Genomic DNA, 72089 nt, shown 5'->3' on the forward strand with positions numbered 1-72089 from the left:
TCTCTCCATACCTGTGGGTTCCCTCTGCAACGAGCTACCTCTGTATCCCCAGCTACAGCTTCTCAGGGCTGGTCCTTGCCCTGGTTACATCCAGAATTTCTGCATAGAAAACAAAGAACATTGCACAGTAGATTTTCAGCAGCTTACATCTTTTTTGGACCGTGCTCCTTTGGTTTTCTTACCCATCGCACTTAGCTTTTTCTCTTATCTCTGCATACCACCACAATGTTGTGGACCTCACAGTGTTCTACTCAACCAAGAACCCTGCAGCATCTGCAGATTGTTAGCTCGGCCATTTGTAAATATCCTACAAATGGTAGAACATCTTAAGCCATTGCCAAATGCTTGTGATCAAACTCTGCATACTAGAGTTTTCAGAATTAACAAGTTATATGTGTGTGTGTGTTTATATTTATAGTACATATATATGTGATAAAAAATCTAAGACACACTTGGAACTTGAAATTCATATTTCTCTGAGTATCCTGTATTTCAACTGGCTATTTTAAGTTAATTTCATAGGAACATTTCTTTGAGTAAAGATTCACAAACTTGATCTCACTGAGCCCCTCTAGGGGCCTTGTTAAATCAGAGCTGAGCACCACTCTGAGAATCTGTGGCTTCATAGATGCGTGCTAGACCCCAAAACTAACTTCTCCAGAGAATTTCCAGGTCGCATGAATCTCGCTTGATCATGAATCACGTGTTGAGAACAACTGTCCTAGAAAACGGAGAAAGAATAAAATTCAGTAGAGTTTAGCAAGTTATAGGATGTGTATGTGTTTCTTTTATGTGGTGGTTAAATTCTGTTGTCAGCTTGAGAAGCCTGAGAAGTTCATAGGTTTAGGGGACTAGTGATGCATACCGTGTGTGTGTGTGTGCATGTCCGTGTGTGTATGTGAATGAGTGTGCATATGTGTATATGTGAGTGTGTATGTGAGTATGTGTCTGTGTGTGTGAGTGTGTGCATATGTGAGTGTGTGCGTATGTGTGTATGTGAGTGTGTGTATGTGAGTGTGTGTATGTAAGTGTGTGTCTGTGTGTGAGTGTGTGTATATGTGAGTGTGTGTGTATGTGTGTATGTTAGTGTGTGTGTGTGAGTGTGTGTATGTTAGTGTATGTTGGGTTGATGTGGGGATTGGGGAAGCATTTCCAGAGAGAATTAACTGAAGACCTTTGAAAGTGGACAGTACTATTTTGTGTATTGGAGTGACGTGTAATATTCCTTTACACTGTGTGACTATATGTCGCTGTGATTGGTTCAATACAGAAGTTGACTGGCCAATAGGCTGAACAGACTAAGGTTAGGAAGAAGAGCCAAACTGAGAATGCTGGAAGTAAAAAGGGCAGAGTCATGAGTCTCGAGCAGGGGCAACGAGAAGCAAGATGGGCGTGTCATACTGAGAAAAGGAACCAAGCCATGTGGCAAAGCATAGATAAGAAATATGCGGTAATTTAAACATAAGGGTCAGCTAGTAACAAGACTGAGCTATTGTTCAAGCATTTAAAATTCATTTTAAGCCTCTGTATGGTTACTTGGGAGAGGCTTGCAGGACAGAAACTTTTGCCTACACTGGAGTCTTGGGCCAAATACAATGTGAACCAAGGGCAAGGGAAGCATGCATAAGCATTCACTCTCTTCCTGACTGCAGTGGGCAGAACATGACTAGACACAACATGCTCCTGCCCCCACTCCTCCCTCACCATGGTGGACTGTATCCCTCAAACTGTGAGCTAAAACTGTGACCCAAATTGTGAGCCCAAGATTGTCCTTCCTTCCTTCCTTCCTTCCTTCCTTCCTTCCTTCCTTCCTTCCTTCCTTCCTTCCTTCCTTCCTTCCTCCCTCCCTCCCTCCCTCCCTCCCTCCCTCTCTCCCTCCCTTCCTTCCTTCCTTCATTTGCTTCAAGTCGGGCATTTCGTCACAATGAAGAGTAACTTGGCAGCTATTACAGTAACTGTAGCATAGGGAGATTAGTCATAAACACCTTCACCTATTTCTTCACATTTGCTGCAGGGCTAGATGGGTTTACAAACAGAAACCTTTGTGTAGAGCCTGGCACTTTGGCATACTACACAAGGGTGAACCTTTTATTATCAATGATATCACCAGAACGCCTTTGTCTCCAAATTAAAAATGTGATAAAATTATTCATTCCCTGACCTTAATATTCCTGGCCCTACAGAGTTGCCAAGAAATGTGAAAATGATAATACAATGAGTAGCTTCAGATTAAAAAAATAGGAAGCATTGAATATTAGAAGTAATTAACTAAAAATGTTAAAATTCATGGTACAACTACTGTGGAAAGTCTTTGGCACATCTTCAAAACGTTAATCATAGAATCACCATATGGCCCATCCCTTTTACTTTTACTGATACTCTGCAAAGAAGAGAGTACAAATCAGGAATTCAAACAGCTACCTATGTGCCAATAGCCACAGCATCACTCTCCCTGGAAGCCAAAGGATGGAAATGGTCCAGATTCCCATCCATGGACCAGGGAGTGAACAACATGCAGTACAAACCACAGGGATGTGTTCCAGCCCCCGTGAGAAATGCGGAAGGTAGTGCATTATTGCCACTCTTGAGACATGCCCACCGCAACCATTGGGAAATAAAGAGCTGCACGTGGTACAATTCCATGAACGATCCAGGGTAGGTGTGTCTATAAAGACGGAGAAACTGGTAGCGTTCATCACCAGAGAGAAGGGGGCTAGGGAGTGACTCCATAAAGCAAATGGATTTCCCATTTGTACAGATGGAAAAGTTCTGGTACTACACAATGATGTCTGTGCGCGGCGTGGCTAGTTGTGTATTTTTCACTGAGCTGGACACTTGAACTGGTCTAAATGGTGAATTTTACACAACACGTTTTGCCTCCATTAGAAGATAAAGTACAAAATTGAGAGCTTTGGGTTTTGTATATTTGAGATTACGAGACGAAAGAAAGCATTCCCTTTTGCCTTTGGACTTGGTTACTTCCCAGTTGCACAGGTTACTTCCTGGCTACACTTGGCACTTGGTACCCCCCTCGCATGTGCTAACAGTGTGTGTTGCCATTCTTCCCCTGTGCCTTAATTTTCTCCTGCATAAATAGGGTTTGATAATATTGTAAGGAGAAGCAGATAATTGAAAGCACATTATGGGCTCTAATCCTTCTAAGCCGTGGTGGGCCATAAGGCGTGCTCAGCAGGTGTTTGCTATCTAAATACAGTCATCCTTTTCTAGACTTGTAAAACTGGATCCGTGGATACCCAAAACTTAAGATGCTCCAATCCCTTCTATAATGCCATAGCAATTGTATATAATACCCCCAACACACACACACACACACACACACACACACACGTACACAACACACACACCTAATATACATATACTACTGTATACAGTGTAAATGCTGTGAGAATTTTCATGATGTGTTATGTAGGGATAATGACAAGGAATGAATCTTTGCATCATAAAGGGAATTACTTTCCAAATCTTTACATCTTGTGACTGGTTCAATCTGCAGATGAGTAAACCATGGGAATGGAAGGTTGACCAGAATCAATTCACTAGCTCTAGGAGCAAACACTGTGTACAGCTATAGAAAATTAGCAGAAACCTGTAGGCTTCAACATCACAAATGTTTCAGCTGGTATTTTTTAGCACTAGAGGTCTGACACAGATCACAGTAGACTAAAGTTATGAGAAGTGCCACATTGCTTCTGTAGGCTCTATGGGTAATTCTGTATGCTTGCCTTTCCTACTTCTAGAAGTTGCTTGCATGTCTTGGCTCATGGTTCCTTCTGTCTTCAAAATCAGCAGAGGTACCAGCCTCTAATCTCATTATGCCATTGGTTGCTCCCTACAGTCTTATTCTCAAAGGCCAAAAAAGAAAAGAAAAAAAGAAAAAGAAAGCCAAGTGTCAACTAGTGAGTAAATAGACATGCTACACACACACAGACACACACACACATACACACACACACACAAATATTATTCAGCATTGGAAAAATGGAGTTCTGATACACAATGCTAAGTGCAAGCAGCCTCAGCCTCGTTCTCCTGCCTCCTTCTGATAAGAACTGAGATGACTTTATGGAGGATAATCTCATCTCTAAATCCTTAGTGCATCGCACCCACAAAGTCTCTTTTGACACGTAAGGTAAGGTATTCACGGGGAAATTAGGTGTGGGTATCTTTTTGCTTTGGAGGGCAGAAGTACTATGTCTAGCATCACGTTACCATATGGTTGGAAAGCAGAAACACTGGCCTGGCAACATCAGCCTCACCCCTTAGTAGCCATGCTGCCCTACCTACCTACCTGTTTTTCAGCACTGCCCTTAAGGTGGGGATTGAAGCTCCTTTGGGGCCCAGTATGAGAAAAATGGGATTAATTAAAAGGACACTAAAAGCCTTCTCAATGTACTCAACATACCATAATCACATGTTATCATAATCCCCAATCCTCTCACCTTTTCAACAGGATTACAATAAGGTTTAGATATTTGCAAAACCATTTGGCAAAGTTCTATCCAGATACTGGTTGCAGGATTTTAAAAATCAACTTGTACATTTCCTTTTTTAATTTTTCATCTCATTCCCATGAATTCAGGGGTGAAGAGGTAGGTAAGGAAAAGCTGGATGAACAATCAGCCTTGTGGTCCCTGCTCCTAATGACCACACCTTCTGAGTCTGGAAACAGAGTAGCCATGGCTACCTTTTGATTTCTTATTTAGAGGGAGAGAGCTGGGGAGCTCCTGATTTAAAATTTTACTGACATCTTTTATGAGCTAAGGCAGCGGCGGCAGCAGGGTCTATGGAACTTGCTTGGCTGTGACACAAAGGGAAACGAATTCTCAGTGTGCAAAAGGCAAGCATTGTTGTTCATTTGTAAGTATTTATTGAGCACATACTATTTTCCAGGTACTACCTTGCATGTTGGAAGTACTGTGATGTAAAATGCAAACAAGGTTCTTACCCTTCATCCAGTGAGGAGAGATGTACAATAAAGAGATGTAAAAGTTTGGTAGGTAGGTAGTTATAATTTTTGAAAATTGGTATAAAGAAAATGAATAGAGTTCTGTGTTGGAATAATCAACAAAGTAGGATGACATTTATTCTGAGACACAAAACACTTGAAGGAGAGCCAAGGCCTCTACCTCCAGAGGGAAGAAACCTGGGCACGCTCCAGGCTCTGTTTTGCAAACACTGGGTCTTGCATTAATAAGTTGTCACATCCATTTAGTGGCTACTAACAAGCTTATTTCCCTTCCAATAAATGAATCAGAATGAAGCAACTCAGACGAGGTGACATTAGAGTGTGCCATAAGACAAGACAGAATTGCTTAGTGATGTTCGAGCTTGGTTACACGCAGACACTTGGTTACATGTGGGCAGGAGACGTTGTGCAGTTTTATTCCTTAGCAGGCCAGTCGACAGGAAGGCTGGAGGCTGCTGCTCTATGACGAAGAAGAGGATCTGGGTGTGTTTAGGAAAATAAAGAGTGCTGTAGATGGACGCTACCCTTCGAGGAGAAGCAATGAGGTCACATGAATGAAAGCCGGCTTGTGCAGACCAATAGGCCTATGTAGGGAACTGAGATTTCAGGCCATATCCTATTGGAAACCACTGGTTGATGCAAGGTGGTGGACGACACATTCTTTGAAAAGAAGGATGATTTTGAATACCTAACACTAATGCCTCTCTACTGTTCATCCTACGTCATAGATTGGATTCTAGAATTTGCTGCACTGACGCAATAACCAAATGCTTTGGCGGGCATGCAAGGGTCTGCAGTAGAAGAACAGTGGTGAACCACTGATTTCAGTTCTTGCCAAAACCTCTGTGACCGGGTGGGAAAGGTGAAACTCAGGAATGTAAACTTCAGTGAAGTATTTTAAAAAATTTATCAATGAGCAAATATTTTCAAACACTTGAGAAGGTTATCAGTATTCCCATAAACATGCAGGCTTTTGTAGAGTGTCATATGGCTGTTCCTATCAAGTTTAAATTACGTGTCACCTTGGCCTAGAAGTCTCATGCCAATGACTGTATCTTACACACACACACACACTTGCACACCAGTAATAGTTACAGCAAAATGAATGTGGCATCACTCATTATTACAAACCATTTAAATAGTCATTACCAGGAGAATTGGCAAATAAGAAATAAAAGCTTTTACTGTGTTAGATAGATATTTAAACGTATCCCTGATACTTCACATTACAATACAAAATTCCTAATTTTCTGATGAGAAAAAAATAATTGAGAAATATCAATAGCATGAGTCAATCTTAATTAAAATCAAAGCCAAAACTGAAGTGAATGAGATGTAAACATAGCTGAATGGTCACAGAAAAAAAATCTAGAAGGTACACTGTCTTAGTTTGAGTTTCTGTTGCTATGAAGAGACCATGACCAGAGAAACTTTTATAAAGAAAAACATTTAATTGATGTGGCGGTTTGCAGTTGAGAGGTTCAGGCCACTTCATCATGGTGGGGAGCACGGTGCTGGTGTATTAAGAGTCCTCCCTCTTGGAGGCAGCAGGAAGTCATCTGAGACACTAGGCAGTATCATGAGCATAGGAAACCTCGAAGCCCACTCCCACAGCAACACACTTCCCCCCACAAGGCCATTCCCATTCCAACAAAGTCACACCTCCTAATACTGCCACCCGCTATGAGATTACGGAGACCAATTCCATTCAAACTACAACATACACCCACCCCGCAAACACAGCACATGAGGGTAAGAGGGAGTAGGTAAACAGAACTTTTGTTTACTTCCAACCATTGACACTTTGTTTTACATTGAACTTTTGGACATGTAAAAAATGGCAAGCAAATTACCTTAAGAAAATAAATATTCATAGGCAAAGCGAGCAAAGAAAGGCAGTAACCAGGGAGCTATCAGAAGAGTCACCATCTATGGTGCTATTGGTCCCCAGAGCCCCGGCCCTTAGATGTTCACTTTGAAGGAAGCTGTTAGTGTCTGTGTGAGTTCATGGTGTGTGTGTGTGTGTGTGTGTGTGTGTGTGTGTGTGTGTGTGTGTGTGTGTGACTTTACCCCCAGAAAACCAAATGTTGAACCATTTTAATGGGATTGAATACTGAGTGGCCAACCACTTCAACTCCATTTGAGCTTGGCTGAACCTGTTTGAATCAGAAATAAAGCTGAGATTCTGGTGTTGACCCACAAACCTTGGGTGGGAGCGACAGGGAGACAAGGGCTAGGGACAGCTATCCATCTCTGAGCTTGGAATCCCTGTCAGGCCTGGCTCTGGGGACTGGAATGCCCACACTGACTGTAACCCTTGCATAGTAGCTAATGTGTTACTTTCATTTTGCAAATGAAGACTCTGTGTGTGGATGGCCCAGAGAGGGAAGGTACTAGGGTGACGCTGTACATCCTGTAATACCTCCCGGTTCCTTCAGGACAGAGAAAGCCTTGAATCTTGACTGTAATGCATCGCCAGTGCTGTTTTCAAGCCAAGCTGCACGAAGGTGCTCAGACGAGAAATAGATTGTAGTGTAAGAAAGCAAACGTTAGTGCAGTTTGTCATAGTGTGTGTGTGATAATTATAACCTATGATATGGGTTATACACACTAATATAGAACCTATGTGGCTAAGATGCACTCAGGCACTGTGAGGGGGGAAGGGAGAGCTCCTAAGGAAATTATAGCCTTTGCTTGTATGCCTCTCTTCCTATTTCACTACCCACACAGAACTATAATCCAGGGTCCAAGAGAACAAACCAGAATTGTCTTTGTAAACTGATAAGATCTCCAGCCCTTAAACCCTCCCTGGAAAGCTCCTCCTGGAATCCTCCCCCCACAGAGGTGATGATACTGTTCCCATGCCTGGGGCCTGGCCTGGCTCTCAGCACACTTGATCTGTCTTCTCTCTTGGGAGGTGGGCCTGCACCTGGGCCCTGTGAGGTTCCTGGTAGCCCAGGCCTGGCAGGCCTCACGAATTCCTCAAGAATGAGCGGACACCCATGTAGGCAGGAATGTTATGGGGCCCACTGAGGAGCCCTGGTGGCTCACGGGAATGTTTCTCTTTAGACCGAATAGGAGGAGGTGAAAACAGCTCAGCCTCCTGCAGGAGGAGACGGAGGAAGAGAGGCTGGGGTAAAAGCTGTAATGCCCGCTACAGCATGGATAAGAGCAGCTGGAAACAGTTCTGTCTCAGCCTCAGGGAGGAGGAGATGGAGGAAGAGAGGCTGGAGAAAAAGCCCTAAAGGCAGCTACAGCTGTTCTGCAGCTTGTAGAACACAGCACACACAGTGAGCCCTGATGGAAACTGAAGAGTTGATGAGGCATCAGGATGAGCTCGTGGATCAAGACCAGAGCACCACAGCGGTGCGGGGATGCTCAGAGTTAGGTGCTAAGGATATGGTACCCAAAAGCTCTCTGTGAACCAAAACATAATTTAATGTTTTAGAATACATGTCCAGTACAAAGAACAACCTTTAATGCTTTATGGATTTATGGACAAACAATTCTGTCTGAAGTGTGACAAGAAAAAGACTCCCTTCATATGGATTATGCATATCCAGTGAGACACAAAAACAGCCTCCCATAGTCTACGCTGCTATGGTCAGGAACACAGTTGGGCAGCAAAGAGAAATGCATTCTGATATGGAAAGAAAAGGGGAAAATCAATATTAAATACAGCAATATTGAGAGTAAACAGAAACACACAAAGCCTTTAAGTGCTTTTTCCAGAATAAAGAATACTCGGATGAGTTTTCTGTGTTCTTTTTTCCCATTCACTCTCAGCCTTGGTTTACATTAAATATAGTGATAAATCTTGCCAGTACTAAAATAAGTACAAGAAGACAGATTTGAGAATATTCTCTGAAAAATCAGTCAATCATTATGACTATATTAGTTTGATAATTAACTCTGTAGTTGCAGTATTAATTTTTAAAGATAATTCTCTCTGAAAAGAAATTCTTCAAGCCTATAGGAAAGATTCCCTTTCCCAGACAGTAACTTGAGTAAGGCTTTAGAATGTATATAATATCCCACAATTTCCTTCATGTGTGTTTGTGTGTGTCTGTGCATGTGCGTGTGTGTGTATGTGCATGTGTCTGTGTGTGTGTGCATGCACGTTCATGTGTGCACGTGTGTGTGCATGTGTGTGTGTATGCGCATGTGTCAGTGTGTGCCTGTGTGTGTATGTATGTGTGTGTGCGCCTGTGTGTGTGTATGTGTGTGTGTGTGTGTGTGTGTGCATGCTCGCACAATGAGGAGGCCAAAGGTTGGTGCCAGGCATCTTTCTCCATTACTGTCCACGTTAGTTTGTGGGGCACTCTCTCTGCCTGACCCTCCAGCTTGCCAGTTTGGATAGACTGTCTGGCTAGCAAGCTTCAGGAATCCACCTATAACCCATGGGCATTGCAGACATGAGATGTGTGCTACTCCAGCCAGATTTCATGCGGGTTCAGGCAATCTAAACTCAGCTCCCATGCTTTTCCAGAAAGCACTCTACCAAGTGTGCTACCTGTGACACCCGAAACTTTCCTTCCTAACCCTAGTTATTATTGCCGGGGGCCTCATTTTGCCCTTACAACTGACATTAAGGTAGACATAGTTCAAATGTATTAATATATATTAATGTTTATTCTGATTTATGTTAGTATTATTAAATGATGCAATGTCATATACACCGAGGATTAGCTTACAAATACAGCTGAAATAGGGCATTGTACAAAAAGAAGAAATTCAGCATTCCTGGAGATAGGTAACTTCTCCCCGGTTTCACAGGTTAATAAACAGAGGCCACCACAGAAAAATGCGGGCCCTTTAACCATAGAGTCTCCAGCACACTTTGTGTCCAGACAGGAATTTTCCCTTCAGTGTGGCATCCTAAGTTACAGGACTACAAAGAAGGTACTGAACAGCGAGATAAGCACCCTGGGACTCCCCAGAGGAAGTAGTCTGGAGCGCATCTTTATAGCCATTTATGACCACTCTTGAGGGTGTTATAGCACTGGAGGCTCACTAGAGCGGTTTACCAGCCGAACACAATTCCCTCTTCCCCAGTAGTGATTCTCAGGCTGTAAATCTTGCTGTTTACTTCTCATCTAGCTGAGTTCACCAGATCATCTACTCTCCAGCATTGGGCCAAGGCCTGACTCCACACTCCCTAACCTAGTCATCTAAACCTGCAAAGTACTAACGGGATAAGCCCCAGCTCTGGCATTCATTGCGTCTTAAAAGCCATGGCTATGTTTATCCTATTTAAACTGTGGTTCTAACATCACTGAGATCGTGGGGGGCTTGGCCTAGCTAAATCCGACTGGTGAACACATACAGCCACACAGTCTCTTAGGTAGGGTGTTGTGGGGGGTTCTTTCTTACCATCCCACCACCCTTGAGCCCCAAATAAACACATGGATGCCAAATTAGTTATAAAAGTGTTGGCTGATGACTAGGGCTTCTTATTAGCTAGCTCTGTCTTAACTACTAACCCATTTCTCTTAATCTAAGTAATTTCCACATGGTCTTATCTCACTGGAGTAGGGTCCCGACCTGTTACTCCTTTGGCGGCCTACTCCTCTGTCTGCCTACGTTTCCCAGAATTCTCCTCATCTCCTAGCCCTGCCTATATTTACTGCCTGGCCAATCAGCCAATGTTTTTTTTTTCATCAACCAATAAGAGAAACATATACACAGGACATCTCTCTTCAGGAGGATGGCTGCCTTTGTTCTGCTCTGAGGAACAAGGGGAGTCATGAATGCACTGGAGAGACATCCTTGACTACTAACTAGCAGGGGCGACAGTGGCACTGAACAGGGCCCCATGGCTGGATTCATTTACTCTGCATTTTCCCCCTTGATGAACATATCTGCTCCCGCTCCAAAGCCCCCATCCATTCCCCTGGCTCTTGTCATGTAGCATTCTGACTCACAGGTGGAGAGACCCTCTTCTCCACACTACACATCCTCCCTGAGCTCCAGCACAACTGTCATTTTATTGCTACTGTCTGTCTTGTCTACTTAAATGGAAGTGACAAGGGATGTAGTTCATCCTTTTATATTAGGAACACTATGAGAATTGAGGAGCCTCCCAGCTGAGGGACCAGTAGATAACAGTTCTGTTGGTGACTTCATGATCTCTAGTATCGGTACCCATGTTTCTGGTCTGACTCTATGATGGAGCTTGGACCTCCCCTCTGCCAGTTACAAACTCTCTTAGATATGTATACGTCTGCTTTATTTGTATGTCTATTAACCAGCAGTCCTTTACAGAACCACATTTATTACAGCCTGCCCCATATGTATGATCTCCCCGTACCAACAAGTTCAGGGACCGGGTTGTTTCACATATATTTTAATAAAGTATATGTATATTTTTTTAAGCTTCTTTGTGTTCTGGCTCCTAGTGAGAAAGGTAGGTGAAAATTATATCACAGTCAAAATGGAGTCACTTAGCCAGAAGTTACGACTAGTTATCATGTGATTGTCTTACAGTCACTATAGCAAAAGGTTTTGCCAAAACCACAAATTTACACAGAAGCCATGGAACCTTACACCGACAGAAATACAAGGACAGCTGCCTGGCAACTGTCTGTTCAATGACTCTTGTTAACCACGGTGGCTAAGGGTTATTGTTTCTCAAGCCCTGTCTTTGGACCTCCCCCTGGCCTGGACTTGTTTGAGCACACTCATAGCTTAGCGTGGAACATATATTCCCACTACGATCTTCAGATTGATGCAGGGCTGGGCTCAACATCCTCTGGTCTTCATAACGCTCAGGGCTGTACCTTACTGTGACTGCAAATGCATTTATTCCGCAGGCAAATTGCTGTATTTGTTTAATAAGCAGTTTCCCCAGGAAACTCAGAGAAAGTTAATAGAAGCCTTTTTGCACCTATTCTGAACCTGTTCGTTTTAGAGGTTCTTTAAAACGCTTTGAAACATGTCATTTTCCTACATCAAGCAAGCTAAGTCCACTTAGAAGAACTAGGAACCGCAGTCTCCACCAATACTAGCAAAGAAGCAGTGGGAAGTCTACATGAGGCTCTCCTCCCCCAAGTTTCTTGTGTAATGAGAACTGGAGACCACAGTAGGGAAAATGGCCGGCCTCTTGATCCTTGGGCTCCTTGGAACCTCACTCAACTTTGTTATGTAAGATTCTCAGCCTGGATTTGCATCTCTTGAGACTGTGGTGTTCGTTTCAGAGGCTGGCTGGCCTGGGCCATGCTGGAAGACCTCCAAGATACCCTTTCTTAGATGTCATATTTGTCCTCCCAACTGTAGGCACTCGTATCTGTTGTCATATCAACAGAGCCATGTGACAAGCATGGTGCTTTACCTGAGGCTTTGAAACCACCGAAAGTTCACCATAATTTGCCAAACACAGAACTTCCCATTGTAGACTCCATTAATAAGTGCATCCTCTGGCAACATTCACAGTGTTACTGAAAACCACGTCTTGAAGATGTGTGGTCACAAGATACTTTTCGAGAACCCTGACAGCACAAAGCAATGGGTGGTTAATTCAAGCATGGTAAATTCGAGAGTTTGGTCAACTAAATGAATCCACCAAACTATTTTCCGACCATGCAAGGACGACACATACTAATATTTTTTCAGACATATTACAGTAACCTGAGTAGCTTGAATTAAGATCAAAAATGTCAAAAGAAAAGGTATATATGTGGATAAATGAATGCAATGAACTCTAATAATAGATGGTTTATTGGGAACCCTCATAACATTTTTCAAAAGAACTTGACAGCTTTTATTTTAATAAGACAGAGTGAAGAGGAAATGGCTTAAAAGATGTCATTAATCTTTTATTTAACTAAGTACTGCCCTTCATTTTGAAGGAAATGATACAATTTCAAACTAGAACCTCCTCCTCAAGAAGTGGTAAAAGAAAATCGATTTAACATACAATCTCCAACAAAATTAAAAGTTTCTACCATTTGCTGGGAAATCAAACGCCTGTGGAGTGTGTATCCTGATGGTGATTCTCCACAGGCCACAGATTTATAACCAAGAACAAAACAACAATGAAAAGATGAATAACACAGTCAACCTTATCATTATCCTGATTTTTAAACAATTCACAAAACAAAATCTAAGCTTCCAAACAAATCCATTGGGTGACTATGATCACGCTCCATTTTACTTTGCTTTTCAAAAATGGCTAGACAAGCACATACCATCAAGAGTCTTCAACACAGTAGATCCATTTTAAGAAAAAGAAAAAAGGAAAACAAGTAGTCCTTAAATTTTCTTATCTTTCCATAGTATATGTCATATAAAATTAAAGTTTTGCTTCCAAAAAATATGTTTTCACGTGGTTGTTCTTGTCCAATGGTGCCATGAGGCCCGAAGCACCAAAGCTTTGAGAGGCTTTAACCACTGAACCATTTTCATAAAAACTAAAAATCTTCTTCAAGCTCTGGAATAAAGTCCTCTGCTAGACACTGTACTGCTACAAAGTCATTTTAAATTAAATGTGGGATAAAGGCTACAAAAGTACCAGTTCTTTCCATAGAAAAAGTTGGCTTAGCTGAAGTTGTAGGCCCCTCTGACATACATACGCAGTCTCAATAAAATATTTGCTCGGGTAAGAAAATAGAATTTGTCTGGTGTTTTTTAGTATGTGTTCCGCAGGGTCCTGCTTGTTTATCCTTTCCACAGCTTCAGAAGAACACTGAAATCAATATTTCTTTCCTTCAAAGAGCGTCCACAATTCACAGTACAAAATAGTTCTATGTCTTATTCCTACGGAGAAACAAAAATTATTAAATACACTTTTGTTTTCTAAAGTGCCAGGTGTAGCCATTGCCAGGACATTAAAAGAAAAAACGAAAATGATTTCCCCACAACACTGCCGTCTTCAAAACAGACATGACACTCTTCTTAGAGTCCTAAGTTGATGACACTTTACTTCAAACCAGAGGTTGGTTCTCAACCTTCCTAATGCTGTGTGACCCTTCAATACAGTTCCTCACATGGTGGTGACCCCTAACCATAACATTACTTCATTGCCATATCATAACCTGAATCTTGCTACCCTTACGCATCATGATGTAAACATCTGGTATACAGGATATCTGGGATGTGCCCCAAAGGTTGAGAACCGCGGCTAGAGACCTTCTAAGAAACTTCCAATGGGACAGCTCTTTCTAAGTACAACATATTTGCCACCATTGGTACCCAGCTGAATTGTTGGCAGCACAAATCACCTGGAAGTAAGAACGCTACAGGTGGGATGGATCTTATGCATTCTTCCTTTGGAGCTGGCCATGCGTTAAGACAAACCACCTGCTACACTGCGTGTGAACAGACTTTCTTCGTGGGGTGGGGCCAGGGTGGTGGTGGTGGGGGCGAAGAAGGTAAGGATGGATGGAAGGAGACAGAGTTTGCTATCTCACAGCTTCTGGGGACAGTTGTTCTGACCCCCCCCCCCCGTTGTCCACATAGTGGGCACCAATTTTCACTTCCATTAACCCAAATCTGTTAGACATGGGAGGGCTTACTGTGTTTATCTTGCTCGGCCGTTCCAAGAACACGACCACAGAAACAGACAGACAGCCATGCGAACACAATAACCAGATGCGCATTTCCAGTTAGAAAATGATCTTACCCCAATGTCCTAAACCAAGGTTAGTGTATAGCTCATCTTTAACATTCAAAGGAATAAGGACTTGTTTGGTAGTCACCATGACAGCAGGAAATGCCTGAAGTGTCTTTATAATAAAAGTTTCATGCTGAACTTCTATGAAGATCTAGGCTTAAAAAAAAATAGGCTCTCGACTTTTATGTCTGAAAAGCCTGATTTGGAGACTCCTCAAGCAATGGCCACGGCTTCAGGGCACTCAAGCAAGAGTCTGTCCCGATGGCTAAGAACTGGGTCACAAATGACTTGTCCAGTCAGGTACAAGGACTGTGGGAGGCAGGGAAGGCCATCAAATGGTTAAATGCTCTCAGCTTTTCAGAGCAGCTGACAGGCAGCCCATAATCACTCTGTGGTCAAAGGCCTGCCCACAGTTCAGGGCACAGGCTGCAGCAGTCTTAAAGCCGTGTACTAAAGTGCATGAGTTAGCTTGTGGGAGCCCATTCCCTATGAGGGGATGCCAGGCTCAGTCTTAACCCAGGGGGGGAGGGGCTTGGTCCTGCCCCAACTGAATGTGCCAGGCTTTGACTCCCCATGGAAGCCCTTACCTGTTGGGAGGAGTGGATGGGGGGTGGGGTGGGGGAGGTCAGGGAGTGGGGTCGGGGGAAGGGGGGAGAACTTTGGTTGGAATGCAAAGTGAAATAAAACAAAATCAATTTAATTTTTTAAAAAGTGCATGAAGCTCGGCAGCAGACCCAACTGCTACCCAATTGGTGGTCAGTCGCCACCACCAACACATTCCACCATCACCAACCTACGTTTGGGACCATACTCACGTCCACCACTCTTAATCAAGAAAGGGCTCTGAATGGGATGTTCTCCAAGCCACAAAGAAACTGGGTCCATGAGACAAGACTTTGCACCTTTGAATTGGACAGCATCAGTCATGGATGGCAAAGTGAACCTAACCCTACTACAGCAGTTGTCTGAAACCTAGGATTTCCCGCCAGGCAGAACAAAGCCACTGGGAGGAAGGAGGAGGCCCAAGAAGAGAAAAATAAAAAGCAAAAAGAACCCAGGGTCCCGCTGTATTTTTACAGGGTTCCTCTCACCATTCAGCCAGGGCATAAAGAGAGACTTAATTCTTGCCAGGGCATCGCTGGCCAACTCCCTAGAGGATATTTTATGGGGTGGCACAAGCCAACCCCATCTGTGACCTGGAGATGAGCACGCCAAGCAGGTTTAATTAGATCACAGACACAAAGGGCTATTTGCCTCCCTTGATAACACCGCCATAGCTCTACAGTCCACAACAGCAGGCCAAAACCAGAATCCTCTTTCTGGCTGGACTTTGACAATGATTTACTTGTAACCGAGGGGGATGCGGGGGTTGGGAGCCAGGGACTCCGCTTAGAGCCAGCATCCCAAGAGGGGGTATTTGGGGATGGGGAGGAGGGAGGTAGTAGAGTTAGTTTGTAGCCCTTAGCCTGAGTTTGCTAAAGTATTGGTTGCACTTAATTAATACAGGGCTGTTTGGTTTCGGTCTGCTGCTCCCAGATCTTGTGGTTTTAGCAGCCCTGTGCCCGGGGAATCCCATAAATCACTCCACCCTCTATGATCCCAAGCACCACAGGCTCAGCGGGGGAACCAGATAAGCAGCTCTTCCAGCTGCCCCGCCCCCAATCCCCTCTGGCCTTTGTACCCAGCGTCCTCCAAGCTGAAAGTAGGGAGGGACACAGAGAGGACGGAGGACAAACGCAGGGCATACATAGGAGGTGCTCTGAAATCCCCCAAGCCTGCTTGCATAGGAAGGGTTGAATTTCGCCCCGGATCTGTCAGGGTTGAAACTCCAAGCAAGTTCACACTTTACCTCACCTCAGAAAAAAAAGAAATGCAGAGACTGCGGGGACAGGAAGAAAATGTTCCCCACGGCCACCCACCAGGCAAAAGTGCTCCTACCTGCTCCCTCTGTCCCCTTCCTCCTCCCCTGTCCAAAGTCGGCTGTGCATCGCACCAACTCTGCGTTTTCCAAAAGGCCCAGGAATAGCAAATGGGGCCCAGGTGAAGGGGGTGTGGGTGGGGAGGAAGGGGGCGCAGCCGTTGCAAACAGCTCCCTTCAGCGGCTCAGAGCCCAGGTTAAGTATCAGTGCACCACCGAGTCTCCATCCTCTTCCTCGGAGCCCGCTGCAGGGGGGCGCAGGGGAGACGGTGTAGTCCGAGCCGCCTCGCTGTCGCCCTCATCCGGCTCAGCCGGGTGCAGGTGCGTGGCGAGCTCCTGCAGCACCGCCGCGCGTCCGATTTGGTCGTTGCGCCGCTTCTCCATGATCAAGTCCTCCAGGCTCTGGAACTCGAGAGTGTGGCTGCGCTGAGCCGAGAGCTGAATCTGCAGACGGTAAGGCTGCTTGCCGATGCGCAGCTCGCCACCGATCTTGAACTCGCGCTTGCCATAGCGGCACCAGGCGGCAAAGCTCTCCGAGTTGCGCCAGCTCAGCTCGCGCTCCTTGGCGCCCACGTGCGCCAGCGCGTTGCGCACCACAGCGCTGGGGCTCAGGGGCTTGTAGCGATACAGATCGTTGACCACGCGGCCACGCCGACCCTGGCTGGCGTCGGTGAGGAAGCTGTTGCTCACCTCCAGGCGGTGCAGGTGCACTACCTGGAAATTGCCCACATAGACAGCCCAGTGCGGGTACTGCGCCTGCGACACGAACTCCACGAGGTCGCCCGGGCTGCACTTGTTGAGCAGGTTCTCGGGTGTGTAGGTGCTTAGCGCCGCCGACCCCGGCGCGAAGCTTTTCTGATAGATGCACTCGTCGCGATAAAACACCGAGCATTCCACCTCGTGCTGCCGCGGGTCATAGGGCTGCGGCGGGGGCAAAGGGGCCCGGTCCCCGGAGTCCGGCAAAGCTCCGCCATCAGACCCCTGGGGCGGTGGCTGCGGCTCCACATCCTCGTCGTCATTGGAGAAAATATAAGAGACTCCTATGCGGGGCCCATCGTCTCGGTCCACGCCGGTCGGGTCGGCCGTGGGAACTTCCTTGTAACTTAGGTGGGTCAATTTCTCCACCTGATTGCCCATCACGCTGTGGACACTCGTTCACAGGACTGCCAGGGGAGAAAGCGAAACCACCACCAGAGTCATTGGCACCGGTCCCGGGGCAGGGGCTGAAGCCACCTGTTGGAAAGAGGAGGCAAGCAAAACGTATTTGTAGGTGCCACTCAAGGGAACGACGTTTTGTTCTGCAAAGAGAACGGGTGGGGGACGAGCACCTGGAGCCATTTTAGGGGGAGTCTGGGGGGGGCGAGCTTCCTCGCGTTTCTCCACCTCTAGGGTAACCATTACCGGAGACATGGTCGCTCCAGCCGCTAGCCATCACCTGGCCCCGGCCAGAGCCCGTTGCATCAGCTGCGCCTACAGCTTCCGCCCTCGCCCTACCTGCCAACCCTGGGCAGGAGGGGGGGGAAGGAAACAGAAACTTTATTCCGATTCCCGTCTCTTTCCTAACTTCCCCTCCCACTCCGGGTCCTGACTAGCCCTGGCACTAGCCCACAAAGCCTGCACCCCCAGGAACCGGAGAGGCTCCCGCGGCGTGGCCGTGGCAGGTGAGCCACCGCACCTGGCTCACCTGCGACAAGTCCCTGCTGCGGCTCGCCGGCCCCTCCCCCGCGCGCCAGCCTTGGGGTTCGGATTACCTGCGCCGACTCACTCGCCGAGCGGTGAAAGCCCTAGGGGAGCGGGAGGGGCGCCCTGCCGCACCCTGGGACTTCTAGGGCGAGTTTGCAGGTGTGGGCTCCGCAGTGCCTCCTCTCCCAGCGCGGACCGGGGCGAAGCCAGGCAGCGGGGAAGGACGCATTTCTCCCCTTCCCGCCCCGCGCGCGGCTGCGTAGCGCCCCAAGAATGGAAGCCGGGGGCGGGGTGGGGGGGGCAATGCCTGTTCGCGCTCGCTGCCGTGCAACCCGTCGCGCAGATCCCCCGGAAGGTGGAGCACGAAGAGGAAAGCAGAACGAGGTAGCTGGGCTCCCCGGGGTCCGCAGCTCCCGTTCGGGCCGGGCGAGCAACAAGCGCCGGAGCGGGAGGGACGGGATTGTAGATCCGGCTCCGGGCTCCCGGGCGGGAGCGCAGCCCTTGGCATTTAAAGAGACAGACGCTGGCTCCGGGAGCACGGGTCTTGCTTGCACCAGGCTTCGCCTCCCGGAGCCCCGCCTCCGCCTCCGCCCCGCCCACTCGGGCTGCGCCGCCCTGCCCGGGCCACGCCCCCTCCGTAGTGGGTTTAAATCCCGCTGGTAACTAGGGTACCCACCGCTGCTACCGGCTTCCTGCACCGCCCAAGTCCGCCTGCCTTCCTGTTGGGGATCTGAGAAGTTGGAAGTTAAATGCCACCTGGAAGTAGAGAAACGCGAGAGGCCAGAATAATTAGTAATTCTTCCTCTTCGCCTTCCATTGAGGGAGGGACTGCCTTTTATTATGCAGAACGTATCTGTGACCTAAGGATTCTGTCTATGGTGCAACTGCTCGAGAAACATCTCAGCAGGGACGTGTTTCCAGAACAAGTAACATTTTGGGACAATAGAAAACAGTTTTTTTTTCAGAAAGAGGAAACAGTATGAAGCAGTTACTGGCCGGCTCCCAAGGCCCATCGTGATACGAAGTGTCCCTTCAAGTGAAGCCAAAGTTAATTTCGTAGACTTCTTTGTTTCCAGATTTTGTTTTGTTTTGTTTTTTAATTTAGTGGTGAGAGAAAGCATTCAGGAACTGAATGGGGGTTTAGAACTGCTTAATTGTCCTTAAATTAGAAACCAATTAGCAAAAGCCCCTGGTGAATATATTTCCTTCCCCCTGGCTTAGAGGGAAGTGGCAGCCCTATTGCTAATAAACCTCCACAAGAAGACACTTTTCCTCCTGCTGGGTTCCTGTCTCTACCCCAGGCCTAAACTACTAAAGTGATCTCTTTTTTTTTTCTTTCAAATAATAGGTCAGAAAGGCTGGTGTAGAATCTTTGGTGCCACTCACAATGGAAAAGCTTAGGAAACACCCAACCCAGTTAGTTCACAGTGCAACTCAAGACCTGTGCCTTCTTTTCCAGTGACCACATTTTTCCAAGTAACATTATTTATTCACTCAGTGTATACCAACCCATGGAAACAGGAACACACTAACACTACCATGATGCAGTTTAGTTTGAGAAGGCAAACAAAAATCAATGTACTTATGTACCTTTAAGCCCGAGCAATCAATATTGTGAGGGCTGTGATGGAAGTTAGGCCTTCAGCAAGCCTAAGATCACAGTATGAGCTAGACCAAAGGAGAGATTTGTGTATCTCCTGAAGATTTAATTTCAATATTTTCTGACTGACTGCAGGTGTTTGTGGTTAGGAGAGCGGTTCTTAGAGCGTTGCATAACATGTTCCAGGGGTCTCTCTTCCTACCATGGGAGCACAGAGGGATGAGTGTTCCTCTTAGAACTTGTCTGTTGAATGGGGAAAGCTCCGGTCAGATACTGTGGGCCAGTTTGGATGGCTTGGCTGGAGATGGAATATATATAGAAGATAACAGTTACATAGTAGACTCCTGTCAGCACTCTGGGGTCAAGGCCTAATGGGTGAGAGAGCTGGACTTCATGACTCTTGTTCTCTTATTATCACAGTAGAGGTTCAGTTACTCAGCTGACTGACTATAAAGTCCAGAGGTAACAGACATCACGTCATCTTTTTTGATAGTCATTCAGTTAATAAGTGTTTAGAAGATGGCGGAGGGAAAATTTGCCATAGACCAAAGATTACTTCCTAAGGGCTGAAAATAGTTCCATGATAGAGTGCTTGCCTAGAATGTAGGAAGCCCTGGGTTTGATCTCTCTCTCTCTCTCTCTCTCTCTCTCTCTCTCTCTCTCTCTCTCTCTCTCTCTCTCTCTCACACACACACACACACACACACACACACACACATACACACACACACACACAAAGAGAAAAGGAAAGAAGAAAAAAATAAACAATGTCTTGGTTTTATGTGGTAATCAGCATGTGATACCTTAAAAAAGGCGTTGTTCAAATAATTATTTAATATAATTGAGATTATCAGATGTATTGGGGAAAAAAAATCGCAGGATAGAAACCCATCAGACCCATTACCCGGAACAGAAAGCAACAGAAAGACAGAGCTGAGGTGACTCGCAGCAGTTCGCAACCTGTGGGTCACAACCCCACTGGTGGTCAGATGTTCCTTTCACAGGGGTCCCATGTCAGATAGCCTGCGTAGGCAGAAATTCTCATTGTCATTTATAACAGTAGCAAAATTCCAGTTATGAGATAGCAAGGAGCATGGCTAGGGGGCCGCAGCATTAAGAAGCTTGAGAGCCACTGCTTCAAAACTATGGCAGTGGGGAGCGGCTGCCTTACAAAGATGTGCTCTGTGGCTGCCTCCACTCCTGTCCTGTCACCTCGCCTGCTGAGGTCTCCTACCTGGCCCTAGAAGTCTCTTTGCTGACTCCATTTTCCATACAACATACATACACCTCATACCTTATCACTTGATCACGTATAATTCAGCTCATGATTCTATGTTATTTCTCATTGTTTTCTAATTCATGTGTTTACTACTTATCAGTTTTTTATTTGTGGTACAGAAGATTGAACCTAGCCCCTTTTGGTTTTGTTTTGTTTTGCTTTTGTTTTTCTGTTTGTCTGTTTTTTTTTTGTTTGTTTGTTTTTTTGGGTTTTGGGTTTTTTTGTTTTTGTTTTTTTGAGACAGGGTTTCTCTGAGTGGTCCTGGCTGTATTGGAAATCTCTCTGTAGAGCAAGCTGTCCTTGAACTCACAGAGATCCACCTGCCTCCTGAGTACTGGGACTAAAGGTCTGTGCCTCCACCACCCAGCAGGCCCATACTTTTTAATCTCTTATTTTAAAAGAGACACGAGTATATGACATTTAACAGATACTGGAGTGTTCCCTTTTATCCAGCTAATATCAGCTACTGTAGCATTTTTCTCTTAAATGGAGGAGTGTGATTGTTTGAATGTGTTTGGCCCCTATAAGCCCATAGGCACTATTAGATGTAGCTTTGTTGGAGTAGGTATGGCCTTGTTGGAGGAAATGCGTCACTGTGGAGGTAGGCTTTGAAGTCTGATATATGCTCAAGCCACGCCCAGTGTCTCAGACTACTTCCTGTTGCCTTCTGGTCAAGATGTAAAAACTCAGGGCTGGAAAGATGGCTCAGTGGTTAAGAGCACTCACTGACTGTTCTTCCAGAGGACCTGGGTTCAATTCCCAGCACCCACGTGGCAGCTCACAACTGTAATTCCAGTTCCAGCAGACCCGACTCCCATGGCAAACCAACAATGCGCATTAAAAAAAAAAGATGCAAGAACTCTCAGCTCCCTCTCCAGCACCATGTCTGCCTGTGGGCTGCCATGCTTCCTGCCATAATGATAATTAACTAAACCTCTGAACTGTAAGCCAGGCGCCTCAACTAAATGTTTTCCTTTGTAAGAGTTGCCATGGGCATGGCGTACATTCACAGCAATAGAACACTAAGACAAGGAGGTGTGGGATAAATAAACAGATACCTGAGATCAGGTCTGTGAGAGTGTGAAGCAGCGTCCTGGGATGGAATCGCTATAGTGGAAAGAATGAGTGACAGGGAAGTGGACTGCTTTATAACAGATATCAAAGGGGACCCCCAGAAACTGAAACTTGGGCTGAGACGGGCAAGAGGAGAAGGGTTGGCCTTGGTCTCCTCTCCAGAAGGAAGACTGAAAGCAAACGCCAGAGGTAGGCTGCAGCCAGGGTGTTCGGGGAAGGGAAAAAACAAGACTGAGCCCAGGCAGGGCTGGGAGATACTGATAGAGACAGACAAGCCTAGGGTCTCAGCTTGTCCCTCAGGCCACCCAGGCCTGTAGAGCAGGAAAGGAAGCAGGTGCTGTGGGTGACCCAGACGTGAGAAGGAGATAAAACCTCACGAGCAAAAATGGAGTCAGTGAAGACCCCCTCATAAGTGGCCATTGGGTTTGCATTTGGGTTTGCTGCAGGACTTTGTGAGTTTATCATTCAACAGAGTAACACAAACTTCATGTTCTCCACACATGAAATAAAAGACAAGTTGTGCTGAATGCCAGCTAGTCACTCTCAGAGTTCCTGTCGAAGCCACTGAGAATCGACCTTTCAACCCTACGAGGCCTGGAGTCAGACACAGCAAGCAGGGTGAGCGATTGCACTGAAAAGCATGATTCCAAGAATGTACACAACGGGGATCTGTGAACTATATGGTTAGGCAATCTAGACTTCTGCCTGTCCCCAGGCCGGGCCTCAGGCTTACAGACATGATAGCATTTCCTGAAAATCAGCTTTCTCTACACCACTGGACATCTCAACCCCCTAGTCTGATCTCTACCTGTCTTCCCTGAGGGGCCATCTTGGAAAGTGAGCAGTGTGGCAGAGTGGAGCCGATAACTTGTCATTCCTTGTGTTTGCCTTGTTAGAGTTGTCTCCTCTCCATGCTGGGCCCAGTTTCTCAGCTTTTCCTGCGGGGCTGACTATCTCTGTCTAACTGGAGATGTTCACGGGAAAGCTACGTGCAGAAGCAGCCTGTAAATCCTAAAGGTCGTGTGCACGCTGGCCATGGCTCACCAGCCATGTAAAAACCAGACTCTATGTAAGGAGTAGAGGGACAACCACCTGCTGTGAGCTTCATTGTGCTAAGTCTCCACGCAATCCCGATGTTTGTGTCTCCCCAGCAAGCATGCTAAGTCCACAGGAAGTGTGAGTCACACTCATTATCAAGGAAGAGGTCTGAGGAGGTCGGATTCACGTACGAACCTGACTGCTTCTGTGTCTGCTTTTCACACTGAATCAAACATTGGGGTAGGGCTGGAAGGCCCCCATCCTGTGTGTGTTTGTTTGGCCCGACACCAGCAGATCGGAGGGACTTGGTTTGAGCTCTGAACATTTCCTGACCAAAGCCAATGGCGGCAGAGGCCATCTTGGGTGTCTCCCTTGTCTCGGTCATTGGCCTCCCTGAACCTAGAGCTGTCGGGAGAGCTGAGTTGGGCACGATGCATGCAGGGATGGGTAAGAGTGGGCAGAGAAAGCAGGAGAGCTGGGTATTCAGAGACCTCACGGTTAATAGGCCTAATGAGGGCAGAGACAGAGTCCTCCAACCAAAGAGTCTATGCTTTGAACGCTCGTTCTGGGACTTTTGCTTTTAAATACCATTCTCTGGGATAGGTAATAGTTGCTGCGCCCACCTCACCTTTGAGAGCTACCGACTGACAACTGTGTTCCTTCACCTCCCAAACCAGCCAGATCTGGGCCACGAAGTCAGCATAGGCCCGCTCCCCACCCATACAACCTCCAGATTAAGGAAAGAAGTACCAGAGAGTTTCTGTTTCATTTTTCTCACATCACCAGATCAGACTCTTTCCAGGCACTCCTCTGTATATGGACAGGGATAAGGAGGAGGACCTTGGAGAAGAGGCGAGGAAGTGCACCAGAGGGCTGGACCCTCGAGCCCCCCAAACTCCGGTCCATGTATTTCTGCTGAGACAGAAGAGATGGAGAAGAGGCCCCCCAGCAGGCCCACTGCTTCAGGGGGCCCTGTGATCATATCGTCAATGTTGCTGAAAGTGTGATTTGTGCTCAGAGGCTAAGCTTGCAGCCGGGCTCCTGCAGGAGCCTCATGAAAGATGCATTCCACCAGGCGGTTCCAGGGGAGAGACTGGCTTAAATTACAGCTCTCTGAATCCAAATATTGGCATATCTGCAAATCCAAATGTGAGGATTAGAAAAAAAACCCTAAATTCCAAGAATCTTATTCTGCACTTCTTGGGTACAAAAGGGAGGATGAGATACTCAAAAAGGAAAGGGTGTCAATAGTCAGGGGCTTCGGGGCGCACACCCCATCTCCCGTTCCATTTTTCTTCCCTTGAGCGTTCTTCATGCTTCAAGGCTGTGACACAAAGTAAAAGCATTTGCTCGGCGTGACACTCTTCACGACACATAGGGCAGGGTGCCCAGCATGTGGGACACAGGAGGACTCAGCAGTCTACAGGACCAATCCCTAACTACCCTCCTCAGTCCACTTTCCTGGCCCGGGACAAAGGCTTCCCACGGATCAGTAACTGTGCAACCATCATTCACAAGCCAGCAGGGCCTGGGATCTGGCACCGCTGTGAGGGAAGCCAAGTTATTTCAGTGCTTAAAATCCTCACATGACTCCCCATCTGTCTTGGAGAGGGGCGAGGAGTTCCCACCATAATCTCCAAGGCCCCCGACTAGCTTCTTTCCATCACCTCAAGACATAAGATGGCCTTTCATTACCATGGCAAGTACACTTGTCTCTCAGAATGTAAGCTTGTCACATGCCTTCCGCCTGGAGTACTCACCGTTACAGTCTTCATTACGATGACAGCGTCCTGATATATTATTTATCATATATGATATATTATATATATGATATGTTACATATCATCCCTGATGATATTGTTTGAAAACCCCCAGCGTCTTCCCATACCTGCCTTGCAGTGACTTAGATGTCCTTGCGAGGACCCCTGTGTCTGTGGCTTGGTCATGAGTACAGAGGTAGTGACATCTTTAAAATGTGAGACCTCACCGGGCGTTGGTGGCACATGCCTTTAATCCAGCACTCGGGAGGCAGAGGCAGGCGGATCTGTGAGTTCGAGGCCATCCTGGTCTACGAAGCGAGTTCCAGGAAAGCCTCCAAAACAATACAGAGAAACCCTGCCTCGAAAAACAAAAAACAAACAAAAAAAATGCGAGACCTCCTCAAAGGTGTTTAGATCATTGGTTGCACTTTCAGTGGAAGGAAATATGGTAGTTCTGGGTTCCTGGTTCATTTCCAAGAATGCACGGTGTTAGAAAAGGGCAGGTCTGAACTCAGAATCTCTCTCTGTGTGCCTTCCTGCCTCACCATGTGATCTCTCTCCTGCACAAGCTACAGCTCTTGTGGTGTCATCTACCATGAGGCACGTGCCAAGCAGAAGTGGGTACCATGCTCTACCTCCTCTAAAACAGTAAAAAACCTTTGTGTTCCTAAGTCCCCAGCCTTGGGTGTTTTGTTACAACTGGAGGAATGGAGAATCTTGCTCTCTCACTGTTCTATTGTACATTGCTTAACCTTCTTACTCTCTTGCTTTCGCTACTTTGTATAACTCAGTAACTTTATTCCATAGTTGTAAGAACACGGAGCAAGGTGGTGCCTTTGGTAGATTCCATGGCAAGTGAGGGACAAACAGTCAGTGAGAGACAGAGACCTGCAGACATAAGGGTTATTGGGGGAAGGCGAAGGAGTAAGGGAAGAGAAGAGAGAAGAGGAGAGAGAGAAAGAGAGAAAGAGAGAGGCCAGAGGAAAGGCAGAAAGAGAGAGGAAGTGGGCGGAGCTTGCCTCTTAAGGGACCTTTGTACCAGCTTACAGAGCCAGGGTACTGCCTGCAAGGCCAGGTCCCCAAGGGGCGGGGCCCGGTTTGCATTTGCCTGCATGATAACCTATGTCATCCCTCACATAGTATAAGCTGGAACGTTATTGATCCTTGTATTGTTTACTGGGGTACCTCCAAAATCCTGGAAAAGTTCTTGGTATGCTCTAGACCCAGTAAACTATAGGTGAATGAATAACAGAAAGTACCCTTAGGGGTCATCTCTATTCATCTCCACAGCAATCTTCACGGGATGACTTCTTTTCAGTGTACAGAGGGAACACCGATTCTACGATTTACCAAGTGCCTATACTGTGACCAGCACAATAGTCTAGACATTTGGGCTTTAGACAGGTCTTTGAATTGGATGCAGGTACATTGAGGAAATATAACCCTGTGCCACCTTGCATGGTATCCATTAGTCAGGTATAGCTACTGGGTATCCGACTTGAAATGTGTCCCTGATGCATGGTGAGCAGTGAATTCTAAGATGTAGTAGGTCAAACCAAACAAAACAGCAAACTTTTACTTTGTATATTTATTGCATGTTGAAATGGTGATAATTAGGTTTTAGGTTACGCAGAATATATTACCAAAATCAATATCATCTGCTTCTTTCCCCTTTGAAAATGTGGCTGCTATAAAAATGTAGATTATGTCTGTGGTCGTTGTGTGTTGGGCTGCATTCCTCCAGCTATTTTCATTGCTCTCCTGTGTTTGCCTCCAAGGGCATTCTCCTCAGACTCCAGAAAAGGATGGCGCCCTTGTCCTTCCTATCAGAACCACAATGCATAGAATGTGCCAGGTTCCAAAGGTACCAAAATGCCTGCTGAAATCAGTTCTGATCTTTATAACAGCATCGGATAAGAAAGTGTGTGGGGTGGGCTGGGGAGTTATAGACACAGAAAGTTACTTCTCACAGTTCTGTATCAGAGATCTGAAATGGGATGTGTGTTGGTTAGTTTGGGTCTGTTTGTCTTTTTGTCTACTTGACACAAGCTATGTTAATCTGGGAAGATAAGAAACCTCACTTGGGAAAACACCTTCATTTGACTGGCCTGCGTGCAAATCCATTTGGGCGTTTTCTTGAGTAATGGTTGATGTTGATGGTGCCACCCCTCAGCAGGTAGTCCTGGGTTGTGTAAGAGAGCAAACTGGGCAACCCATGAGGCTCAGTCCAGTAAGCAATTCCTCTATAACGGTGATTCTTAACCTGTGGGGATCATATGTCAGATATCCTACATATGAGATATTTACATTATGGTTCATAACCATAGCAAAATTACACTTCTGAAGTAGCAATGAAATCATTTTATGGTTGGGAGTCATCACCACGTGAGGAAACTGTACAAGGGTCGCAGCATTAGGAAGGGTGAGAACCTCTCTCTATGGCCTCCAGGTTCCTACCTCGAGTTGCTACACTGACTTCCCTTTAGGACAGACCGTCATCAGAATGGGTAAACCAAGTCAGCCCTTTCTGGTGTTTTACCCCAGCAATAGAAATCAAAGTAGGACAGGGAGCCAGCATGGCAGGGTTCCAGTGAGGGTCGTCTTCTGGGTTGCGGGCTGCCGTCTCCTGGTTGTCCTTCTTAAGGCAGATAAAGAGCAAGAGAACTGCCTGGAGTCTTGTTCAGTGACACTAACTCCATATACGAAGTCGCCATCCCCATAACCCAATCACCTCCCAAAGCCCCCACCTTCGATACCATCCAACTCTGTAGACTAACACCTAATCCCAAACTGTCTGACTGCAGCGGCTAGCTCCCTGAAGGAACCTGGGAAGGTGGTTAAGTGAGGAGGATTTCCCACTGGGATATTTTGCCTGAAGCTGCCCATCACTGTCAGGGCATTTAGCATTAATTTGTGAGCATGTTCAACTCCCTGATGTCTAAGTGACCCTTTGAGTGGCATTTGACTTCTATAAGGAAACACTTATGGAGACTGCAAATTGACCTGATAATTTCATTCCCTTCCTTCCTTCCTCCCTCCCACCCTGCCTCCCTTTCTCTCTCCCTTCTTCCCTCCCTCCATCCTCCCTCCCTTCCTCCATCCTCCCTCCCTTCCTCCATCCTCCCTCCCTTCCTCCATCCTCCCTCTCTTCCTCCCTCCCTCTGTCTTTCCTCTCTGCCTTCCTTCCCTCCTTCTGTCCTTGTCCATCAGCAAGCTGCCAGTCTGGTTTATCCCTGACTCTGTGCTGGGTCACCATGAATCTCTTTAATGGACCAACAGAGTGGTGCTTATGAACTTGTGAACTTGAGGCTCACACTTTGAAGATGGTGACAAGTAACAGCAGCTAGTGACTTAGTGCTACTGTACCCAACACCCTAAGAGCCCCATATGTATCCCCAAGTCCTTGCATGGGAAGCAGATGGTTATTGCCATTTCTTCATTTTACCAATTAGAAAACAAGGAGGAAAATGTAAGTAGCTTACCCATGGGGACACAGCTAGCATTTTGCACTGTCCAGATCAGACACCAGGCAGTGCCACAGTTTGGGCTTACCTCTGGGCAAGCACCTCACCTCAGCCCAGACACTGGCTACAATTAGTATAGTTGAGATTCTCTGTCTTCACCCCTCATGTCCAGCTTTGATCCTTGGGTGAGTCACCTTCTCAGCCCCTGTCCTCTGCCAAGTTTAATCTTTTCCTGTCCTTTTAGCCTCATTTCCTCCCGGTCTCCTGTGTCCCTACTCTGTCCAGTTGCCCCGGGCCTTGCTTTCATGATCACAGGAAGATCATGGTTATCTCCAGCCTTGACAAGGTTGTTTTCAGGACCCGAATTACCCTGAATCCTACACATTCCTAAACTGGATGCTTTGCATTCTTTATGCCTCAACTCAAACCTTCCAGACACCAGACCCGCCAGCATCTTATCTACCCGACTCTTCCTCTGCCCTTTATCTTTTATGTAACATGCACTGGGAGGGGCTTGACTTTCTTCTGCCTCCTTGTTCTTTCCCTTCTAGAAAACCAGTCTTGGGTTAGGTGTGTAACTTACTGGTAGAGTGCTTGTCCACCTAGGAGCCTACTCTACAAGATGCTGCATTTGAACCCCCGCCTTCCAGTGTAGTGACCCCCACATTTTAGATGCTTAATAAATACATGCAATGTAAATGAATCTTTGGTTGAGCCTGATAGTCTACTCTGGGGCAGGGAGCAGGGTAAGAGAATACCTTCTTCAGACAATCATAGTGACTTTTACATAGTGATCACTTTTGCCCTACTGAGGTGTTCAGGGGAACCAGGAGAAAGTGAACAGGAAAATGTGATTCAAGATGGACACTGGAGAATGAGGAGGAAGGGAAGAGTGAAGGGGGGAAGGGGAGAGGAAAAGGAAGGAGGGAGAGAAGAGGCAGGGATGGAGGGCAGGAAAGATGGATAAAAGAGAGAGGGGGAAGAATGGAGAAAAGGAAGGGGGAAGAGGAGAATGACAAAAACTTTCTACAGAGCTACCAAGCACATTATATAAAACCTAGAAGATGTTCAGTATCCGTGTGGTGTGTGTGTGTGTGTGTGTGTGTGTGTGTGTGTGTGTGTTTTAGTGATACAAGGTAACATTTAATATACTTAGGCGCCATGAAGCACAGACACATGTAGGAATGAAAAGCATAAGTGCTGGGAATCAAACTCAGGACCTCTAGAAGAGCAGCAAGTGCTCTTAACCACTGAGCCATCTCTCCAGTCCATGCGTGTTTTGTTTCTAAAATTTGCTGGACATGATCAATTTGGTCTTCTTGTACCACAGTTTTTAACCGAAGAAATCAGTCGGAACAGACTCAATTTTAACAAAAACTTGAAGAACTAAAATAACAATGCAAACCTTTAGCATTGTTTTGGTCAAACTTGCTAAAACTGTAATGCAAGAACCAAATGCATTGTGATGTGACATCAATTAATTAATTAGCAAGCATGAATTTTTCACCATTCTATGACTGATCAAGAGACTAATAGCTAAAAACCTCTGCAGGCTTTGTTCGAGGTAGGCAGAAAAAAAAAGTGCTGCAGTTTAGATACCTCTGGAACTTTCCAAATTGTCACAGGTTTGTAATACTCAAAACCCTTCATTTCTAAGAATATATTTCTTGCTCAGTTATTTCAGGCAAGCCCAAGACTTTGTAATTTGTAAAGGGCCCAATATTTTTTTTCAATAACAGACCAGCTTCTTTTTCCTGCAGTTACAAATGTAATTTCTTTTTTGTTCTCAAACATGAGGTACCAAATAAGATGCAACAAAGTGTTTTGAAAAAAAAAAGAAGAAGATGAAATATCCAAAATGGATTTTGTTGAAGTTGGTTCTGCTGGGAGTTGGTTGATAGTTTTTTGAATGACATGAATAGAGGGTTAGGTAGAGCTCTTGCTGTCAATAGCCAGGATTTGTTTCTGGCCTAAGGGGAGGGTCTGTGTTCTATAGCTTAGCCAGATGGAATCTGGCAAAAGGATTCCTAGCAGCCATGTGCTCATCTAGCTACCAAATTTCCATGAAGGAGGATGGAAACCCAGCCCTGCTCTGTACATTATGCCAAGTGGCACTTGGTGGTCAGTACACAGTTTGAAGTAATAGATTAGTGACTGTTTAGAATTAAGCTATGGAAATCAGTTGAGGATGCCAAACAAAGAATATTTCGGAATGCAATCAAAAGCATAAATATAAAAGCTGTATACACTGTATATTAGAATAATCTTCGATGAGAGTATTTTCAGAGAAGATGGGCATGCGACTGTATGTTGAGTAGGGACTACCATCAAATTTGCTGGGAGCCAGAGGAACACAAAGGCAGCCAAAGTTTTCTCGCTACCCCCTGCCCCATCTTTTCAGGTTCCCTGGTTTGGGGCTCTAAAACTTATAACACTACTACCCCCATCCTCATCTTCAGGGTTTGGATTCAGAGTAACACATTGACTTCACTGACTCTGAGGCTTTTGGAGCTGGACCAAACCACAATACCCCCACTCCACTGTGAGGAGCCGCCCTCGCTATCGCTATTGCCGTTAGAAGATGGCGCTGACATCCACTGTCAGTTGGAGTTAACTGTCGCTGTCAGTTGGAGTTAACTGTCGCTGTCAGTTGGAGTTAACTGTCGCTGTCAGTTGGAGTTAACTGTCGCTGTCAGTTGGAGTTAACTGTCGCTGTCAGTTGGAGTTAACTGTCGCTGTCAGTTGGAGTTAACCGTTTAAACTGTGCCTCTCCCGTGACGTCATCTGGGGTGATGTGCAAACCACCAATCCCGGCTCTACACATCTCACTCGGAGCTCCTAGGCTTATATAAGGGGCTGGGTTTCTTAGCTTGGGGTCTCCCTCTAAGAAGCTGATCATCTATCTCTCAAGATGCATTAAAGCTTTACTGCAGAAGGATCCGAGTGTTCTGCGTCGTTCTTGCTGGCGAGACGGTAGCGCGGGACATCTGGTGCCGAAACCCGGGAACTCTTCAACATCGCCGGCGCCGCGGGAGACCCCTCGGAAAACGGGGCGGATTCAGAACTGCAGGGACGTAGGTTCAGAGAGGTATGCTTTATCCTGAACAACCCTTTTCTCGACTTTGGCCTTAGTTTGTCATCACCGTGGGACGGGTCAGTGGAGGCTTTGGTGCTAGTCCTGTTTGTCCTTCTCCTTCATCGTGGCTGGTGCTGACAGAACGGCGCTGTCCGTCTGGCGCTGTCCATCTGGCGCTGTCCATCTGGCGCTGTCCATCTGGTGCTGTCAGTCTGGTGCTGTCAGTCTGGTAACGGAGTTGAGCGCGTTTTTTAGATAAGCTGTCAGCGCGATGGGGTCGTCACAGTCAGTGGTTACAGCCTTACAGACTGTGCTAAAACAAAGAGATCTTAAAATTGCACCACGAACACTTCAAAATTTTGTGAAGGAGGTAGATAGAGTGGCACCATGGTATGCTTGTTCCGGGTCCCTCACTGTGGCCTCATGGAACAAGCTAGGTAAAGAACTAGACAGGAAGCATGCAGAAGGAGATCTCTGCTTAGGTACCAAAGCCATTTGGAAGCTAGTTAAAAACTGCTTGGAGGATGAGGCCTGTCACCCTGCTATAATAGAAAGTCAGGGAACCTTAGAGGAAGTTCAGGATAGCATGTCAGAAACTGAACGGAGTGAGAGAATGGGAGCTCGCAAAAGAAAAGACATGTCTAAGAAAAAAGGCCCTCCCCAGGAAGTTAAGAAAGGGGGAGAGAAAGAAGGGAGTTATCATTCACCCCTTAACAAATCTAAGAAAAAGAAAAAGCCAGAATCTAGTCTATACCCTGCAGTAGAGCTAGAAGCCTTGGAGCTAGATAATTCTGATTCTGACACTCTGGATTCTAGCGAAGAAGGTGGTCTAGAGGAGGAGGTGGCACGGTATGAGGAAAAAGATATCACCCTGATAGACACCGGCCACTGAAAACAAAAATGAATGTGAGGCCACCGCCTATAAATCCGGCGGGCTCACGCCTCTCAGCGCCTCCGCCATATGAGCTTCGGCTGAATACTGGTACTGACTCCTTTTTACCTTTAGAGGAACGGAGAAAAATACAAATGGCTTTTCCAGTATTCGAGAATGTGGAAGGCGGAAGAGTACATACCCCTGTAGATTACAATCAAATTAAAGAATTGGCCGAATCCGTTCGTAATTATGGGGTCAATGCTAACTTTACCACATTACAGGTGGAAAGGCTTGCTAATTTTGCCATGACTCCCACTGACTGGCAAACGACAGTGAAAGCAGTGCTTCCCAACATGGGACAATACATGGAATGGAAGGCTCTCTGGTATGATGCAGCCCAGGCACAAGCTAGAGTTAATGCCACGGCTGAAGATGAGAATCAGAGGCAGTGGACATTTGAAATGCTGACAGGTCAGGGTCAACATGCCCTTAATCAAACCAACTACATCTGGGGCGTCTATGGTCAGGTGTCGGCCGCCGCTATTAAAGCATGGAAGGCCCTCACAAAAAGGGGAGAGTCCAGTGGACACCTTACAAAGATTGTCCAAGGACCCCAAGAGCCATTTTCAGACTTTGTGGCCAGAATGACAGAGGCCGCCAGTCGCATCTTTGGTGATTCAGAACAAGCTATGCCCCTGATTGAGCAACTTGTCTATGAACAAGCAACCCAGGAATGTCGAGCGGCTATCGCCCTCGCAAAAGCAAAGGTTTACAAGATTGGCTCAGAGTGTGCAGGGAGCTGGGGGACCCCTAACCAATGCAGGACTAGCTGCCGCCATTTTACAAACGCACAGGTATAGAGATTTATCTAATCGAAAAGCTTGTTTTAATTGTGGGAGAATGGGGCACCTTAAGAAAGATTGTCAAGCCCCTGAAAGAACAAGAGAATCGAAGCTTTGCTATCGTTGTGGTAAAGGTTATCATAGGGCTAGCGAATGCAGGTCAGTCCGGGATGTAAAAGGGAGGCTTCTGCCCCCTATTGAAGAATCCAAGGTACCCCAATCAAAAAACGGGTCACGGGGCCCATGGTCCCAGGGCCCTCAGAAATATGGGAACCAATTTCAGAAAAGCAATCAAGAGGAAGTAGAGGTTTCCGAGGAACCTCCGGAATGGACTTGCGTGCCGCCTCCGACTTCTTACTCATGCCCCAAATGAATGTTCAACCGGTCCCAGTCCATTCCCTGGACCTTTGCCCCCTGCCACCATTGGGCTTATTCTGGGCCGTGGCTCCTTAACTTTACAGGGACTCATTATATATCCTGGGATTGTTGACCCATATCATAAAGAGGAGATTCAAGTTCTCTGTTCTAGCCCTCGGGGTGTATTTTCTATAAAGCAGGGAGATAGAATTGCACAACTGGTGTTGCTGCCCTCCCTCGGGGATGGAGAAACCTACACTTTACAAAAAAGGGCTATGGGATCTTCTGGAAGTGATTCAGCCTATCTGGCTATACCCCTAAATGAGAGACCTACAATAAAATTGTTAATTAATGGAAAAGAATTTGAAGGGATAATGGATTCGGGAGCAGACAAAAGCATTATTTCACTCCATTGGTGGCCGAAGTCTTGGCCCACTGTTGTTTCATCTCATTCTCTACAAGGTCTTGGATACCAGTCCTCTCCTGCCATCAGTGCCTCAGCCTTAACCTGGCGGGATGCTGAAGGCAAACAGGGATGTTTTACCCCCTATGTGTTGCCACTCCCTGTAAATTTATGGGGACGAGATGTGTTACAAGCCATGGGCATGACCCTAACTAATGAATACTCCCCCAGGCATCAGCCATTATGGCAAAGATGGGGTATACAAATGGTAGAGGCTTGGGTAGGCAAGAACAAGGCAGAATAAAACCCATTACACAACACGGAAATCGGGGTAGAAAAGGACTGGGTTTTATTTAGGGGCCGTTGAGGCTTCACGACCCATACCATGGAAAACAGAGGAGCCGTTATGGGTCTCTCAATGGCCTCTATCCTCTGAAAAATTAGAGGCTGTCACAAGATTAGTGCAAGAACAGGAACGGCTGGGGCATCTAGAGCCTTCTACCTCCCCATGGAATACACCAATTTTTGTTATTAAGAAGAAATCTGGGAAGTGGAGATTACTCCACGACCTGCGGGCCATTAACAATCAGATGCATCTTTTTGGCCCTGTTCAAAGAGGCCTTCCTTTGCTTTCTGCACTTCCTCAAGATTGGAAGCTTATTATTATAGATATTAAGGATTGTTTCTTCTCTATTCCACTTTACCCACGGGATAGACCAAGGTTTGCCTTCACTATCCCTTCTCTTAATCATATGGAACCAGACAAGAGATTTCAGTGGAAGGTACTGCCGCAAGGCATGGCCAATAGCCCAACAATATGTCAGCTATATGTGCAGGAGGCTTTGGAGCCAATTAGGAAGCAATTTACATCTTTAATCGTTATCCATTATATGGACGATATTCTTATTTGTCACAAAGAGTTAGATGTTTTACAAAAGGCTTTTCCCATGCTGGTGGCTGAATTAAAACAGTGGGGATTAGAGATTGCCTCAGAAAAGGTTCAAATTGCAGATACAGGGCTCTTTTTGGGCTCAAAGATTACTCCCAAAAATATAGTTCCTCAGAAAATAGAAATTCGCAAAGACCACTTACAAACATTAAATGATTTTCAGAAACTTCTGGGAGATATAAATTGGTTGAGGCCCTTTTTAAAAATTCCATCTGCTGATCTAAAACCCCTCTTCGATCTCCTGGAGGGTGAGCCTCATATCTCCTCACCCAGAAAATTTACCCCTGCCGCCCACCGAGCCTTACAGATGGTGGAAGAGGCCTTACAGGAAGCACAATTACAACGAATTGAGGAGTCACTACCTTTTAATCTGTGTGTTTTTAAGACAGCTCAATTGCCAACTGCAGTCCTGTGGCAACATGGACCATTACTTTGGATTCATCCAAATGCTTCCCCTGCTAAGATTATTGACTGGTACCCTGATGCTGTTGCACAGCTCGCGCTTCGCGGAATAAAAGCAGCTGTTACACATTTTGGCAGGGATCCTGATTCCTTGATTGTGCCTTATACTGCTGCACAAGTTCAGACCTTGGCAGCCACATCTAGTGATTGGGCAGTTTTAGTTACTTCCTTTTCAGGACAAATTGATAATCATTTTCCAAAGCATCCAATTTTACAGTTTGCCCTAAACCAGGCTATAGTGTTTCCACAAGTGACAGCTAAAGACCCACTCCCAGATGGGACTGTGGTGTACACTGATGGATCAAAAACTGGTATGGGAGCTTATGTGGTCAAGGATAGGGTTATATCTAAACAATATAATGAAACTTCACCTCAAGTTGTAGAATGTCTGATAGTACTGGAGGTTCTTGAGGCTTTTCCAGGACCCCTCAATATTGTATCAGATTCCTCTTATGTGGTTAATGCAGTTAATCTCCTTGAGATAGCTGGAATAATAAGATCCTCCAGCAGAGTTGCTAACATCTTTCAGAAGATACAAGCTGCCTTGTTAAATAGGAGATTTCCTGTTTTCATTACCCATGTCCGAGCACATTCTGGACTCCCAGGTCCCATGTCCTTAGGGAATGACTTAGCGGACAAGGCTACAAAGCTGGTGGCCGCTGCCTTGTCTACCCATGCACAAGCAGCAAAAGAATTCCATAAGCGCTTTCATGTGACGGCTGAGACCTTGCGCCGTCGTTTTGCTCTATCCAGGAAAGAGGCTAGGGAAATTGTTACTCAATGCCAGAATTGCTGCGAATTCTTACCTACTCCCCACATGGGAATAAACCCACGTGGCATTAGACCATTGCAGATGTGGCAGATGGATGTTACTCATATTCCCTCTTTTGGAAGGCTTCAATATGTTCATGTTTCTGTTGACACCTGTTCTGGCGTAATGTTTGCCACACCCCTAACAGGGGAAAAGGCCTCATATGTGATTCAACATTGCCTTGAGGCCTGGAGTGCTTGGGGAAAACCCAGAATTTTAAAAACAGACAATGGACCAGCATATACCTCTCAAAAATTCCGACAGTTTTGTCGGCAAATGGATGTTACCCATCTAACTGGCCTACCTTATAACCCTCAAGGACAGGGCATTGTGGAACGTGCCCATCGTACACTCAAATCATATCTGATTAAACAAAAGGGGAGTATTGAGGATGTTCTACCCTCGGTACCAAGAGTTGCTGTATCCATGGCACTTTTTACCCTTAATTTCTTGAACTGTGATGCCCAAGGCCACACTGCGGCTGATCGCCACAGTTTAGAGCCTGATAGGCCAAAAGAAATGGTAAAATGGAAAGATGTCTTGACTGATCTCTGGAAAGGCCCGGATCCTATTCTTATAAGATCCAGGGGAGCTGTGTGTGTTTTTCCACAGGAGGAAGAAAACCCCCTGTGGATCCCTGAAAGACTCACTCGAAGAGCTCCTTCACAACTCCAGAATAAGAAGGATGGAGGCCAAGTGGGTGATGAAGACTCTCCTACTCGGGATGATGGTTCCTAGTATGATGGGAGAGTTACGGTGGGCCATCATGTCTACCTTCCCCCTACCGATGCCAGTGATGCAGAATGCCCAGGTGTTCCCTAGATTTTTCACAAATAATAGAGAGTTGGGGCTTGCCTTTTTGCCTTTAGATCCTCAGATACAGAGTTTTCAGGATGAGAGAACCTTGTCATTAGTAGGAAGCTTGTGCTTTACTGTGATTTCTTCATTAAAGGATAATTTTATTCATATGGATCCAGAAAGATCTAATGCTAATCCTTTTGAATTAATGGAAGCTGTACTGATCTTTCTCCTATGATAGTGAGAAGGGACAGATTACTTTTGATTGGAAAGGGGCATTAGGCAACAGTCTGAGTGAGGGACAGAGCTCTGGATCATCTGATTGGTCCTCCTCCAATGTTAAGTATACCCCTTTTAAGAGAACTAATTATTCAGCTGCCCTTTATTTGGGTTGTGAGTAATGATACCTTAGGTAAGAATCAGAAAGAAATAAATTGTTCTGCTTAGAATTGTTTTTATGCATTATGCTGGGATGCTATTAAGCACCCTTTTGCTTTGGTAATGCGCATGCCTCGATTTATTCCAGCTCCTGTTGAGGCGCCAAGTAATTTGAGTTTGTTTAGGGAAAAGCGAGATTTTTGGGATCTCTGCTATTATTGTGGGCCTGATAGCCACCGCCGCGGTTACTGCTTCGGTTACCGCCTCGGCCCTTGCACTTTCTGCCACTGTGCAGACAACTCAAACCATTAATGAACTATAGGCCACTGTGACCATGGTCCTAGATAAACAGGCCACTGCCAATTCTCAGATACAAGGAGGCCTGATGTTGGTAAACCAACAGATTAATTTGGTTCAGGAACAATTGGATATATTGTGGCAGATGGCCAAATTGGGATGTGAACAAAGTTGCCTGGCCTTTGTGTCACTTCAGTACAATATGAGAATTTTACAAGAGCAGCTAACCTGTCAAAAGCTCTGTCTCAACATTTATTACAGAATTGGACTTTTGAGTTTGAGCAGACACTCCGTGAGTTGAGAATGGCGATCCTGCAAGTGAATTCGACGCATCTGGATCTTTCTCTGATGGAAGACCTCTCCCCTGGATTTCATCTGCATTTTCTTATTTTAAGGAATGGGTGGGGGTAGGATCATTTAGCCTAGTTCTCTGCTGTGGAATAGTGTTGATGCTTTGGATGGTGTGTACGCTCAGAGCCCAAACAAAAGGAGAAAGTGGTGGTGGCACAAGCACTTGCTGCCTTAGAACACGGAGCATCCCCTGACATTTGGTTAACCATGTTAAAGCAATAGGTCGCTGGCCTCCCAGCTCTTGCACCCCACGAGGCTAGTCTCATTGCACGGGATAGAGTGGGTAGGCTTCAGCAGCCCAAGGAGTTGCAAGGCTAAGCACTGCACAGGAGAGGTCTGCGGTATAACGACTTTCTCCTGGGAGATAAGTCATCTTGCATGAAGGTTCTATGTCATGATCTCCTTCCCCCAGAAAAAAGACATCGGACTGGTCAGGACTTCCTCTGGGGATAAGACCCTGGAGAGGAGCTTTGTACATGTTCCGAATTTGCACATGGGGATTTGACCTCTATCTCCACTCCAAAGTTGTGGGTGTCCTATTGCTTCAAAAATAAATGAATAGGGGAGATGTGAGGAGCCGCCCTCGCTATCGCTATTGCCGTTAGAAGATGGCGCTGACATCCACTGTCAGTTGGAGTTAACTGTCGCTGTCAGTTGGAGTTAACTGTCGCTGTCAGTTGGAGTTAACTGTCGCTGTCAGTTGGAGTTAACTGTCGCTGTCAGTTGGAGTTAACTGTCGCTGTCAGTTGGAGTTAACTGTCGCTGTCAGTTGGAGTTAACCGTTTAAACTGTGCCTCTCCCGTGACGTCATCTGGGGTGATGTGCAAACCACCAATCCCGGCTCTACACATCTCACTCGGAGCTCCTAGGCTTATATAAGGGGCTGGGTTTCTTAGCTTGGGGTCTCCCTCTAAGAAGCTGATCATCTATCTCTCAAGATGCATTAAAGCTTTACTGCAGAAGGATCCGAGTGTTCTGCGTCGTTCTTGCTGGCGAGACGGTAGCGCGGGACACTCCACAGGTCCAGCTTAAACACTATCCATCTTGGTGAAGCAGAAAGGCCCAGAAAATCTTAGGGACATGAAAAGTGGGGAGAAAAAAATAATGCCCTCTTTCTAGAATCCATTTGAAGCCTTTGCCAGCAGCAAAGCAAACACCTTAGCACAATTAATGACTGCTTATGGCCTTTGTCCCTCCCCAGTCGTGAGCAAGCACTTTTCTGTAGGTAGATCCTATCCTATTGTAATCCCAGCCAAGCCTTCTGAGGAGTCACCTTATGTGTCTATCTCTTTTTATCAAATGGAAGAATGTGAAAAGGAGATTCTTTGAAGCCTTTGAAGTGTAACCCAAGAGTCAAAAGGGTACAGATGGCTGACTCTAGACAAGCAACTGCTTCCTCCTCCATTCAAGTGGTACTCGAATGAAAACGAGGACATGGCCATTCCCAGTCCATATTGTAGATATGAGGGAGAGAACACGAAGGCATCAGGAAGGGTCCATCCAGTCTGAACGGTACCAGGAGACCAAACTGGGCCATGAAAGGGGAAACAGGAGGAGAGTGGGAGAGGAAGGGAAGACAGAAGGAAGAGGAGAGATGCTAAGAACGAGCCAGCCAGGAGCCAAGAGAGAAGAACCAGGGGGGTGTGGCCAAAATGACTGAGTTATGTAGGAATCAGAGAAGCTGCGAGAAGGGAAGGGAAGCTCAGTGGTTGAGAGGGTTAGGAAAGGGGGTCAGGGTGAGAGGTGCCAGGACTTTTGTAATAGGTAGTCACTTTGAGCTTGGGGCTTTGGTGTGTTAATAGAAACCTCAGTTAGCCATCGGTCCCAGTTTCTTTGACACAGTTGGGCATGTCTTGGTTTCCCCTACTCTCCCTTGAGAAACTTATACTCTCCACTTGGGTATGTATCATTTTTTATGAGTGCCTTTCTTCCTCTTAACCCTCATGCTTAAATCTATATTAAAATATCTTTATGCATATGCATGTAACAACAATTAGGGGGGAAATGGTCACAAATTGGAAAGACAGCAAGGAGGGTACATTGGAGGTTTTGAGGGAGGAAAGGGAAGGGGGAAATCGTATAATCCTATTATAATCTCAAAATATAGTAATAAAAATACATCTCCAATAAAACCATCTACTTTTCTTGACTATGCTAGCTGGTTCTGAATTCCTCCACAGCTTGGACGCCATGATTGTGGTTTGACCTGAGTTGAGGTCCCTAGAAGCTTGGTGTAACTCCTCACTGTATCCAGGGTAGCAGCTGTGACTCCGCCCCCTACTCAGTAGAACTTACCAGTCTGTCTCATTTTGTGAATCTGTTCCCCTAATGCATCCCCTGTCTGTCTGTGTACTTACCTACTTTCTCATCCCCCACCTACTTATCCATCGCTTCTTGGTTTGGTCTCTGTGGAGAACCCTGATGAAGAAACCGTCCCCCAAGTGGTGGTGTAGAAGAACGTGGACCCGGGTAAGACTAACTCTGAGCCACCTGCACTGGCCACCTTCCTACTCAAGCCAGTATCCATCCCAGTATTGTCACAACTCTGTGACACGAAAGAACCTTTACACAAGGTGAAATGTCTCTACTATCAAGGCTGGCTATGCTTCACCCAGACAGCCAACCCTACAGCTTCTGCTGGGGCTTCAGAGTTCAGCCTACTCATACAGATTTCAGAAACAGATTGAGGGCGGATGGTCCTACTGGGACACGCAACCCGACCTTTCTATGTAGGGATTGCCTGGAGTGGCATGGGGTGGAGGGTGAGCCAGGGATCCTGACTGATTTGACAAATGAATTAATTACCAAGGGATGGTGTGAATCATTAGAGCTCCGGGGGCTTGCCAACACAGATAAACAAATTGGATTTCAGTGTGCTGTCCCGAATCACTGGCTTCCTGCAGGCACTTACACACAATGCCAACCTGAGCATGAAGGAGTCTGCCTGTTTGCCAAGGTCAAAACAGACCCCTGTTCCTAGCAGGCAAGTTCCCCTCACCTGGTGACATACCGGTTATTGTGTACATTGTGAAGGACTAGATCCATGCTCACAAAAGGTTCGTTAGCAGCTTCCTGTTGTTATCCACGGCTTCTTCATTCGTTATGTAAATATCTTACAGACAGAATCCAGCAGATTTATTTGGAATACTCTCCTCTGAACATCTCTGGTTAACTAGATTTCTGTTGAACTGGAGTTAAGCAAAACCCGTGTAGTTGCATCCTTCGTTATTGAAAATCCTCAAAACTGTGTTAGTTCACGTACCTGCCTGAGATCTTGGAGTAGAATGAAAATAATTGCATTTTTGCTTCATGATCAGGTATCTTGCAGTACCCCGAGGGCACAATCCTGCCTATCTGTGAGGATTAAAATTTAACTGCAGTTACAGAGTTCTGTGAGACATCCGTCCTCTCCTGCTCTGAGATGAAGAAGAAACCTGTGGGCCATTGTGGAAACTGCAGACCCTGGCCTTCTTAAGCTACAGCCAGCAGAGGGTCAGGAGCTGAGTGGTTTGTTTCATGGTCGTCCAGCTGGCCATATGGGTCCACCTGGGAATGCAAGATGCAAGATGACCCTGACTGCTAAGGTGTGCTGCACTTAACAACTCCTCCACGAAGTTTGTGTGTGTGTATGTGTGTGTGTATGTGTATGTGTATGTGTATGTGTATGTGTGTGATGCGTGTATTTTGTGTGTAAGTGTGTGTGTCTGTGGTGTGTGTGGTATGTGTGTGTGTGTCTGTGGTGTGTGTGGTATATGTATATGGTGTGTGTGTGTGTGTGTGTGTGTGTGTGTGTGTGTGAGGTGTTTGTGTATGTGTGTGTGTCCGTGTCCTTGGAGGCACTGATTTAAAGCACAGCGGGAAACCCACAGGCTCTCTTGCAGCAGTTTATTTCTCTGTGGCCTTTGGCGACTCACTTGCAGTCTCTGTGTTCATTCCCTAACTTTTACAGCGCTCTCCTCCCTGCCCTTTTATGAGCCTCCCAGAGACATTCCTGGAGGCCTGAAGACAAATAAGAGCACTATTGGTGCAGGGCATGCAAACGTCTCTGTAGAAAGTTCTTCTAATGTTTTCCCAGTGTTGTTTCTTCCCTGGGCGATGCTTGTATTTCTGAGGTCCAGGTATCTAGGGCAAAGATCTTCACCTTGATGGTTTAAATTACTTGTTCAGTTTATAGAGGTGTCGTGCCCCCCCCCTTTCAGGTTGAGTCTAGCCACAGGGTATCAGTGCTATCAATGTCATTTCCATCCTAATTGCACAGGTTCTGTGTCCTGGGGATCAAGTCAGACTGGCCACTCTCAAAGAGTGAAGAGAAGAAGAGAGAAGTTCTGGACCTGGCTCCCCAGGCTATCAGAGCTGGGCTTTCCTGCTTGAGTGGGTCTTCCCAGCAATGGAATCTTGACACATCCTTGCAAGGAGGGTTCCTGCTGGCCCGGAGACTGTGGCTGCTCTCTCCTGACTTTCATTGTCCCCCCAGTGTGAATGACATTTGGGAGTCTGGAAGCAGAGAAGTCTGGAACAAAGTAAACAGCTAACCAAGCAGAGTTTGTGGGAGATTTACACAGAAACTGATCCCCAGGCACAGCCTTGGGATTTATAACAAGGCTGGGTAATTTGTTCTTGCTTGCTAAGATAAGGGTAAACAAATTCCATGCTGAGATGTAAGCCCCTATCTGCAGAAGTCAGGAAGGAATCTGTGCCCTGTTGCTCAATTACCGGCTTGACAAATTACCCTCAGAAGCTGTGTCTTGCAGACTTTATCAAGGGGTCACACTGAGCCTCAAGTGTTAAAGGTAGAGATGGCTTGCCTTGACGCAGAGGCACTTCTGTGTCTGTGGCAGACAGCTCAGAAATGGAAGTGACTGCAATATTTGGAAGAGCATTGAAAGGCAATGGGCTAGTCTTGACCAACTCTGTGGTACCCAGGGGAGATGAAGATGTATGTCAGAAGGCCATACGTGGCCTCAGGCCCTGAACCACATCCATAGGGGCCCTGGCTCTGGTAATTAAACGTTCTGTTTCCTGTGGTTTCTTGTCTGATCTGAATGGAACGGATGGTCCATCTGGCTGCTGCAACTGTGACTCTTCCCTTTCCCCGATGACATCCATCTGTAAGGGGATGGGACAGTTCCACCTCCTCTAGTCTTTGCACTCATTACTCATAAGCACTTGACACAGGGCACTGGTGATGTTTCCAGAAATAAGAAATCTAGAAGTTAAGCTCCTTTGAAAACCATGATCCTATAGGTGCCCTCCCACTTTTTCCATTGTAGTCATATATGGTTTATGTTTTATTAAAGTCGCTGGAGATCAAAATAGCAAAGCAGCCACACTAGTTAGCCATAGAAGCCAGGCAGTGGTGGCACACACTTTTAATTCCAGGACTCTGAAGACAAAGGCAGATGGGTCGCTATGAGTTCAAGGCGACACAGGACTTACATGAGAGTGAATCAGGCTAAAAGAGAAACAAAGCTCACACCTTTGATCCCAGCGCTTGGTATCACGCACCATTAATCCCAGCACTAGGGAGGTGGAGACAGGAGTTATACGGCTGGGTGGAGAAAGGAATAAAAGGAGGAGCAGGAGGAGACGGGATCTGAGAGCTTTTACCTCTTAGGATTCGTGGAGACAGGATTGACATTTCAGCAGGGTAGAAGGATGAGACTGGATTAGCTGTTTTGCTTCTCTGATCCTCAGCTTGGCTTTAATAACTTATAAACAATATATTACCAAAATCCATGAAGAAATCAAGACACCAAAATGTTAGGGCTAGTCAACTGACCAGAGAGCACCCAACTAATGGGGTGGGGTCACAATTCAATGTCAGGTTCCCTGTGACTCCAAACATTATCCAGTACTCTCTAGAGCAGTGTTTCTCAACCTTCCCAATGCTTCAACTCTTCAACACAGTTCCTCATGTTGTGGCGAACCCCAACCGTAAGACTATTTTCGTCGCTGCTCTTCATAACTGTACTTTCACTACTGTTATGAATCGTAATGTACATATCTGATATGCAGGTTACCTCATATGTGACCCCTGTGAAAGGATCATTCAGCCCCACCCCCCAAGAAAAGAGGTTGCAACCCACAAGTTGAGAATCAGCGGCTCTGGAAGAAGAGGAGTTGGGATTCACTGTCCACTAGAAATTGGCAAGAAAGTATCTGAAGAAAATAGCTTTCCCTGCTGGCTGCTTCAGGACCACACGCAAACACTATTGCTGGCCCAATGGCCAGAGCTTCTAGTTCAACAGGGCAGGGGTGAGGACCAAGCCTCGGCCTCTCTATCAGGTGATGCTGATAGAGATGTGTTTGGAGGACTTCACCTTGAGAAGTATTACTTAGAGTAAAGGTTCCAGAGTGGGGCTTCCAAAGAGCTTATGTGGCGACACAGAATCAAAACTTGGTGAGAAAGAGCAATTTCACATTGTTTATATTTAGTTTATATGTTCATAGTGTAATTCTTTCCATGTGTTCGTCTTTAGATTTCAATAAAGTGCTTTTTAGTGGGGTTGGAGATGTAGTTCCATTGACAGAGTGCACAAAGGCCTGGGTTCAAATCTCTAACACCAGAAAAACTGAGTGTGGTAGCACATGCCCCTCATTCTACCACTCAGGACGTGGCCACAGAAGGTTCAGAAACTCAGGGTCACCGCTGGCTATATAGAGTTTGAGGGCAACCTGGCCTACAGTTGACCAGGACTCAACTCAAAATACTTTGTGTAAAAATCTACTTATCCATTTTTTTTTTTTTTGGTTTTTTCGAGACAGGGTTTCTCTGTATTGTTTCGGAGGCTTTCGGTCCAGCCCGGCCTCGAACTCACAGAGATCCGCCTGCCTCTGCCTCCCAAGTGCTGGGATTAAAGGCGTGCGCCACCACTGTCCAGCCCTACTTATCCATTTTAAAGCGAAAAGCGGACATGACTTTGTGTCTACACACGTGCTAGAGAGAGAATCAAATCTGTTTACCTTATAGTGTAACCAGACTAGGCCATTAATTGTTAGTCTTCTGCTGCAAGGCATGGAAGTCAAGTCCGGGTAATTTCTTTGGAAATTGTGTATGTATCTGTGTACAGCAGATGCCTACCATACACAGACGTCCGGAAAGCACACTTCTGTTTTCCTTGTACAATAGCATTTCTGGAATTAGGTAGCCACTAGCAATCTTTCGTAGCCCATTAACATTCTTCAGGAACCCTTTAGTTGCCCAATCTTAAGTAGTCCTTTAAAGCCATCTTGACCAGCCCATTAACACTGGGTCTTTGACTTATTATTCTCATAGAGTTCCTTTTATATTCAGGGTCTCAGTTAGATGCTATGGCTTCAGTCATCTTACGTGTGTTCTAGTGGCAGCAGGAAGAGAACCTCGAGTCTTCATCTGTCACTGCTTTCTGATTCGGCAAGATATGACCTGCCATCTTCTGTGCCCACTGCCATCCCTGACTGTCGTGATGAGCCCCGTTGGTTCAAAATAACAGCCAGGGCAAACCCCCTCCAAAAAAAAAAGGATGGTAGAAGAAATGGGTGATCCATTTTATCAAGTGGTTTCAATGTGTCATCTGAACCATATAACCACATCCAGTAGCTGGGGCAATGGATAAAGTAAGCGTTTAATTGAATCAAATTGTTTTTCTGTACAGCATGAGAATTTTGTAGGGAGAAGGGGTGATTACATCTTAGGCATCCTCCCAATAATCTTGCTGTAACAGTTTGGGCAAAATCATCAGACCTCGGTGTTGTTAAAATGTTTAGGTTTATCCAGTAAGGAGACACAGACTGCGACTCAACGATCCCACGTGGAGTTTATTGGTGGAAGGGGAGGGAAAAGGGGGGTGAGAGGTAACCAATCCGTGCAGAGCAGAGAGAGAAAGAGATAAGAGAGAGAGACAGAGTAAGAGCAAGAGAGGAAGAGAGCAAGAGAGAGTAAACGGGCAGGGGTCAGTCCTTTAAAGGGGTCCTTTGCACCTGCCTGGTTCTCATGGAACTCTGGGCTGGCCAGAGTGTTGCCTGAGCGCATCCTGCCAGGTAACAGGGCAGGCCAGCGTAATGCCTGAACCTTTCACTTGGTTCTATGAAAAGGATGGGGATAGAATAGCTCCTGAGCAGGTAGAGGAGCTTTTCTGTTGGGACAAGCTACCCCTAAAGGAGGTGAATTTACAGGAGACATCAAACAGGCATCTATGCGCTTAGGACTGTGGGCTGGAAGCCGGAGCTGGACTCATCTGGAGACACATCTCTGCTCCGTGTGGTGTCAGCCTGGTGGCTCGGTGGGACTGCTGGACATCGGAGTGCCAGGACACCATGGATGTTCACTCTACATCGTGTTTCATCCTGCGGTCAGTCTATTCACAAGGAAAAGGTTTCAGGCAGCTACAAGTAATCGACTGTTGAGTAACAAAAGTCTCCAAACCTGGTGAAATAAACCATCCTTGTTTATATGCTCATAGCTGGGAGTCTTCATTTAAGGTGGGACTCAGCGTGATGCTTCTCTGCCTATCTCTCCTTGGGTCCTTCGTGTGACTTATGATGACCACATGTGGTCTTCTCAGGACTCTAGTTGGGTTATTGACTGAGGTTACCCTCCCTCGGATGCTAGAATGGTGAAATAGTTCTTGAAGTCACAAACAAAAGGTTAAGTTCCCATGTTAAAGCACATCCCAAGTCTCTATTAACATCCCATTTGTTCACATGTCCTAGCCAAAGCAGCACCATAGTCAAGTCTATGGTCAAGCTTCATGGTCAGATCTAGGGCTAATGTGGGAAGGCCTGAGCACGGTCGTGTGTACATCAAGGTCGTGTGTACATCAAGATTAGCTTTTGGAGTGGTTACTATCATCTACCATGTATGATTAAATTAGGCATGTATAGCCTGTAGCCACTGAGCTGTGTGTGCCTTCAGGACAGCTGGAAATATGGTCCAACACATTTCTAAGTGACAGCAATGTCATGTCACAGTGTTAAAAGATTGAACAACCTTGAAAGGACTCTTATATCCCCAGGACTCTCCCTGTCACAGATTTCCCTTTGGATGCATGTTTTCCTCATTACTTTAAATGCAATCCATGCCCCAAAGCTGACCTCTGCTCCAGGAAGTACTTCCTTAGCTTCCCAGCCAGAGGGAAAAGCATCTTTCTCCTTAGTTCTATTCTGAGACTTGCTGGGGAGAAGGGGCCGATTAATGATGGGGCAGATGCATGCCCCGAGGCTAAGCAAGTGGGCTACTGTGATTGGCAGTTCCCATTTGAACTTCATGCTTAGACAGACACAGTGGGAAGAGGAGTTTGGGAGACACCATTGTAAAAAAAATAAACGAGGGGGTGTTATTCTAAAATGAGAGACATGCTGGCCAGATAAACAAATAGTGAGACACAATGTCGAGAATTGTGTGAGTCAAAAGACTTCCTTCCTTCCTTCCTTGTTTTGTTAGATGGCTAGGAGGGTCTAGTCTTAAGGAAAATTTTAACTAGTTTAAATCCACTCTCCATCGTCTCTGAGATATTACTTTACTAAGCCAATATACACAGTATTTTCTTTGAAAAAAATTCACCGTCATCCACTGCTGGCCCTGTAGGATGACTTCCGGCAGGGTGTTCTTTGTGGCAACCGTGCAATAGTGATTACGTTGTCTTGCCACTCATCTCCCTGAAGTTGTGCTATGAGCCGGAACAGAAGGCAGGACAGCAAAAGAGGACCCGAAGCCTTAATTACCTTTCATCTTCCAGTCTGGCTAAGACTTTAAAACACGCTAATGATGCTCCATGCCGGGCTCTATGCATATCAGATGTGCGGCAAACAGAAGCACTAGAATCGTTTCAGCCATGAGCAACCTGTGAACCTTGCCTTCCAGTTGGGTTGTATTGAGGCGCCCAGCATGTGTGGACAGAATAGCCAGTCCTCTCCTTGCCTCTTTGTATAGAGAAGGGGGCAGGAGGGATATTCAGATACTGAGTGTGAAGGCATGTTGGCCTAGGAAAGATGCTATCCAGCTTCCCCAAACAACATTTCTTGAAAGGCTTTGCAGCAGGCTCTGGGACACAGGTAGCCACTGGGATGAGATGCTGCCAGCGCCTTTCCCAGGGACCTGAGCTAGCCTTGCCATCACTTGTTTCACAGACTGTCGTAGAGGAAGCACTGCTCACAGGCACTCCTTAATTGGTGGCACTGGCTCCTTGCTGTCTGGTGCCCTGAGGCATGACACAGCCACTCTGCCCCAGCAGAAACTGCAGGGAATCGTGGTGTCTCCCACTGTAGTTAGCAGTGGGAGACACTGCTTCAAGGAGTTTCGGAGTTCACCTGAATTCTTTCTTGGCAGTTGGACGTGCTTCAGCGGGTTGTTGGAGGAGCGTGGGCTGTGGCTCAGGAGTCTGAGAGAACTCTGTGCACCATGGGCTTTCACACGCCCTGGTCATCAGTGTGTCTCAGGAACTAGGGAGGGAAGCGAGAATGCAGATGTGTTTGCTAAGTGCCAAGTGGGACACAGAATACTAAGACACTTCTTCACAACTACAGGCTCGGCGAACACTAATGGCTTTTCACAGCTAAAGAAAAAAGGAGCAGAAAATACAAAGTCTTCATACTTTCCCCCCTCCATTTCCCCTTATCTTGCGCCAACATAGCACATTTGCCACAGTTAGGACTGATGAGCCAATCTTGCTATATCATCGTTAACTAACATCTACAGATTTCCTTTAGGGTCCACTCTCACTGTACACCAGTAAATGTGTCATACTGTGCACATGTTACAGCATCATACAGAAGACTTTTCCTGCCCTGAAAATGTCCTGTGTGCAGCCTGCCTATCCCTTCCTCATTCTCTTTGAACCCTGACCTGTCTGTAGTCTACCTGGTTTTGCTCTCTCTAGGATAGTTTATGGCTGCAATTATAGTAGTGGTAGATTTTTCAGGCCAGCTTCCCAGCAGTATCATTTAGCGTTCCTCTATACCTCGGTGTCATTGATTGATATCCATTGTATGAATGCATTCTAGCTTATTAGGTAGAGATTCTATGTATTCTAGTCTAGCCTTGAAGTCACAAGCCTCCTACCTCAGCTGGGATTTTTATGGACATCTATAGGTAATATGCATAGGGCTGGAGACACAGCTACTCAGGGAAAAGCTGTTGCCATGCAAACATGAGGCTGCGGATTCAGACCCCAAGAATCTCCATGGAAGCTGGAGGCTCTAGCACAAGCATCTGTAATCCCACCGAGCCTGCAGGTAATAGCAGGCAGAGACAGAGCAGTTTCTAGAAGCTTGCAGGCCAGGTGCCCCCAGTGTCAAAGAGATGTTGTCTTAAACAAGGAGGAAATCAAAGGACTGCCACCCAAGGTTGTCACGTGGCTCCCACATGCATGCCTGCCATGCATGTACTGTACTCCCTATGTAAGTATGCAATACATATTCATTACATATAACACAGTACACATATATAAGTACATTCACAAAATACGTTTAGGAAGGAAAACTATCATTTTAGTGCTTATGACTTGCTTTGATGACGTAGTCGGGATATAGTTGTGTAATCTGCTAGGATAATATCCACAGAATCAAGGGAAGGGTAAAAGAATAATAACTCACTTCCAGTAAGTCCCCACCCCATCCATTTTAAGTGCCCATGCTCAGAACAAAACAGTGGACCAAGACTAAAATCATGTGGTCCAATGTAAGTAAGCAGACTGAGAAATTGTCCATCCATCCACTCATCTGTCCGTGCATCCATTCATCTATGCGTTCCCTCTGTTAATGCTGATGCTTCCAGTGTCTGGCTATATTATGTCGTAGCTGGCGCTGAGTAACACAATGGACAAAGCAGATGCGATCCTGCCTGATGGAGCTCAATGGCGAGTTGGGAGTTCGTCAAAAGTCACATTAATGAGTGTGTAATTACAAGCAGAGGGACACGCTGTGATGGAAGGGAACTTGACCTCCCTTGGGGGTGAAGGCATATTTCTTAGACCAGGGACATTTCAGAGGGATCTTCATCCGTCAATCAGCTTGGAGGTTAGCCTTCTGAGACAAGCCCCACTAGCAGCCTGCTCCCGAAGCCTGCCTCCCACTGTCTTCTGCGAGGGTGCCTCCATGCTAGAGCTGTCCTTCATGTGCAACGACCATGTGCGTGCTGTGGGGGACCCTGTGACACCATCTCAAGTTGCTGCCAAAGCGTCTCCAAGAGATACGGGAGGGCAATGGCTAAGGGAGCTTTATTTCTTTTACCACATCTCTACCTCTCTTCTCCTACAAAATATGTCTTGAACAGTCAGGATGTTCTAAACACAGTGACATAAAATTAAATGAAGTACAATCTCTGCCTCTGTGGTTGAAGCTATGGAGTCAACACGGAGTTGCATAACGTGCTTACTGACGGCAGCCGTCACAGGGTACTCCGGGGACAGCCATGTGTCTGTTCACCCTGTAGCATACATTAAGTGCATTCTGTGGGCCTGCTGTTGGGCTGGGCCAAAGATGTAGACGAGAAAGAGAGACATCATCCACCTACAGGCACTTCATTGTCTAGTGCAGGGGACAACTCGTCAGTGCCATTACTGCAGCTAATTTTAAGATGGAGACACGAGGTAATGGAACTTTGGGAGCAGGCACTCCGAGAGCCCTTGCTTCAGAACTGTTTTTGCTTCAAGTTGAGGAAATAGACCTCTTCATATTTTACAGTAGCATCACTTATGGAAATGTATATGGCTATTTTAGCTAAAATATTCTCTTCAAGGAATCCGAGACCCGGGATGACGAATCCCTTAGTGTGCAGAGAAAGGCTCAGAGTGCCAGCTGTAAATCTAGATCATTCTGCTTCCTGCGGTGGAAGACAGAAGCCAGCAAGCACAGGTCAGTCCCTCTCAGATGCAAACAGCAGTTATTTCCCAGGACACATCTTCCTGGTGTCTTAGAAATGAGTTGCATGGTCTCAGGGCAAAGGCAGCCCTGACTTTTCCTCTGGTCTACAAAAATGAACCATTGTCTGTCCTGGTATGCTTGTTTGTTTTCAAGAAGGCTCTGCCTCAGTTGGAACCCATTTTTGTTCATCCGGGACAATAACGGAAAAGCCAATGCGGCGCGGGACGCTTTTCCCTCCAGGATCTGGGTGCGGACGAGATCTGAGAATCCCTCCCTGGCTGTTTGTACGGGCACAGGCTCTGCTGCACCGTTAGAGGGGCTCGAGGGCGACAGAATTGCAGGCACAGTGGAGGTGCTGTGTTCTGCTTCCACCCTTCTCCCTGTCTGATGGAAGTGGATAAGTAGCTATGAGGAAGGAGCGACCCTCCTGTCCCTGTACAATGTATGTTTCTCCCCGTGTGCTGCTGCTATAAGAAGTCCTTGTGTGTCCTAAGCCCAAATTTGCCATGGTTGGTATCCTGGCATTATGCTGACCCCGCCCCCTGGCAACTGGCAGGGGACACACACAGGCCTTCATGCAGATACTTAGATGACTCAAAAGGCCCTGTGTTGTGCGGCTATGTCATGCGTTACATGGGTACATCATGCGTTACGTGGCTGTGTAAGGACTATGTATGTATGGGCAAGCTTCCCCTTTTAAGCAAACACCTCCTGCCTGTTCACCCTTCATCCTTTTCTTCTTCTTCTTCTTCTTCTTCTTCTTCTTCTTCTTCTTCTTCTTCTTCTTCTTCTTCTTCTTCTTCTTCTTCTTCTTCTTCTTCTTCCTCTTCTTTCTCCTCCTCCTCTTCTTCCTCCTCTTCCTCTTCCTCCTCTTCTTCTTCCTCTTCCTCCCCGTTCCATCTCTGTTTCCCTGCCCTCTCCTTCCCCTTCCATCCCTATTCCCGTTTGACCAACACCTACCCCTGCCTTTGTTCCCTTTCCCCAATAAACTCCACGAGGGTTATATTGAGTTTTGTGGTTCATGTTTCATCACTCACATCTGAAGCAAAACAACATCAGCCACACTGTCTAAAACTCTGCAGTGTTGCTCCAGCGCTGCCACTAGAACTGGGGCTTGGTACTTGAAATTGAGTGCAGCTGCCAATTAGTAATGGGGTCATGGCCAAGTCGTTTTATCTGTTTAAGAGTTGCCCGTTAAGTGAGTTCCACTGTAGTTACATATCAGGATCCAAACAGGAAACATGATCCACTCATGGTAGCTCATTTACAGAGGGGCGACTTATAAATGTGTAGGGATGGTTTAGGAAATTCACAAAAGGGCTATGGAGAGATAGCACAGCTGATGAAGGTGTTGGCTGCCCAGTGACGGAGGTCTAATGACCTGAGTGTGAGCACCAGAACTCATGTGGAGTTGTCCTCACACCTCCACACAAATGCTGCAGCTCCCTCTAGTCTTACACACACACACACACACACACACACACACACACACACGCACACAGGCATGCACGCACACACGCATGCATGCACACACAGACACATACACGCGCACGCACACACGCACGCACGCATTACACTTCTCTTTCTTCTTCTTCTCCTTCTTCTAAAAATAGTGTTTTTTGCAGGTTCCATACAATATATTCTGTTCACACTCATTCCCCTACCACAGCCCCTCCCAGATGAGGAACAACTGGATTGGATAGGAATTGCTTCTTAGACAGAGGACACGGTCTTCCAGCCTATCAGAAATGACCTTTCAGAGAAGGAATCAAACTTTGCTTGACTTCTTTTCCACAAAATCCAAACCCAGGCTATCCTAGGCCGTCCAAGGAGAAACTAGAAGGCTTGGAAGCCGCTGACAGGATCTGGGCGGAGTGACCTTGTGGGGCAGGGCAGGGCAGGGCAGAGGGAGACAGATGGCCAGGACTGTAGAGGACCACAGGATGTTTCCAGCACCAACCACATTGCAGTTGCGGAGCTGATTAAATCATGTGACGGTGTCATGTGCTCTGCCCAGTCCCTGGCACCTGCTAAATGTGTGAGGAAAGGCCACTATTGGTATTGCCGTTGTCTTCATTAACTGTGAAAGAATAGCCAAAGCTGTAGAGCTAAGGGCATGAAGGCCATCTGCCCACCCCCACCCCACCAGCCCCAAGCACCGGTGCTGATGAGTTGGTGTTTCTTCTGCCATAAGAAGAAAATTCTGGCTTTTGACACCCCTGGTTTGAAGAGGGCTCCCATGTTTCTTCTAAGCTTCCTCACTTTGCCTGTGAGTTCTTTCTGTCCATTTCTGTCCCAAACATGCTATGGTGAAAAAAATGAGATTCTAGATCCCATCCACCAAAGTCGTTGTTCTCAGAGGAGCGCAGATCCTTGAGGTTTCTGGAGGGACAGGGGTGGGGTCTCACTGTGCCAAGACACAGTTACGTGTGACAGGTACCAACGTGACTGGGTATCATCACAGAGCTCAGCTATTTCGAATGCAGAGAGATCCCTCCTGTCCCAGGATCCATTCCCTTTCCACAGGATGCTTCTTTGGCCCTTAACTTGCTGTGTGACAACTGTCACATTACCTTGATTTCTGTCAGTCACAGTTTTACCTCACAGGAGCATTTCACTGCTTCAAAAATATCAGGAAATTAGGATCGTCTCTTTACAAGAAGGCGAAAAGTCAAGGTGGTCACTTGGCCTCCTATGACCCACCGATCCTTTCTGGGTGGGGAGGCTCTTGCAGTGGGGGGAGGGGAGCTGGGATGAGAAGAATGGAGACACTCTTATTTAGTAACTCTGTAATCTTCAAGGACGGGGCTATTGCAGATGCTGACTGGAGAAGGAGGGCAGGGGCCACACAGAGTTGAAAGCCTCCGTGCCAGGCTGCATGAAAGAAGGGACAAGAATAGCTTTGGTGTTCACTAGTCAGTATAGTCATGTCACCTGGTTTCTCCTTTATACTGATGCTGTGAACTTGGGTGACGCAGTCATTTTCTCCACCTGCCTCTTCATTTGCTAAGGGGAGAGGACATCTCACCTCCTGGCACAGGTCTGTTCCCGGGAAGTCAATGCCGGAGGGGCACGAGATAATGGCCAGCCTGGATTACTTGGTGAGACCAAGTAATTGGTGACACCAGTCTCAGAACAGACAATTTGCTTGTAGGATATTTTTGAACAAATAAAAGACCAAGAGCAAAAAGCTACTTCATATTCAACAATGGTAACTCTCTCTCTCTCTCTCTCTCTCTCCCTCCACTCCTCCCCCATAACCTTTCTTGTACTTATCTAAAACAACAAACAAAAAAACCCAACAAGAGATATAGTTGCCTTGGTGGAAAGCTTGCTTAGCACGCACAAGGCTCTTTCTTGGCTGCTCAGTTCCCAGCTGAATATAAATCTGGGTGTATGCCTGTAATTCCAGGATTTCAGTAGGATCGTCCTTCTTACTTAGAAAGTTCTAAGCCAACCTAGGCGATGTGAGATTGTGCCCGAAACACAAAAATAAAACAATAACAAAAGCAGCCATCAATATAAATATACCAACAGTAGGGAGACAGAGCCGGCTCAACACTTCAAAGGCAGTCTGCAGTTCTATGGTAGCCCCCTGGTGTAGAATACTTCGCGCCCAAAGTCCCTTTGCCCGGCATCTGCAAACACTGCGCATGTGCACACACCGTACTCGCGGCTGTCTTGTTTTCTTTCTTCGGAAGGAATACGGTGGGAGGCTCCGAGAGTAATACTGTAACTGTCTCTGTGCTGAGGTAGGAAAATTCCAATAATTGCCATTTAGAATGTAGCCTGGGGTGAGACGCAGCTAAAGCCTGCTGTGTGGAGGAGAGAGATAAATGTTATCACTGTTGGACTTGACTGCAGTTTAACCCCAAGGTCACTGGGAGGCCAGAGCTGTAGTAAAGGGAGAATGTTGGCCTTGGAGCCAGCTTAGCCTGAGGCAAGAAAGTTCTCCTGGCCTCCAGTCTTAGCCTTCCCACCTATGAGTTTCCGAGCTGTGCCAGGCAGTACCAGCTCAGCACAAATCAGCCCCGCTCCTGCCTCCAGCAAGGAAGGGAGCAGAGCCTCCTGCCAGGCAGGAAATGAACTCCCTGTGTGACCTGTGGTGCACCCAGGCCGCACAGCCCCTCTCTTTCCCCACCCACACAAAGGAGTCTTTCAGAACCTGGCTACAGAGCTGAACTCTTCAACAAGGCTTTTTGTGTTTTTGCCTTTAAGCTCCACAGCAGAAATACCACATTCTGCAGTTGCTAAGATTAAGGATTTTCTTCCCTCTTTTCCCTTTGAGCTCAGCTTCTTTCTGTTGAGGAGGAGAGACTTAGAGGTAGAGTCCGGTTTCCTTGGCAAATGGGAGAGGGGTTGCCTGAGCTGCTGGGGCATTTGGAAGGATTACCTGTGAGTCAGACTTTTGTTACTAGTCCCTAGTTACTGGTCCCGCTCAAGTCACACGCATCTGAGTTCCGGTAACTAAGGCCTACTGCAACCACTCAGCCCTAAGTGCACACAGAGGAACCATGGATCGGAGTAAGAGGTAATCTAGCACGAATATGTGTGCACTGTGAAGCCTACAGGCTTCAAGCCCGTCAATTTATTTCCATTTCATGCATTTTCTTCCCGTTTGCAGTCCTTATTTATTGCAAAGACAGGGCTATTAGCAATATAACAAATACATCAAGGTAGATTTTCTTTTTCTGTTTTTATTATTATTATTATTCCTGCTTTCTAATCTGTTTCCAGAAAAGTGTGCCAAGACAGCAGCCCAACTGGTCATCGCTGTCAAAAATCTAAGAGATTTGGGAGTATCTCCCCACTTTTGGTGTTTTGCTAGGTGCTTACTGATCACTGAGATTGTGGGAGTCCTGCAGCCAGGAAGCCATGGCACTCAAATCAGTCAACATTTAGTGACAGGAATCACCCATTGTCTACTTACATTATTATTATTATTAATTATCACTATTATTGACTTAGGGTTTTACTTCAGAGCCCAGGATAGACTTAAAACTGTGATTCCCCTGCCTCAGCATGCAGAGTGTTAAAAGAACAATCAAGTACCATCGCACTGGTCTCAGGATCAAGATTTCTAGAATGTTCACTGGGCACCCTATGGTTTGGGGCTGGAACAGTGGCTTCACAGTCCTGCAATGCTATTCATTCACTCCTTGATGTTAGGAAACACTGCGAATCCCCAAATTTACTCTTATAGAAAATGAAAGCATTAACAGAACCTTCTCCAAAGAGACAGCGCATAAAACAGAAATGTACATAGGCGTTCACCTGGCCCTGTACAAGCTTCAAGCTGGTTAATTGTACACATGTGATACTAACAGTAGCCCAGGAGGAGAAAGAGGTATCGCCTGGTTTAGCAGAGGGAGAGTCTTGTCCCAAACAATCAACACCTAATACAGTTTGGAATTTGCTGTCTGGAGCATGTTTTCTTCCTTTCACAACTATGAGCTACCAATGATGAATATCCCTCAGTCTCTCTCTCTCTCTCTCTCTCTCTCTCTCTCTCTCTCTCTCTCTCTCTCTCTCTCTCTCTCTGGAGTTAGTTGAAATCTGGCCATTTTGATTTTGGAGGACTCTGTTCTGGATTCAAATGATAAAAAACGGCTCACCTGGGTTTTTCTCACACCAGTTCCTGTGTAGAGTTTGAAGTTGTTAGAAAGGGATGAGTGCCTTAGCCATGGGAAACACCGTCCCTTCTCCAAGATCTGCTGGCACACTGCAGTGTGAACACAGGTTTGTTGAGACATTTGCCACTAAATCTCAAGAAAATACCCTGTTCATCTCTTGAGGTCATTCCCAGGAATGATAAGAAAGACCGTTGGGTTACTGAGGCCTGGGAGAGAGATGGGACAGTTGCCTAACATGTATGGACAGAAACTGGTTGTTACCTCTCAATTTCTTGGCAGCAGGGCCCATGCACTAGAAATTGTTATTGAGATGAGCATTTGGATTGAATGAAGAAAGAAGGCTCTACATTCCAAATCAGACCAGTTGTAGAATGCGTTCCAATGAGTTAAATTTTGCACATTGACAACTATGTCCTATGGTCTAGAAGCCATTTTTAAACATGCTAGTCCAAGAATTGTTCGTTGTCAAGAACATAACTAAGATCCCTTCTGTTATTGCGATAAATCTGATGCCTAACCATTTGTAAGAGGCTTTTCTTTTTATATTTGGTTTCACTCCTTCATATGTAGGTCACTGGCTGCCGCCAGACACCTAGTCTGTCTCTGGTGTGTAGCATCAGGCTTCCAATAAGCCTCAGGCTTCAAGAAAGCAACAGCAGCTATTGTTTTTGAGCATCAGTAGAACTCAGGACCTCTGGAAGAGCAGTCAGTGCTCTTAACCTCTGAGCCTTCTCTCCAGCCCTTACTGCAAAAATCAACAAGCAGGGTTTTAAATAGCATTTGATAGGGCCGTAGTGGAAATGCAAAGAACACAGACAAGGACAGAGAAAAACAGTTGGCTTCAGCTTTAGAGAAAGATGACTTCCTAGAGGAGAAGGGAGATCTTAGTTTCCTGTTTGAACTAGCTAGATGTGTGTGTGTGTGTGTGTGTGTGTGTGTGTGTAGAGAGAGAGAGAGAGAGAGAGAGAGAGAGAGAGAGAGAGAGAGAGAGAGAGAGAGAGAGAGAGAGGGAGCTCCTGCATCAAAGGTTTGAGTTGTGGGACCTTAGGAAAGCCTTTAAGGAGATTGTCATTGGGACATAATCATAGACGTATACAAGGACTAATATACTAATATGTTTTTTATATCACTACATCTACAAATGGGAAATTGAAGATGTAAAGTATTGGGGAATCAAATGATCCAAGCATGATTCAGTGTTTCAGTCTGTGCAAACTTTAAATATTTCAAGGACTATGGCAGAGAAAAAAATCATAGCAACAAAATATAGAGACTGTAGCACAAGTTATTTATTTATATTTTAAAATTTTTAAATAAACAACTGTTCAACATAGTACATACATAGGACCTGGTGATGCATGGAGCAGAACGTCAAGGCAACCCCCACAGTAACTTGTTATGTGAAGTTGTATTCTTTTTGCTCTTTCAGGGGGCTCGCCACCCAGCTCCCAATTAAGTCACACACAGAGGCTTATTCTTAGTTATGAATGCCCGGCCTTAGCTTGGCTTGTTTCTAGCAAGCTTTTCTTATCTTAAATTAACCAGTCTACCTTTTCCATCTGGGCTTTTATCTTTCTTTGGTATATCTTACTTTGCTTCTTACTCCGTGGTTATTTTGGTGGCTGGGTGGCTGAGTGGCTGAGTGGCTGGGTGGCTGGGTGGCTGGGTGGCTGGGTGGCTGGGTGGCTGGGTGGCTGGGTGGCTGGGTGGCTGGGTGGCTGGGTGGCTGGGTGGCTGGGTGGCTGGGTGGCTGGCCCCTGTTGTCCTCCTCTCCTTGTTCTCTTGCTGCTCCTCTTCATCATTTCTCCTTCTATTTATACTCTGTGCCTGGCAGCCCTTCCCATCCTTGTTCCTGACTCATTATTGGCCATTCAGCTCTTTATTAGGATCATCAGGTGTTTTAGACAGGCAAAGAATCACAGCTTCACAGAGTTAAACAAATGCAGCATAAACAAAAGTCATACACCCTAAAATAATATTCTACTACAATAACTAGTCTGTTTTCACCAATGGTATAGCTTGCTATATTAAATTCTCTCCCAAATATCTTGATGCTTATATCCAGCCCAGGTCATAGAAGGATGTGGAATGTTCCTTTACACTGTGTGAACATATGTCACAGTGAATGGGTTAATAAAGTAGCTGGCTGGCCAATAGCTGGACAGGATTAGGTTAAGCAGGAGAACCAGACTAAGGACACTAGGAAGAAGAAGGGAGAAGTCAGAGGAGTTGCCAGGGAGCCATGGGGAGGAAATAGGAGGTGTAAGATGTAAGAGAGGTAACACCACATGACAGAATGTCTATTAATAGAAATGCGTTAATTTAAGTTGTAAGAGCTAGTTAGTAATAAGACTGAGCTATTGGCAGAGCTTATAATTAAGTCTCATGCATTTATTGGATATCCAGAGGTCCCATCAAAAACTGCCTACAGAAGGATGAGCTAAAGCAGAGTCAGTGGAGAGACAGAGATAGAGGTAGAGAGAGATAGATCAATAGAGAGATAGATGACATATATATATATATATAGAGAGAGAGGTGGTAGATAGATGATAGATAAATGATAGATGATAGATAGGTAGGTAGATAGATAGATAGATAGAATATGAGGCATTATTATGGAAATCTGAAAGAACAAGACATGCTGGGTGTTGTAGTTAGCTTTAGCTGTCAACTTGACATGTCTCAGAGTCACTAGGGAAAAGGGAACTTCAGCTTGGGAATTGCCTAGATCAGATTGGCTTGTGTCCCTGTCTGTAAGACTTTTTCTTGATTGCTGACTGATATAAAAAGGCTCACTGTCAGGAGTGCCATCCCGAGGCAGATGATCCTGGCCTCTATAAGCAAAGTTCCTCTGTGGTCTCTGCTTCAGTTCTTGCTTCTAGCATTCTGCCTCAAGCTTTCCCTGAATGATGCAATATGAGATGTTAGATGTAAGATGTAAGATGAAATTATCTCAAGATTGTTTTTATCACAGCAACAAAAAGCAAATTAGGATACTAGGGGCATCACACCAGTTCTGTTTCTGTGGAACAGAGAGCATGGAATGAATAGTGAAAAGAGATGAGAATGGAGACAGGAATTGTAGATGCATATGGTGACAATGTTTTCTCTTTCTAGTCAACATACCAAGTCTTTTAATTCCTTGAATTAGAGTTGCTGGTAGTTGTTGCTTTCTTACTCTTTGTTCTTTGGCTCTTTTGGAGGTCCTGCCATCCAGCTCCCAAATACGAGGAGGCTTATTCTTTCTTATGAATGCCAGACCTTAGCTTGGCTTGTTTCTAGCCAGCTTTTCTTAACTTAAATTATCCTGCCTATCTTTTGTCTCTGGGCTTTTATCTTTCTCTATTCTGTATACCGTTCTTTACTTTTTACTCCATTGCTTGCTGTGTAGTTGGGTGACTGGCTCCTGGAGTTCTCTTCTCCTCCTTCTCTTGCTCCTCAATTTTTTCCTCCTAGATTTCTCCTCCTATTTATTTTCTCTGCCTGCCAAACCCACCTATCATTTCTCCTTCCTTGCTATTGACTGTTCAGCTCTTTATTAGACCAATCAGGCATTTTAGACAGGCAAAGCAAGTTTCCCTGAGTTAACCAAATGCAGCATAAAAGAATGAAACAATTCTTTGCATAATTAAGCAACTATTCCATAGCATAAACAAATGTAACACATTTTCAAATAATATTGTGCAACAGTTGCTCATGAGATGTGGAAGGGTCATTGAGAATTTAACAAATATGATGTAGAAGATTCTTGAGAAATGCCTGCACAGGTGTTTTTTAATGCTGTTTAAACTAGAACTGACATTGAACTAGAAACTAGAAAGTTAGAGTAGTCTCTTGGATGTTGAGAGACATTTGTCCCAGTTTCTTGGTCACCTTATGACATAAGCAGTGACACCCAAAATTAGAATGGCCTATGTGACCAATGGATATAAGAGTAGCCTAGCTAAGCTCAGCATAACTGCCCTCCTGAGCCCAGATCAATGTGCTCAACTTTTGAATTGTGAACTAAATAAGTACCTCAAGTTTTATTATAATCCTTTATGTTTGAATGTATGTATGTATGCATGCATTCACACATGTGTGAGTGTATGTGTGTGTGTTTGTGTATGTGTAAACTTTGATTTATCCTTTCCGTAAAATTCAATGGTGTTTGTGGTCATATAAAACCCATGGGAAGGAATTTGGACTTTAATCTGAGAATGCCATGAATATTTCAAAGATTAGAAGTCATGAAAGCAGAAGCATCCCATACATAATTCAGAAACACTATTGGATCAAGCCAATGACATCATGTGTCCTTAAATACTTTACAAATTATAAATGCAAAGAGAAATAATAAGTTAAAATAGTGCATACATGTGCCTTGGAGATGCATGGGACAGAATTTCAAGGCAACCCCCAAAACAGCTCATCTGTTTTCACCAATGGCATAGCTATAATAAATTCTCTCCCCAACATCTTGTAGCCAGCCCACGGCATAGAAGGACTGGCATAGAAACAGAGTGGCTGGAAGCAAAGGTCAGATGTTCCGAGACTATAGCAGCTTTATCAGTGTTGACCTGGAACATTAGGTTTGACTTGGCTCCTGCATCAAAGGTTTGAGTCATGGGATCTCAAGAATGCCTTTCGGGAGACTGTCATTGGGAGATAATCATAGAAATGCATGAGGATTCAAATGTTCCTTATAGCCTTATTTACAATACAAAAGAACATTACTGATGTCTAGATAGGGGAAAATGAAGGTATAAAGTATGACAGAATCACACCATTCAAATCCATGCAAACTTGAAGAAGTGTTCCAGGAACTTTGGCACAGAGAAAAAGTTCATAACAACCCAAATACAGAGATAACAGGCAGTGTATGGCTGGAGATATGGATGGTCGTAGGTGAGCACATGACTGAATTCTTGCCTTGCCAGGAGATCTGCTGTCAGGTGTGCTGATTCTGAGCTGTCACCATTTGTGGCGATGTTCACATGCGCTCATGTCCACGCTTTTTCCTGAAGGTTGACTCCCAAATTGGTTGGTGGGAGCCAGGGGACACATCATGGACCCCGAGCTTATTTAGGGGGTGCACACCAAATCCATGTGGCCTCTGAGCTTCTGTGTGCTAGAGGGACACTCTGTGAAGCTCCGGAGGACATTATGGAGTGCTTGTCAATCCATTCAGTCGCAGAGTCACGAAAAGTCAAGCCTTTATGTTCCTGCCCCTTTGATTTCTCTGTTAGGTTAGCTCTGGCCTCATAGAGATTGGACGTGGTGGGACGAGCAGGAGAATGAAGAACTATGGACGGAGCACAAGCTGATGTTCATAAAGTCTGAACCTGTTGATTTTGGAACCTTTTCCTTTTCTCTCTTGGCTTGTTATACTATTTCTGTTGACTTTGTGGTCTGCTGCTCATTAACGCATTTTAAGTGATCGTGAGAAGACTAGATTATATATCACACACACATTATATGTATATAAATATGTATACATTTATATATAGACAGATGCATGTATATATATTGAAGTTTGGTTCATGTGACTATGGAGGTCAAGAGATATCGCTACCTGTGTGTGTAAGGTAGAGAGGCTGGAAAGTTAATGGTGTTATTCAATATTTCTATAAATCTGTGAGGACTGAAACCTCGGTGTCCAAGGATAGGAGAAGATATATTCCAACTCAAGGAAAAGGGAAGAAATTCATCCTCACTCCACAGGCCCACACGGGACTGGATGTTGCCCATGCATGTTGGTGAAGATAGACCTTAGCCTGCTGATTGAAATGTGAATCTCTTTGGAAACACCATCATTGACACACCTGGAAGTATTGTTTTATCAACTTCCTGGGATCCCTGATATGTAAAATTAGCCATTGCACTTCTCTCCAGAAATCCCTATGTTCAAATCTTAATCCCAGGACTTCACAGATGACACTGACACCATTCATGAGGATCTCTGCCAATGTAATCATACTAATATGTGACTGTTATGTGAGACACAACTGCTCCTGACAATACCAAGTGTGTCAAAAGGGAAGATAGACATAAAGGAAACTCGTTATGGAGTTTGCTTCCAATATGGCAAGACACGTTATTTGGGCAAGAAACTGCTCTTGTCTGGAGTGTTTGCTTCTTGGATGTCTTGACTGAAGTCAGCTTTCATTGTCAAGTTGTGATGGGGGCTCAAGTGATATTTTCCTCAGAAACTAAGGTTTCTGTGTTAGTCATCAAGTAGTCATTTCTTCAGCAATTGGACAAATAACTAGCAATGGAAACTTTGGAAAAAAGTAACAGCTTTGTCAAGTGGGAAACTAAACCAAATAATCCATTTTTTTAACCACTCATTTTCTTTCTAGTAGTGCTGACTATGAAAACAGGCTTTTGGAAATATAGTTCAGTGAGTTTTAACAAAGGTAAATACCTGTGTTAAACACTTCCACAGTGAGGTTTTAAGCATTGATTTTTTTAAAAAAAGCTTTAATTATGTGTGTATATGTGTAGCTTTATGCAAATGAGTGTAGTGCTTGTAGAAACCAGAAGTGGGTAACATCCTTTGGAGCTGGAGTTATAGATGGTTGTGAGTCACTTGACATGGATGGATGCTGGAACCAAATTCTGGTGCCCTGGAAGAGCAGCTCACACCCTTTAATTCCTGAGCCATTGTTCCAGCCCCTGAAATCAAGTTTTCTTTGTTTGCTTGCTTGACTTTTTGAGCAGTTCCAGGTACACTATGCTGACCGTTGGTAACTAAGGATGCCCTTAACTTCTGATGCTCTGTCTCTACTTCCAAGCTCTGGGATAAAGGTGTGTATACCATATCCAACTTGGTTTCACTGTTCATTACCCCCCCCCCCAAAAGCTTCCTTCTGAACTCCACACCCTCATCCTAACACCCAGAGCTTTCACTCATGCCTAGGCAAGTTTAGCCCACCCAGTTTTAGTTCCATCCCTACAATCAATTTTCAGATCTTTGTAGAATTCCATGTGACACTCCTTTCCAGTCACCCCTTCCTAAGTCCTGGCAGTCACTGTTCCGTTGTCCATCACTGGATGTAATTTTGTCACATGGAGAGTGTTAATTGTTAAAATGGGATCCCATGAGACTAGTTGTGAATTTTTCACTTGGCACAATTCCCTTGAGATGCATTGAAACTGTTGGATTTATGAATATTTCGTTCCTTTTAAGGTATGGTTGGGTACGCTAAGTACCAGTTGTTTACTGACTTGGGTACTGAAGAGCACTTGCTTTGATTTCTATTTCTAGCTATAGAGTCACTATAAATCTTTATGAACAGACATTCAGGTGAATCCAGTTTTTATTTGTAAGAGGAAATGGCCAGGAGTAAAACTGCTGAGTCATGTGTTGTTGGCAATGTGAGTAACCCCCCCAACAGTTCTGCAGGGTGAGTGACTACACTTTTTTCTGTCCCCACCTGTGGTGTGAGAATTTCATTTGCTCCACCTCCTCCCTGGCACAGAGAACTATCATCTTCATTTCAGCTACTCTAGCACATATGTAATAGCATCGCGGGGCTTTAATTTGCATTTCTCCAATGTCCAATTATGCTGAACATCTTTCTATACACACATTTGCATCCTCAGATCTTATTTAAGGACACATCTGTCTTTTGCCTAGTTTGCTTTACTACTGCTGAACGTGGGGAGCTCTTTTTATCTATGTTCAAGTCATTGGTCAGCCATGGAATTAGAAAATATTTTCTCTAATCCTTTTCAATCATTTGATTGAATCTTTCACAGAGGAGGCTTTCCTTTTTTTCTTTTTTGTTTGTTTTTTTGAGACAGGGTTTCTCTGTGTAGCTTTGGAGGCTGTCCTGGAACTTGCGCTGTAGACCAGGCTGTCCTCGAACTCACAGAGATCCGCCAGGGAGGCTTTCATTTTTATGGAGTCTAGTCCATCTTTATTTTTTTTATCAGCAATGAGTTGGGCTTTTGTTGTAATTTCCAAGAGTTGTAATTCCTTATTCCTCCAGGGTTTCTGAGATGAGAACAGTGTTTTGTGAGTTGCTCCCACATAGTAATCATGTCCCTCTGACTGCCTCCAGAAACTCCTCCTGTTCCCCAGTTTTAGGAATGCATGAGGGTGGTGAATGCCTTGGGTTTATCCTGTTGAGGTTCTTCATGGCTTTCTGAATCTGTAGGCTTAATTGTTTTGTCACACTTGGAAAGGTTTCAGTCATTATTTCTTTAAATATTTTTCTTCCTTTCCTAAAATTCCAGTGACTTTAATGTCCGGTTTTTTTTTTTTAATTTCTCCATTGGTTCTGAGAGTGCTAATTTTTTGTTTTTTCAAGACAAGGTTTCTCTGTATTGTTTTGGAGGCTGTCCTGGAACTCCCTCTGTAGACCAGGCTGGTAGAACTCACAGAGATCCACCTGCGTCTGCCTCCCGAGTGATGGGATTAAAGGCATGTGCCACCAACGCCCCGCTGAGTGCTAATTTTTCTTCAGTTATTTTCCTTTCTGTTTTTCAGATCGGATGATTTGTACTGATATATCTTTAGGTTAATGTGCTGTTTCTCTGTTATTTCCAATTTGCTAGTGCATTCAATCAGTGACTTTACTTATAAATTTTGATCTTCATTTCTAAAATTTCGATTAAATCATCAGTGTATGTGTATATGTGTGTGTGACTCTCTCTCTCTCTCTCTCTCTCTCTCTCTCTGTGTGTGTGTGTGTGTGTGTGTGTGTGTGTAAGCCAGAGGACAACTTAGGGTGTAGTCTTCAGAAATGCTATGTACCTCTTTTTAAGACAGGCTTTCTTGCTGATCAGGAGCTCACCTAAGGCCAGTGAGCCTTAGGAATCCTTTCTTCTCTGTGTTCCTCATTGTGGCGTTAAAAGTGCACATCACCATGCCTTACAGTTTCATGTGAGTCCTGGGGGGGCCTCATGGTTGCAAGGCAATAGACTGCTATCCCACCATCTCCCCAGCTCCATTGGATTACTTTTTTAATGTATGTTATTTCTTTGTCAAGATTTTTTAATGGTTGTTTCAAGAATATTGACTTCTGTTTGTTATGGCAGTTGTACAATAGTTTCTTTAATATCTTTCAATATATTGTCAATGTATTTATCAGATAACATCACTGCAATTAATATCACAGCCTGAGAATCATAAATAACAGGAGTTTGTTTCTCACCATCCTAGAGGCTGGATGGCCACAATCTGCTGAGACTCCTCTCTTTGTATTGTCATGTGGTCTCTCAGAGCATCCTTCCCTAGTGCCATTGCTCCTGTGTCCAAATCTCCTGCTTCTATGAGAATACCTGAGCACATTGATTAGAGCTTACTTATATTTCTGTTACTTACATTAGCAAATCTGTCTCCCGATACTGTTACATTCTTTGCTAACCAGGACTTCAGCATAGAACTGACACTGGCACATAATGTAGCTTTCAACACTGTCACTTTGATGTTACTGACATCAACTATCCTTTGCCTGCGCAGATCAACTTTCTGGTTCTTCATAGGTTGAAGGTTTCAGTTGCATGCTGGATGTTGGAATGGTGTGTTTTGAGATTTAGGGCCGTATTAAATTCCTATTGCAAGCATAAATACTCTCCTGTTAGGTAGCAGTTGACTAGTTTGTATTCAGGCCTCACATGTGCTTTGGAGGACTATTGCCTGTCTTTCCTTTAAAACCTTTGCAGACCCATCCCATGGATGTCATATGCATGGGTCACCCACGCAGTACCTGCGTGTCCAGTGCTCAAATTCTTTATTGTGTTGAGAAGCATCATATCTGCACCTGTGCCATTTGGGAGTAAGCCTAGGACTTGGTAAAGAACCTTATAGGATTAGCTTTTTTCATATCTCTCCTCTTTGCAGTCTACAAAGACTTCTTCTTCCATGCCCCATTCTATTTGTTCCTTCAGCTAGAAGGCTGTTATTCTTCCCTATGCTCATGCCCAGAGCCCATTGCTGAGAAGACACACAGAAAGAATGAAAACCAAGAGCATGTTTCCCTGTGTCCTTGGGACTGCAACCATACTGATCAGAGAGGAAGGGCCTGCACCCTGTCTTTTATTTCCCTCCCATGACAGTCGCAGGTCGCAGATCTCTTGGAGCTGAGTTTTGAAGTAGAGGAACAAAGGAAAGAAAGGGAGGAAGTCCCCTATTTATTTACCAGGAGCTCTCTTATTATACCTCGAGGCAGATTTTCTGGAGGAAACCAGAGGCAGCCAAGTCTTCATCTTAGGTTCAGATGCAGTTCAAATTCTGATCTTTATTTCCAAGCTTCCCAGAAGCCCCGCCTCTCCCCCACGCACTAGCTGTTGTAAGCATTTTGTCCAGGTCTTCTGGCTGAAATGGGAGCTCTTGGTGGGAGACAAAGTAGAGAGGCCGGCTCCATCCTGCCTGGGCCTGGACCATCTGAGACAGAGCAATGTGGAACTGTAAGAGAACACAGGTGACTAGTCTCTTCAAGGCTAACGCTTCGGACAAACAGGGCCCATTGAAGCAGGATGCTCTGAGGAGAAGGTATGTAAGAGAAGAGTAGCCATTGTGAAGACCTCCAAATGTTTAAGCTCTCCAGTCAATATTGGGAATTGCTATGTGAGCTTAATATATCTGAATGAATACCCACTCCCACCATGATTGTGGGCAGTACTAGAACTATGTCTATCTTTATGCTCATCCACAATGATGAGTCAATTTTCACATGGGAGGGAAGTAAAGGGTAAAGGCAGGGCGGGGAGGGGGCATTCACAGGGAATTTGGGAATAAAATGAGAAAACTAAAAGTTTGAAAGCCGTGTGAGCTTGGACATGTAAATTTGGACATGACTGAAGAGAAACCAGCAATAAAAGTGTGTGTATGTGTGTGTGTTGAAATCTTTGTATTTACTCGTATTGTTTTACAATTATTATTATTATTTTTTTAGTTTTGTTTGTGTGTGGATGTGCTCGTGAGTGCAGGCACCTGGGGATGATAGAAGCTCTGGATCACCCTGGAGATGGAGATAAAGTCAGTTGGGAGTCAGCGAAATGCTTGCTAGGAATCGAAGTCGGGTTTTCTGCCAGAGCAGAGTACACTTTAAACCATCCAGCATCTCTCAAGATCTCGAGACTCCTTCAACAGCATGAGTAGAAGCTTTACACACCATCATGCTCTTTTTTTTTTTTTTTTTTTGGTAGAGCTGGTGGCACTGTTGATAAGAGACAGGTTAGTGCTATTATGGCGTATACGTATTGTCCCCTCCTTTTCAAGAATCTCCTCTTGTTTTCTAGGTTGGCCAGGGACTGATGATGCCCCTGCCACTACACAGCGCTGGGATTGCATGTACATACTCCTGACATAGAGTATACACATTTGAATCCTATCAGGTGCCTAAGGAAATATGAAAACTTCCCTGTGGATTTAGGTTGTGTCTCTAACAAGTAGACTTTTTCCCGCCTGTACCGGTCGGTGTCTCCTCCATGGAGGAAAAATGATTCTGTCACCTCATCTGTGAGTCAATTGTGTCATGTGGGAAGTACAGGCATGAGAATAAGAGCCCCGTAACCCAGAGGCTTGTACTCGCTCCCTGTGAATCCATCTGCTCTGGATAAACTATAACATACCATGGATTTCAAATTCTTGGTGAAACATGCCCTGGCCAGCAGGGCACAACAAAGGTGGAGCCCACGGGAACCTGGAATGATGGGACAAGAGACAAGAGAAGCAGACAGCAAGACAACACAGCTGATCAAGCTGCATTTAATGTGAATTTCGTACAAGCTTATATAGGGGAAATGAGGTAGGGGGATGGGGCAGAGGAATGCAGGACAATGAGGGAGGAGTCATTGCCTAGTAACCACACCACTGAAGGTGAGCAGGTAACAGGTGTTGGCAAGGTTAAAAGGTTGCAGAGGGAGGGGGCTAAGTGATCTAATTGTGGAATGTTTCCTTCTTGCCATTGGTTATTCCTGTGAGCCCAAGTTCTATTTCATCAGGAAGCTGGGGAGGGGATGGAATATTCTTTAAAAAGGCTGGCTATATTTACAAGAGGTTCTAAATAACAATGATCGCTCCCGACAGAAATGGGTTTTAAAGATGGGCATGGTGGTACATGCTTGTCAGCTGAGAATTTAGCAGGGTGGACTGCTTCAAATTCAAGGTCAGGCTGTGCTATACAGTGAAGAGTTATAAACCAAGGTCTTACCTCAAAAATAACTTTCCTGTAATATTATCATTGATCTCAACTCAATTCTCTTAAGATGTGACTCAGTGTTTCTTGCAAATCAAATGAGGTTCAAGTGGCAGTAGTGATTCAAGGAGAAGTTATAAACAAGACTGGGAATCAAGATGCTGCCTCTTCTTGACGTAGACCCTTCTCATTCACATATTATGTGTGTGGGGGGACATTGGCTGTTAATATGTTCTAGACAAGTTTCACTGTGGAACTCAGTAATCCACAGCCTTGCCTTTACATTGCCTATGATCCTTTGCTTCCAACAGAAAGTACCTGCTTAATAAATCCCTTTGTCATTCAAGTAATATTTCATTTATTCATTTATAAATGTATGTATATGGGTATTAATTAATTAATTAATTAATTTAATGTCCTGGTCACAGTTTCCCCTCCCTCCTCTCCTCCTAGTTCCTCCCCACATGTGCCCCACTCTGTTCCCAACACCCAATCTGCTCCTCCTCTTTTTCTGTTCAGAAAAGGACAGGTTTCCCATGAGTATCAATAAAACACGGCATATCAAGTTGCAGTAAGACTAAGCACCTCCCCATGTGGTAAGGCTGGGTAAAGATACCCAGTATGAGTAGTAGAGTCCCAAAAGCCAGTAAAGAATCAGAGACAGTCCCTGTCTCAATTTTAGGAGTCCCACAAGAGGACCAAGCTACGTAACTGTCACCTATATGCAGAGTGCCTAGGTTAGTCCCATGCAGGCTCCCTGGTTGTTGGTTCAGTTTCTGTGAGCCCCTAGGAGCCCAGGTTGGTTGATTTTGTGGGTTTTCTTGCAGTGTTCTGGACCACTGTAGCTCCTACAAGCTTTTCTTTCCTTCTCCTGTAAGATTCCCTGAATTCCACCCAATGTTTGGCTGTAGGTCTGCATCTGTTCCTGTCAGTTGCTGGATGACACCTCTCTGATGACAGTTGGGCCAGGCACCAATCTATGTATATTGCAGAATATTGTTGGGCATCATTACATTGACCCCCTCCCCAGTTGTGTTTGGTTCTGTCCTAGGTCTCTGGGTCATCCAGCGTGTGGGTCCTGGTGCTCCAGGCAGTGTCAGGGGTGGGCTTACTCTCCTGGCATGGGTTTTAGGTTAGACCAGTCATTGGTTGGCCACTGTCTCAATCTCTAGGCCACCCTTACCCCAGCACATCCCATAGACAGGACAGACTGTACGTCGAAGGTTCTGTGACTTTGTTGGTTTCCCAGTCCCTCCACTTGAAGTCTTCTCTGGTCACAGGAGATGGCCAGTCCAGGCTATGTATCTGCTTTGTCTAGGAGCCTTAACCGGGGTCATCCTTGTAGATTCCTGGGAGAGTTCCTTGTGCCAGGTTCTTAACCTGAACCCCCTTCTAGTAGTTTCTTTAAGTACTCTCACCGCCCAGGACTGATTACTTATGTTGCCATCCCCAACTGCCCTTTGTACACTCATGAAATCTTTCCTAGTTCCTATTCCCAGAGGAAGATCCAGGGATCACCCTCTTGAAACCTCCTTTTTACCTAGTCTCTCTGGGTCTGTGAATTGTAGCATAGTTATCCTTTATTTTACAGTTAATATCCACTTATGAGTGAGTACATAACATGTTTGTCTTTCTGGGTCTGGGTTACCTCACTCAGGATGATTTACTTTTTTCTGGTTCCATCCATTTTCCCACAAATTTTATGATGTCATTGTTTTTAACAACTAATACTCTATTGTGTAAATGTGCCACATTTTCTTAGTTCATTCCTCATTTGAGGGACCTCTAGGTTGTTTCCAGGTTCTGGCTATTATAAATAAAGCTTTTATGAACATAGTTGAGCAAGTGTCCTTGTGGTATAATTGAATGTCCTTTGGGTATATGCCCAAGTAAGGTATACCTGTGTCTTGAGGTAGACTGATTCCCAGTATTCTGAGAAACTGCCATATTGATTTTCAAACTGACTGTACAAGTTGGCACTCCCACCAGCAATGGAGGAGTGTTCCCCTTGCTCCACATCCTCTCCAGCATAAACGGTCATTTGTGTTTCTGATCTTAGCCATTCTGACATGTGGACAATGGAATCTCAGAGTCATTTTGGTTTTCATTTCCCCAATGGCTAAGGATGTTGAACATTTCTTTACGTGCTTCTTGGCCATTTGAGATGACTCTGTTGAGAACTCTCTGCTTAGGTCTGTACCCCAGTTTTTAATTGAACCATTTGGTTTGTTGATGTCTAGTTTCTTGAGTTCTTTATACATTTTTGTAAATCAGTCCTCTGCCAGATGTGCGGTTGGTGAAGATCTTTTCCCATTCTGTATGCTGGCATTTTGTCTTATTGACTTTGTCCTTTGCTTTACAGGAACTTTTTGGTCTCATGAGGTCCCATTTATTAAGTGTTAATTTTTATACATTTTGCTGTATAGGAGGCACTGTTTCAATAGCTTTAGATATATTAGATATTATACATTTTTACAATTAATTGATTTAGATATATTAGATATTAGAATTTTCACAATTCCTAGTGATGTGTATTATATGTGTGCATACATACCCTGATACCCTTATTTAACAAGTTAGGAGACTAAAGCCCTGTTCTATTCAGAAATAGGCTTAACACCATTAGCTAAAAAGTGACAGTCAAGATTTATTGGGGCTAGAGAGATGGCTTAGTGGTTAAGAACACTGGCTTGTCTTCCTTAGGACCCAGGTTCAATTCCCAACACCCACCTGGGAGCTCACAACTATCTCTAACTCCAGTTCCAGGGATAGGACACCCTCACACAGACAAATGTGCAGACAATACACCAATGCACATAGAATAAAAATAAGTAAGTAAAATATAAAAAAGATTTACTTGTATATATATATATATATTATAAACAACAAAAATCCTGATTGGAGTATGGGATAGAAGTTTATAGACTTTTTGTCTGATAGTCATGGTGGTCACATAAGTATGAGTTTATGGGAAACTCCATCCAATTATTTGTAATTTTGAAGTATTTTATGAAGAATTTGAATTGGCTTTTAGTCTCCAGAGTCACCTTTGAAAAGCCATGTTAATCTCAAAGAAATTACTAAATTACTAGCAAGGTATGACCTGGCTATAACATACATTGCTACACAACACATTTGTGATTTACTGTAGCTTTTGACCATTAAAACTTGGTTTCTTTCTGTCATTCTCAGTGTGGGGTAAATAGCTTTCACCTGCTGTAGAGTATTACAACTGTATGTAATACTGTAGTATAATAGTGGGCAGTGGTTAGAGTGTGGATTCAGTAGCTGGATTTTTGCAGTTTGAATCTCAAGTCATCACTTAACTAGTTGCAAACTCCCTTATTAAGCTGTAAACTTTCACAGCCTGGAGAGATGCTTAGAGCTTAAGAGTGCATACTCTTGCTGCTTTTGTAGGGGACCTGGGTTTAATTCCTCCTATCCATGTAGTGACTTGTAAATTTCTAGAATTTC

The 72089-nt window shown here is 45.3% G+C and overlaps 1 protein-coding gene and 1 long non-coding RNA gene across 3 annotated transcripts; one reads left to right on the forward strand and one right to left on the reverse strand.

Annotated features, from left to right (window-relative positions):
- Positions 1–12685: 12685 nt before the first annotated feature.
- Lratd2 (LRAT domain containing 2) lies at positions 12686–18772 on the reverse strand. Of its 2 annotated transcripts, none has more exons than XM_005078684.4 (3): positions 18267–18772; positions 16536–17748; positions 12686–13741 (listed from the first exon to the last, which is right to left on the reverse strand). In XM_005078684.4, exon 2 carries the CDS (start codon positions 17650–17652, stop codon positions 16720–16722), a length of 933 nt encoding a protein of 310 aa, XP_005078741.1. In that variant the 5' UTR covers positions 17653–17748; positions 18267–18772; the 3' UTR covers positions 12686–13741; positions 16536–16719. The 2 variants fall into 2 exon arrangements, with proteins under 2 accessions (XP_005078741.1, XP_021087832.1); XM_021232173.2 differs by having other exon boundaries at positions 18200–18772.
- A 20256-nt stretch (positions 18773–39028) lies between these two features.
- On the forward strand, positions 39029–43035 carry LOC121133716. The gene is made up of 2 exons (XR_005870686.1): positions 39029–41595; positions 42270–43035. It is a non-coding gene; the product is annotated as an uncharacterized LOC121133716 (long non-coding RNA).
- The last annotated feature ends 29054 nt before the right edge of the window (positions 43036–72089 follow it).

Source organism: Mesocricetus auratus, unplaced genomic scaffold, assembly GCF_017639785.1.
Source record: "Mesocricetus auratus isolate SY011 unplaced genomic scaffold, BCM_Maur_2.0 Super-Scaffold_100023, whole genome shotgun sequence".
Taxonomy (NCBI): Eukaryota; Metazoa; Chordata; class Mammalia; order Rodentia; family Cricetidae; genus Mesocricetus; species Mesocricetus auratus.

Coding starts and splice junctions, on each gene's coding strand:
- Lratd2 (XM_005078684.4), bottom strand. CDS start 17,652: ATGGGCAATCAGGTGGAGAAATTGACCCACCTAAGTTACAAGGAAGTT.